Below are 71923 nucleotides of genomic sequence, written 5' to 3' on the forward strand. Positions count from 1 at the left end.
CCTTGAGGCTGCACTACACCACTAAAGAACCTAATGCGTTTGCTAATTCATCCAAGCAGGAGTCTGGGTAATATGAGTGGCAATAGATTTTGAGGGCATGGGATAATGTTGAAAAGAACATAAATCTGGATCAGCTGAGTTTATCATCAACAAGGGCCATTGAGCAGAGATTACAAGTTTGATCTTGAAATTGGCACAGTTAAAAAAAAAAAAGGTACCAAGAGTTTGAAGTATTTGTGAAAAGATGGCCTACTGAAAATGAGCTAGAGATGGCTATTATGCCTTGATGGAGGGATTTTTAAGGCTTATAGAAATTAGAATGCTGGGGTGGATTCTCTGCATAAAACCTAATCCTCAGGGCTGGAGATACGGCTCAGCGGTTAATAGCACTCAATGCTCTTCCTAGAGGACCTGGGTTCAATTCCCAGTACCCACATGGCTGCTCATTACTGTCTATAACTCCAGTTTGAGGGGTCCAACATCCTCACACAGGCATGCCTGCAGGCAAAATCCCCAAGTATGTAAAATAAAAATTAACAAAATAGTTAGAAAAACAATGGGAGGGTCCAGAAGACAAACCTTTTATTAAAAATAATGAGAGAGGAGCCAGCACATTTGAAGAGCTTTGTTGTCACCTTTTTCCTTGTGCCAGACCTTAGGGTGGGAGATGCTAATGCCCAACTGGATGAATTGTGCCCCAGAGTAGTCAGAGCCAAATGGCAACACCAAGTTGCCAAAAGTAAGGTGAGCAGTTATCATCATGGGCAGTACATGCAAAAAGATGTTTATAATGTCATGGTTCATATGGAACTTTGAGACTGGTTAATCAATCATGGTTTTCTGGAATGAAATAGATAAGAGTACTTGTTTTTTGTTTGATCTATACATGTGGAAAAACTCAGAACAAATGAAAGGCTACATTGGATCATAGTAACTAAAAACCACAGCCAAATAATTTCCAGACTGGATCCAGTTTAAGGGCAGTCCCCAGAGGAAGGACCTGCTAATGGCCTTTCTCCATGCCACTGAAGGATCTATAGTGTTTTACTAGAGTAACTGTATAGTGGGAAAAAGGATTGGGGGGGGGGGCTTATTGGATACTGATTCTGAGTTGTCACTCTTCCAGGAGCCAAAACATTGTGGCCCTCCAGTTAAAGCCAGCCACAAGTAGCACTGTTCCATGAATTCTGTTTCAATTCACACCTCCAGATTCCTGCCAGAGTTCCTGCTCTGACTTCTCTGGATAATGGACTTCAAGCTGGAAGATGAAAAAAAGCCTTTCCTACCCAAGTCAGTTGCTTTAGGCCATGGTGTTTTATCACAATAAAAACCCTAACTAAGACAGAGATCAAACTCAGGTTGTCTTGGCAAGAAGCATCTCCACCCACTTAGCCATCTTGCTATCACACTCATGAGTGTGAAGACTTTTGAAATAAAGTCATATATAGCCCAGGTTGACCTTGCTCTCACTACTCAGCTGAGGCTGTCCTTGAACTCTTTCCTAATCCTCTTGCCTTTCCCTCCCAGTGCTGAAATTACAGGCAAGTGTGATCACTCCAGAGTCATATGAGACATGAAATTGCTCTTGACAGGTTCCCAGTCTCCCTGCATGACATGATCCCCGAAAAGAGAACATTCTAGTTTTATTTATATTTATTGTTTTAGCTTTCGGAGCCTGGATTGTAACAAGTAGTTCAGACTGGTCATAAACTCCAGATATGGGGCTTACTGATTAGGCTAGGTTAGCTGGCCAGTGAGCTCTAGGGACTGTCTCTGTCTCTCCAGTGCAGGGATTGCAAGCATGTATCACCAAATTTGGCTTTATTTTTAACTTTTTTAGAGTGCGGGTTCTGGAGGATTGTACTCAGGTCCTCATGTTTTCACAGTAGGCACTTTACCCACTGAGCCCACAATGGTCAGTCTTCATTGTCAACCTGGCTGGACTTAGAATCCCTTACAAGATATCGAGACATGCCTTTAGGTGCCTCCATAAGGACAGTTCCAGAAAGGATTAACTGAAGGGAAGACCTGCCCTGAATGGGGGCTCACAGTGAACATAGGGGGGAAAGAAGAAACCCAGCCGGTTATCACCAACCCTTTCCTCCTTCCTGGCTGCCAGGATGTGAATTGTCCATGTCCAAGGCTCTGACATGCCCTTCATGCCATGATGGACTGACACTTCTAAAAGCATTAGCCAAAATAAACCCTCTCTTTGAGAGAGAGAGAGAGAGAGAGAGAGAGAGAGAGAGAGAGAGAGAGAAAGCAGCCACAGCCAGGAAGTTCTTTTGCAGGGACCTTCAGCTTTTAGCCTTCCATAAAGATCTCCTGAGGAAAGTAAAGCAAACCTGCAGCCTGCTGGAGTTAGGGAAAGGGAGAACTTGGGGAAGGGAGAATTCCAGATTTGTAGCTCAAAACATTGCTCAACCTCAAGAAGCTTAATAACATGATATTGTGAAACGTGGATGTTAAGACATGCAATCTGTGGGCTGTACACGAATTCTGACAGTCTGATACCATACATTCAGCAAAACCAATTCCATTTGTTCCAGATTTAAATTTCTAAAGTTATTATAAAAATGGTTGAATAAGGACAACTCAGCACGTAAAGGTGTTTGCTGCCAAGTCTGATGACTGGAGTTCAGTCCCTAGGACCCAACTCTGGTCTCCACATGTGTGTCATGGCACGCATGCATGCACACACACACACGTTTTAGGAAAAAAAGTTTTGACTACACCACATATGTGTGTGTGTGTGTGTGTGTGTGTGTATATATATATATATATATATATATATATATATATATATACTTTTTTTTTTTTTACTGTACTACAGCACCTCTCATGGCTTTTTCCACTTTACATTCTTCTTTATCCCTATGGGGTCTCTTTCCTGACTACAGTTCTGTTGTATCTACATGACAGATTGCTCACCTTCATTTCTCCAGCCATGAATTCTTTTTTTTTTTTTAAAGATTTATTTATTTTATGTATATGAGTGTTCTATCTGCATTTACACCTGCCAGAATAGGGAATCAGTTCACACTATAGATGGTTGTGAACCACCATGTGGTTGCTGGGAATTGAACTCATGACCTTTAGAAGAGCAGATAGTGCTCTTAACCACTGAGCCATCTCTCCAGCCCCCAGTCATGACTTCTAACTTCACCTTTGTGTCTGTGGTGCAGATACAACAAGACAGTGCCATCTGAGCACCCCACTGCCCCTTTGTATCCTAACCCCTCACCTTCTTTCCTCAGCTTTCTCCATTCACGACCTTACCAGTGAGACAGCAGAGTGAAATTCATGCCAAGTTTGTTCCACCGTGCTCACAACTTTTAGAGGTGTCAGAATATCTGCTAAAGTCCCCAACACAGGGCTACTTTGCAGAAGTCAACTCTATTGGAGGGAGCACTAATTCCAAGGGATCCAAGTTGTCAGCCAACCTGAGCCTGAAGTAGCTCAGAATGAAAACTACCAGTCAAAGGGGAACAGCCCAACATTCAGATCTTCCTTGGGACTTTAAGGAGAGAAGGAGGTTGACATGAGCTGGGAACAGAAGGACAGATAACAGCTGAACTTCCACTAGGAACTCTTGATCTTACTCTTCACAAGGCAAAAGGGCTTTCCATGTAGGTGGAGGAGAAAGTACGGTGAATACAGATGTTTCTCCTTTTCCTTCTCTTCTTTTTTTCATCTTTACTTCATCTATTATTTGGGTGATTTTCCCGGTGTTTACAGAATGCCCGTTGCACGAATCTGGCACGTTGCAGGGCCAGAATTCCTACTGTGGAAGCTTAGGGGACCAGATACTTTATGTCTCTCTCCACACCCCAGAGCCTGAGCACATACTGAGCTGAGATTCAAAGTCAAGAAGGATGGAATTTACTCTGGCAGCATCAAATGTCAGCAACAGCAGCACTTAGTGTCTAATAGTCATGGTGCCAATGGCTGTCACTGGCCAGGTTGTCCCTGTAGCAGTAAAAAAAACTGCAAATTTATATAAGGTGAGTTCAGATTTAAGGAAATAAGTGACTTCTGAAATCAGATGAGGATCAATGAAATAATGTTTCCATTATAAATAATTCTTAATTCTCTGACATTTCATTCACAAAGTTGCTAGAATATGTGGCATAATAAAAATGTTATTGATCTGCAGGGCAGTGGTGCTCACACCTTTAATCTTGGAAGGAAGAAGCAGGTGGATCTCTGAGTTCAAGGCCAACCTGGTCTACAGAGTGAGTTCTAGGACAGCCAGAGCTACACAGAAAAACCCTGTCCAAAAAAAAAAAAAGCAATTGACCCAGTTGGTCTAAAAAGCAAGTTCCAGGGCTGGAGAGATGGCTCAGAGGTTAAGAGCACTGGCTGCTCTTCCAGAGGATCCCGGTTCAATTCCCAGCACCCATATGGCAGCTCACAACTGTCTGTAATTACAGTTCCAGGGGATCTGACAGCCTCATGTAAACACACAAACAGGCAAAACATTAATGCGTGTAAAATAAAAATAAATGAATTATTTTTAAAAATAAAAAGTGAGCTCCAGGTCAGTCAGGGCTCCACAGTGAGATCCTGTTTCAACAAATAAATAAACATGTAGTTGATATAAAATAGTGACTGTGGGATTAAGACTTGGAAGGCAGGGACTGGGGAGATGGCTAGGAGGTTAAGAGCACTGGCTGCTCTTCCAGAAGTTCTGAGTTCAATTCCCAGCAACCACATGATGGCTCAACTATCTATGAGATCTGGTGCCTTCTTGTGGCATTCAGATGTACATGATGACAGAACATTGTATACATAATAAATAAATCTTCAAGATTTGGAAGACAGGACTAACAAAATGGCTCAGAGAATAAAGACCACTGTTCCAATCCCGATGGCCTGGGACCCACACCATGAAGGAGAGAATGGACTCCTGAAAGCAGTCCTCTGCCATCTATACCCACATTGTGGTGTGTGTGCCCCACACAGATAATAAGTGTCATCAAAAATAAAACTTTAAAAGACTTGGAAGACAGTGTGAAATATTACTTGTACCTATATTCAGCAACTATCAATGAATAAAACAAATAAGAGATCAAGATGAATATAGCATAGGAATAAATGTTTCACTAAAAATTGCAACTTCCTGTTTTGGAGAATGTTCAAGTTTCATTCATTGGTTTACTCGACTGTTTTGACCTTGATCATGTATAAATCCTGGTAATCATTAACATACTCTGCAGTATGTCTGAAAGGCTCAGAAAGCCAACTTACCTTATTAAGACAACCAAAAAAACTAATAGATTATTTTTATGCCAAGATTTAATAGAGGGTCTGGTGATGTAGCTCAGGTGTCTGAGTGCTTTCTGAGCATACATGAGGCTCTGGGTTCACTGTCCACCAGCACATCAACCAAGTGTGGTGGCATGTAACTCCAACCTCTGCACTGAGGGCGAAATGACGGGAGGACCTCGGACGTTCAAAGTGATTTCAGACTAGCCGAGGATATATGAGACCTTGTCCCAATAACAACAACAACTTTGAGTAAAGCATACTGAGTAGAAGGTGAGGGAAGGGCCATGAGCAAAGGTCAAGAAGGGACTAGAACATATCTGGTTGAGGCTATTCAGACGCTCAATCGCACTTATCGTATTTACTGCTAACCCCGTTCATCGGTCCTTTATTTTTTCCTTTCAACAAGTAGCTGGATGCATGCTGGTAAGTGCTAACTACCCATTTTACATGTTTCCATTCTGAATTCCTTTTAACTTTTTCCTTCTGGGCTGAGGTGTGAACTCAGGGCCTTGCATACACTTTTACTTAGTGTAGCCCAGTACTATGGAGACAGAGACAAAGGATCAAGAGTTCAAATTCTGCCTGGGCTACGATGAAATTTACTCTCAACAAAAAACAAAGTCAAATAAAAAGCTGGGTGTGATGGGGCTGTTAGGGTCTGAGAATCACTGAAGAAGGACCCTAGACTCAAGTAGTATGCAAAAGCAAGGAGCGTTTATTCTGCAGAAATTTACCAGCATACTGGGACCACCATTCCTTAGAATGAGGCCTAGAAGTGAGCACACATGCTCAATTTAAAGGCAATTAGGGAGATTTCCAGGAGTGAGGTAACCTTTCATTTGATTGGTTAGTAGTGACTAGGGAGGGGGGGCCGGGATTAGGATTGGCTAAACATTGTGGAACTTTCCAGAGTTGCTAAGGGCTTTTCATCAGGTTTGCTAAATCTTGGCTCAAACCCATATGCTAACCTTTAAGTTGATTGGCTGCTTCAAGAGCTGTGGGTTTTAGCCAGATTAGCCAAACAGATTGGGGCCTTCGAGGGTCTTTCAGGGGCTTTGGAGTTATTAGACCTCTCATTTCCTCCTTAAGAAGTAGTCCATCTCAGATCGTTGAGACGTGACTTTGGGTTGGTATAGTTGCTTTAAAATTATTAGCTGCACAGGAGAAACACGCTCCTTAACTGACTAAAGCATTGATAATACATGGGCCACAAGTGAGAGGAAGCAATAGGATAACAGGTCCAGGAAGAGCTGTGACCAGAGCGGTTAACTAAGGTGACCAATTTAAAACATTGATTCATACCAGCTTTGGGATTGTTCCCGTTCTATCTTTTTTTTTTTCCTGTAACACCAACGTCCCAGTTCCTATGGCTCCTACCATCCCAACGCCTATAAGGGACAATAAGAGTACAGCTGTAATAGGTTTTTTTTTTTTTTTACCCTATTGCTGACCGGCTCTAGATGAGAACAGACCTCATTGTCAGGGTAATAGGTTACTTTAGGGAACTAGAACACAGAAATCCTTGGTACCATTTAGGATCGCGGTGTGCACACAAGGAGTTTATTCCAGAAGCACAAGCCCACCAGCACCGGAACGTCGAGGTAAGCCTTTTGGAGGCCCATGGGGAATGGCAAGCGACTCCTGCGACTCCTACGACTCCAGGAAAGGCCGAGGCAGGAGAACCACCAGTCTGAGCCGTCGAGGAAGACTCAGCCCAGCTCCTTCTCTCCCAGTTCTGTCCTGGGAACCGACTGTGAAAGTCGCTTCTCCGACTACTGGTGTGACAAGCTGAGCCTCCTACGCCTCAAGGTCTCCGTACGGTAGCAACGTGCACCGAGACGCACGACCCACACCTCGTCCTCCCGGGGCTCCCAAGCGCCGCACGGATTCTCCGCCTCCCGCTCGCGCGGCAGCCACGCCTCCGGGGTTTCCACAGAAGCTAAAAGGGAGCACACAAAGCCTGGGACCGTCCTCCCTGCCTCCGCGCGCACGTCGGACCGAACGTAAGACCGAGCCCGCGGCGACCCCGGCAGACAACCCACGGAGAATTCGCGCGCCCACCCGCGAGGGCGCCGGCGCCGCGAACCACCCAGCTGGCACGAGCTTCGGGGCGGTGGAGAAAGAAGATCCGGCTTCCCATAGGCCAGGACGCCGCCGGAGGCGGGCTCTCGTGGCAGAAGCGGGCTGAGGATTGGCGAATCCTCCTCGCCGAGGGCTCGGATTGGCGGCTTCGTCGGGCGTCCTCCGCGGAGGAGCGGCACGCGCGGAGGGCGTGGCGGTCGCTCGGCCCTCCCTCCCCTGGAGTGCGGGCGCCAGCAGGAGCCCGGCGGTTGGCGCTTGGGAACCTCGGCCCAGCTATCCCGGCAGCTCGGGACGTGCGACGGTTCAGAGTGAGGTAACGAGACCGTAGCGAGTGCGCGGCGCCGAGACTCCGGGGCGGCCGGGCAGCCCGCGCGTGCCTGGGGCACCTCGAGGCCCCCCACCGTGGGAGGCCCGCGGCCCCGAGGGCACAAAGGCTGGCCGCGGCGGGGGCGCCTCGTGCCTTCGCCTCCATCTTGCGGAGGCGAGCGGCGGGCCAGGCCGTGGAGGGCGGGCGCGGCCTGCAGGGCGCGCGGGGCCGCACATCTGGCTGTGCGCGCGTCGACCCTGGTCGTGGGGAGTCGGCGGGTCACGGCCGCCGCTTCCCTGGCGCGCTGGACGCCGCCGAGGGGGAAAGCAGAGCGCCTCGCTTTTCATCTTGAAGATTTACCCTTGTCAGCTGTCACCTGTTAACCAGTCTCCGCCGCCCGGGGACGCATGGCCCAAACTTGGTAGAAGCCCTTTGAAATGACCACGCTTAATTCAGCGTGATGTGCCTAATAAAAACGAGCGGGGAACGGCCAGAGCAGAGCAGACTTCGCTGGGGATTGATGAGGTCCAAAACACGGAAGGAGGCCCTTACCTCCTGACAGCTTGCGACACCTTCTGGTTTGGTCTTGGTTAAAATAAACCCAAGCCACTACTTCTCATCTTGTTCTCTCTAGCGGGGTGGGTTAAATTCTGCACCACTTAGGAATGGGTTATGGACCTCGGCTTCACATCACCAGAAGAGCTTTTAAAAAAAAGTTTTTCCCTACCCCCACAACTGAAAAACATACCCTTCGCTGAGCAGCCTTTATGGGCCTCTGTTTTGACACAAGGCACTGGATTGTGGATTTCCCCAACCCCTAGAAGGATGAGAGGTCCGTAAGGGAAGGAAGCCAAAAGAAAACAAGAACAGTAAGTGAAGCCAAAAGTTGGGAAAACAGGAATTTCTAAAAGCCTTTAAATTGTATTATTTTTATAGGTTAGGGGAGCAGCTGGGCCCTCCAGACTTCAATCCCTTCCATACTCCTACAATCCCTTCCATACGCCTAATTCAGAATAAGTTAACTTCTCTTTACCTTAGTTTTCTCATTTATAAAGTGGAATTCAGGCCCCAAAATGATGAGGAAAAAAAAAAATCTTGATTATTCATGGTCTCTGCCTTACCTGAGGCAATCCTTCAAGCCTTTTATCGTTGCTGCTCCAACCTGCCAAAGTGTTCATAGAGTTATGTTTCTAAAGTCTTACCAACCATTCAAGATCAGTTAAGTTGAAATAATTTCAAGTTTTACAGTAATGTCTTATTCTGAGGCAGAGTCTTCCAGGGTAGCCCAAGCTGTCCTGTCTGGGCCTCTTCCTGCCTCAGTCTCTCTAGTGCAGGGGTTGTAAGCATAGATTATCATGCCTGGTTTGGTGCATGATGTAGCCCAGTCATGTCTGGAACTCGGGGATCCTCCTGCCTCAGCTTCCCAAAGTCCTGGGATAATAGGCCTAATGCCCAGCTTGATTCCCTCTTAATTGGTCTCTTACTTGGTCATCATGTAACAACAGAGGGATGGTATATATCACTTGTCTGTCTTTTGCCTAACATTGAGTATAGGAGCATAAAGAATGTAATTTGACTTAAAAAAATCATCATGAGGATAAGAACACACAAAAAATTGAGAAACAACATGTGAAATTGAGCTCTGAGTAGTTTCCTGCCTTATATTAGTATATTCATATGAAGAAACTATCTTTCTCTTCAGAGTTCCTCACAGACGTCATGAAAAGTGGGAAAAAAACTTTCTCTTTGCTAGGCAGTAATCTCTGGGGATTACTTTTGGTACTCTTGTGTCACAGGAAACAGACTGAAACATGTATTTCCTTCCAGCTGTAATTCCCTTTGACATGTCCTTCCTTGGCAAGATGGCTCAGTGGGAAATAGCACTTGCCATGCAGGCCTGAATCCCAGAAACTCATAATAGAAGGAGGTGTCCTCTGCCTTCTTCACTTGCACTGTAGTACACTCAGAATGCAATTCTGGTTTTATTGCACCAAATTTTACCTTGACTCCTTTCTAAGGAATCTTACTGTTTCTGGGATTCCCTTTTAACAATCTGTAGTTAACCATGAAAAACCTGCCATAATGTGTGAGCATTTTCAGGTGTCCGTTGCAAAGGGCACATACTTCTATGTCCTGTCCTGTGCTAGTCATACAGTCCATAGTCATAAAGCCATTAAAGTAGATCTTTCTACGAGGCTGAAACAGCCCTACTTACCACCCTGGTGTTTCAGAAGCAGAACTCTGCTTAGCAGCTCCTCTGAAGATCCTGCTAAAATACAGGTTCCCAACAAGCTCTGAGGTGATATGGATACCTTGTCCTAGATCACACTGTTTGTTTTAATTTTTCACTTTACAGCTGAGTCTGGCTTCAAACTCATAATAATCCTACCTCAGCCTCGAGATGCCAGAATTAATAAACATGAGCCACCGTGCCTGGCTGTAGCTCACACTTGATCAGGAGATACCTACCTAAGGGTCTGCATTTGCCTTATTTAAAGTTGTGGCTCAGTTTTATTTTCTGGTATTGAAAGATGCTTCATTCCATAAACCATATTCCTTTTGTGTTTAGCTTTTAGAATTATCCTGGTAAACAGGATAATTAATTATTGTTGTTGTTGTGGGTATTAAGCATGTATTCTACCACTAAGCTATACTAAAAGTTTGTTTTATTGTGTCTGTGTATGATTGATTATGTGGACCACAGTGTATGTGTGGCAAGTAGAGGGCAGCTTTTGAGAGTCATTCTCCTTCCACTTTGAGTTCCTGGGATTCAGGCCTGCATGACAACCACTATTACCTACCTAGCCATCTTTCCAGTGTTGTTTTTGTAAGACAGGTTCCATTTTTTAGCTCAGACTGGCCTGTACTTGAGTTTCAACTATTTCTCTGCCCTTAGTTTACTTAATTCTGGGGTGTGGTCCCACACCTGGCTTATGTTTTTAATTTTTCATTTTTGAGACAGGTTTTTTTTGTAGCCCTGGCTGTCCTGGAAATCAATCTGTATACCAGCCTGGCCTGGTCTCGAACACACAGAGATCTTTTCTCCTCCAGAATTCTGGGATTAAAGGCTGTGCCATCATGCTCAGCTAGGTTCTTTGTCTTATTCCTAAAAACTATTTGAGAAATCTAAGGTACTGGCAAAACTGACCACACTGGCTTTCAAGTCTCTCTCCTCCTGTATCAGCCTTCTAAGTGCCGGGATTATAGGTATAACTATAGGCACTACCACCCAAAGTCCCTTTAAGTTTTACTTCTTAAAAACATATAATGTCTGGAAAGATGACTAGGTAGTTAAGAGTGCTTTTAGAAAACTGGTGTTTGGTTCCCAGTGTCCAAGTCAAGTGAACAAGTGGACAACCTCTTGAATCTTGCCCCAAGGGGCTCCTCTAGCTTTTGCAGGCACACACACATTTGTACACATACACATAAATAAAAAATAAAGCTTGAATATGTATTCATTTGTGTTTATGCTCTGTGTGTCCGTGTGTGTGTGTGTGTGTGTGTGTGTGTGTGTGTGTGTGTGCGCGCGCGCGCACGCCATGGTATTCATGTGGAGATCAGAGGACATCCTTGAATGTTGCTTCTTGCCTTCTACCTTGCTTTCAAGATGGAGTGTTTCTTGTTTGATGCATTCATACAGCAGACTTACTTGCCCATAAGCTCTGAGGAGATTCTCCTGTCTGTTTTTCTCATCACAGAACTGCTGGAATTACAGACATGCACTATCATGTCCTGCTTTTACGTGGGCTCCAAGGGTCCAGTGTCTGGTGATCAGGCTTGTTCAGCAAGTACCTTTACTTTTTGTTCAGCTGTTTCTCTGGCCTTTGTGGCAAGAATTTTTGTTTTTATGTGTATGTACTTGTCTGTATGACTATCACGTGGATGCAGGAGTACACAGGAGGTCAGCAGAATTTACAGCTCACTGTGAGATGCCCAAGGTGGTGCTGGAAACCAAACCCAGGTGTTATCGCAAGAGCAGCAGATTCTCTTAAGAGCTGAGCCATCTCTCCAGTCCCTGTAACAAGATTTCATTTAGAAGATTTTCCTTTATGTGTATGAGTGTTTTGCCTGCATGTATATAAGTTTGCCATGTGTGTGTAGTGCCCATGGAGGCTAGAAGAGGGTCTTGTATCTTCTGGAATGGGTTTCAGATCACAACTGGATGGTTGTGAGCCACCATGAGATGCTGAGAAAGGATGATAGTTCTTAGAAAGGGAGAAATGACATAATTTGTTTCTTTGTTTTGGTTTTTTGAGACAGGGTTTCTCTGTGTAGGCTTGGCTGTCCTAGACTCAACTTTGTAGACCAGGCTGACCTTGAACTCACAGAGATCTCCTGCCTCTGCCTCTGCTGGGATCACAGGCATGTGCTACCACTCCCAGCTGAAATGACATAATACTATAATCTCAAAAAACAAACAAACAAACAAACAAAAGAAATTTAAAGGGGTTTGGGGCCAGAGAGATGACTGAGTGATTAAGGGCACTGGACCCAGATTTAGTACCCAGCATCGACAGGAGCTTGCTACCAAGGGCAGCTCTTGGCCACTGAGCCACCTCTTCAGCACTCCAGTGACAGGAGTTTTAATAAAAGTAACTGGGGCAAAAGGGTTGAAAGGAAACATGTAGTTAAGTTGATAGACACAAAAGGGGAGGTTTCTATCTTCTGTTTGTTTTTTTTTTTAGGTAGGACTGTCTATTGAGCACTAAGCTTCCTGGAAGCAAAGCAAAGAGGGATTTTGGTTGGTTGGTTGGTTTGGGTTTTTTTCTGTTGTTTTGTTTTGTTTTGTTTTTGAGACAGGGTCTTACTATGTAGCTATGGCTGTCCTGGAACTCACAGAAATCTGCCTCTGCCTCCTGAGTGCTGGGATAAAAGGTGTATTCTACCACCACACCCAACTCAAAGAGGGACTTAAAATAAAAAACAAAAAACAGGCATTCTACAGACTGGGCAGGTTGTGTGTGTGTGTGTCTGTCTGTCTGTCTGTCTATGGTATGGTATGTTTAGGAATGTATGTAAATATGTCTACATATATGTATGTAGTAACTTTTTTTATGTAGCAACAATGCAAAAAAGAGGCCATTAATTTGAAAGAGAGCAAATAAGGATACATGGGAGGATTTGTAGGGAAAAGAAATGATGTAATATTATAATCTCAAAAAAAAGTCAAAGAAATTTAAAAGGGGCTTGGAGCTAGGGAGATGGCTCAGTGGTTATGGCACAGACTGAATTTCCAGAGGACCAGATTCATGTCCACAACCCACAGCTCACAGCCATCTGTAACTCCAGGAGATCTGATACCCTCTTCCTACTTGTGTGGGTACCAGGTACACACATGGTGCACAGACATACAAGCAACCAAAACACATACATACATAAAATGAAAAATCTTAAAAAACAAAAATAGAAAGTGACGGCTGCCCAGGAGAAACAGTTCCTGTCAACAGTCTCCTGTCGAGTCTGAAGACAGGTGCCAGTATACCATGAGTGCCATTTTAATATTACCTCTTGAAAAGGGCTTTTCTTCTTCAAAGGCATTTCACAGATTTATTCAGGCATACACACCTTTAATCCTAGCAGCAGAGGTAGGTGGATCTCTAGTTCATGACTAGCCTGACCCACAGAGTGATTTCCCAGGCCTCCATAGGCTGCATACTGAGACCCTTTCTGGAAGAATAAGCCGGGGGATAGGGAGGAGGGAGAAGGGGTATACTTTTGCCACTGAGTCAATGTGAAAACAAAATGTCCTATCCCTCTGATAATGGTTGAAAGGAAAACTAAGGGGCCAAAGGAAGAAGCCGCTAGCTAGCTCAGGGACATGGAAAGCCCTCCTTGTGGAACCAGGTCTGGCCACAGGGTGCCCACTGTTATTCCTGCAATGATATTGCTGGGGCAGCAGTTGTCCTGGGGGAGCCAGTGGTCACCTGGGTCAGGACCCTTACTTCTTGGATGTGCTCTGTCAGCTTTTGCATGCCCCAGATCTTGTCTAGTGGGCCTAGATGAAGGCCCCGTGATCCAGGGAGCCTGTCACTCCTCCACATCAGTCTCCAGCCTGGGATCTTCTCTTCTGGAAGTTGTGGAGTCCCATGAGCTGTCTAAACTTAACTCCTGCAAACACTTGTTTCTGTAGCCATCTTACTTGGTAGTCACCTTCCCTTGCCATCTCACCCTGCAGCTTTCCTTGTGTGCTGCCCAGGCCCTGGCCTGCTGTGGCAGGAAAAGGTTCTGAAAGTATATACCAGGCCTGGACCACCACTGCCTGCCCCTGTGTCGGGGCAGCGCAGTGCTCCACCGCCATCCACCCCACAGGGCCACTGGGGCCACAAGGTTGAAACTTTTTTTTTTTGTAATTTTTTGAACATTTCCTGTGGGGGCTGGAGAGATGACTTAGCAGCTATGTGCACTGGCTGCTCTTCTAGAGGGCCCAGGTTCGATTCTTGACACCTGCATGGCCTCTCATAACTGCCTACAACTCCAGTCCCAAGGGATCCAACCCTCTTGGCTTCTGTAGGTACTGCACACATGTGGTAGACAGATATACATCCAAGCAAAACACTCATAAAACAGAACAAAACAAACTTAAAAAATCAATTCTAAAATGGAAAATTTCGTGTGTATACAATGTATGTTGATTGTATCCATTCCTCACTGCAGCTTTCTCCAGGGATCCCCATCACATCAACCATTTATTTTGTGTGGGGTCAGAGGCAACACACGTGCGTGTGGTGGTGAGAGGACAGTTTGTGAGAACATTTTTTTCCTGACTGTTTGGGTCCTGGGGATTAAACTCAGATCAGGCTTGGTGACAGGTGCCCTTACCCGTTGAATCATCTTGCCCCCCCCCCCCCCTTGCTGGCCTTTAACTTAGTGCTGTGACTACAGAAGCCTGATAGAGTACAAGTGGGTCCTATGAACTACAACCCATGGTCTGCGGAAACAGCTCCAGCTAACCAGAGCAGCTTGTGTTCAAGGAGAGCAGTTTTTCTGCTCTGCCCTAGTGGCCAACTGAACAGGTTGATCACGTGTTCAGCCCTCTGCATCACTGTGTTTGAGCCTTGCTGGACAGTCTGCTGATTGGTGAGGAGGCTGGAGAGCTGAGGCTTGAGGGGAGTCTTAGAGCTTAGCCCAGTCCTTACAGACCGGCAGTTTCATATCCCAAAAGCCATCTGTGGAGTTCTAATGAGTTAGGAGATTGACCTGCTATGAAACTGTTTGATAATTCTATTCTTCCAGCCAACAGAGAGGTGTCTGACAGGCTCTCAAGTAACCTGACTCCTGACCTTGCCAGCAGTGCTTTGTAGAGATCCACAGGTTCCCCTAGGGCTCTGGAAATTCTTCCATTCTCTCTTCTTTAAGAAAAACTTGAAGCAGCCCCTGGAGAGAGTGTGACCCATTGTTGTGCTGTGGGAGACATAGTCATACTGTGACTTTATCTGCAGGGTCCCAGGTCACTTCCCCCATAGGGAATGACCTAAGGGTTCTAGGACCTTCTGTAGTTAGGAGAGGAACAGTGGGAGGGACAGCAGCTGCTCTTGACCACTGATTACCTTAAGGCTATGACTATACTTCTCCTGGTGTCCACCCTGCATGCAGCCAGCCTCAGGACCATCTCAAGCCTTTTCGCTTGTCATTCTGGATTTACCACCTTTTGTGTTGCCATCTTGCCTAGCTTGGCCTCTACTTTGACTCTCCCAGAAACCTCAAACCCACATGCCCTGCTGAGGTCCATCTTTTCACTCATTCCTTTTTTTCTTCTTTGCTTGTCAGACATGATCTGCCACTGAGTATTTATGGCATTTCTCTCTGTACCTATGAGTCCTATGAAGTTTCACTGTTGAGGCCCCAAACTGAAAGAGGCATCTGTGCCAGCATAGGTGGCTGTCAGTGGCCATGGGTACAGGGATAGCCCTTGTCAGAACAGAACTGTTGACAGATGGGATAAATGCAGTTGTTTCCAGGGGAGTTGTGATTTAAATCATGGAGGGGATTTTTCTTTTCCTTTTTTTTTTTTTTTTTTTTTTTTGTTGTTGTTGTTGTTGTTGTTGTTCAGAATTGCTTCTTGGTGAATCATTCATCTATTTGAATGAGTTAGACAGAAATGAAACAGTGCCCTTACCCCACTTGCCAGTCCTCTCCTCTTTGGTCTAAACAGGAATGTGTGGGAAGAAGCCAGACAGCTGGGACAAGCTTGCTTGAGGGTGACTCAACAGACACCAGAAAAGGTCAGGTGTCCCTGGTGTTAACATGCACATGGTGCTGAGCACGCTTTTATTATGAGACAAGAGAAAGCCACTTGGTCGCTCCTAGTGCTTTCTGATGGCTCATAGAACCTTTGCAGGTTCTGGAAACTAATTGAGGGGTTTAATAGTGAATTCAGGTGGGCCCTGGAAGATGCTAATGAATGGGTAATCCCTCGATTAGCAGTTCTGTGTACAGACCTTTCTCAGAGAAAGAGGCAGATTTCATTGTTTATTTTCTATGCTAGCAATGGCTAAGACCATGGTACATCTACAAATGTGTATGTTGTTATAAAAAACTAAAATCCCAAATCATTTGATTTGAAGCCAGATGCTGGGGTGAAGACCTGCTAGCTCAGAGGGGCAAAGAAAGCACCCAGCTGACTTTCCTACTCAGTTCACATCCCAAAGGAAAAAGCCAAAAGCTTGCTAGATCACCCAGTAGCCCAGTAGCCCAGGAGCAAAAAGCTAAAAGCCAAAGAGCTCCTCCTCCATGCTCTCTTAAATACCCCTCTCTCAAAGTCCCTCCTTTCTGCTTAATCCCTGTCAGCTGGTTGCTTGCCACTTCTTGACCTATGGTTAACTTTATTAAGTCCTTAGTACAGAAAGTTCTTGGATTAAAGGCTTGTGTTAGGGCTGAACCACACCAAACAAGAAACAGGTTTTTACAGTTCACAGTCTTGGGGTTCACAGTGGGATTAAATATACTGCAACAGGTGTGGACTGGAGCTTACTTAAGAAAGGTTGTGAAGCCAAGCATGGTGATGAACGCCTTTCATCTCCTGGGAGGCAGAGGCAGGCAGATCTCTGAATTCGAGGCCGGCCTGGTCTACAAAGTGAGCTCCAGTACTGCCAAGGCTGTGTTGAGAAACCCTGTCTGGAAAAACCGAAAAGGAAAAGAGAGAGAAAAGAAGAGGGGGTTCATCTGGAAGGGCAGGGCTTCCCAAGCCCTTTGCAACCCAGAGTATTCCATGATGTGTCCCATGGAGCTGCAATAGTTCATGTTTGTCTTGCTATGTTTGGTCTTGCTTTGATCTTATTCCTTGCTATCAACCTCATTCCTCCCTTTGGGAATGGGACTGTATATTCTATACCATTTTATACTAAAGTATGTAACTTTGTTTTTTGTTTGTTTTGATGGTACAGGAGCTCACAGTTCAGAGATTTCCTGAGTTTCAAAAGAGACTTGGTGGCTATACTTTATATATGTGAGTGAGTGGTTTACCTGCATGTGTGTGTGTGTGTCTATGTACCACATACATGCCTGATGCCTGTGGAGGCCAGTGGAGATAATCAGATCCCTGGGACTGGAGTTTTAGATTGTCATGAGCTATCATGTAGGTGCTGGGAATCAAATCTGAGCCCCCTGGAAGAGCAGTCAGTGCTCTTCACCTCAGAGCCATCTCTCCAGTTCCCATGTTTAAACATTTTTGGAACTGTTAAAGAGTGGTTTTTTTTTTTTTTTTTTCTTATGTTGAATGTATTTTGCATTATGAGTTGGCCATGAACCTGTTAGTGGGTGGGGGATAAGGGAAGGAAAGTTATGGCTAACAGTGGTTAAGTGTGTTTGGGTGTCAAATTGGCAAATACTGGAGTTATGATGGTTACTATTGTCAGCCTGATAGGATATGGACTCATGTAGGAAGCAGTCTTCTGAGTGTGCCTATGTGAATTATTAGACTAGGTTAATTGAGGTGGGATGCCCCACCTTAACTGTGGCTGGGGTCCCAGAATGGATGAAAAGAGAAGAGGGGTAAGTAAGCAGTATCAGTCATCACTTTCTAATCCTGCTGCACATGCAGTATAACCAGCAGCCCAAGTTTCTCCTACCAAGATTCCTGACTATGATGGACTATACTCTTGAACTGTGAGCCAAAATAATCCAACTTCCTTAGTTGCTTTTTTCAGGCAGCAAGACAAGTAATTAGTACAAGATAGAACATGATTTATCAGGCAGATTAACAAATTAGATTGTAAAGGATTTGATTATCCAAACTGGGAGAATAACCACCCATATGCTATCTTCAGAAGTATGATTTCTGGCTGGCGAGATGGCTCAGAGGTTAAGAGTTGTTCTTCTAAAGGTCCTGAGTTCAAGTCCCAGCAACCACTTGTTGGCTCATAAAAATTTATAATGAGATCTGGTGCCATCTTTTGTTGTATAGGCACACATGCAGGCAGAATGCTGTATAAATAATTAATCTTTAATAAATAAAAAGAAGTACTATTTCAGTGAAACTCACTGAATTTCATGCATTTTTAAAAAGAAAAACTTTATTACATTTATTTTGTGCAGCCAGATCACCCTCAAATCCAGAACCTAGAATTGAGCATGCAAAGGAGTGACTCCAGAACCAAACAATCAGTAAGAAAACAAACCAAAAGGCACACAAAGATGAAGAGAGCAGAGTAAGAATGGGGGAAGGAGATTGGCCAAGTTCTGATGAGCTATTTTCATGGAGCCACATCCTCACCTGTGGCTCCTTAAAAAAATACCTATACATATTTTTGTGTCTGTGTATACACACACGTATGCATGCATGCATGTGGACACACACACATGTCCACAGAAGACATGAGTTCTCCTGATGTAGACCTAGAGGCAGTTGTGAGCTGCCTGCCATGGGTGCTGGAAGATGAGACAGCACTAACTGCTGAAGTGGGTGCACTGTGAGTGCAGGTGCTCACATGCCATAGCTCAGAGGCCCGAGGACAGCTTGACATTGGGCCTTTTCCTTCCACCATGTACCTTCTGGGGCTTGAACTCAGCCGAATTTCAGCCTTTACCTGATGTCTTCTTTATTGTTCTATTGCTATGAAGAGACACTATGACCAAGGCAATTTATAAAAGAAAGTATTTAATTGGGGGCTTGTTTACTGTTTCAGAGGGTGTCTCTATGACTGTCATGGTGGGAAGCTTGGTAGCAGGCAGGCATGGCTGACATGGAATTGGAGCAGTAATGAGAGCTTACATCTGAACCACAAGTTGGAGGCAGAGAAAAAGTGAGACTGGGCCTGGCATGGGCTTTTGAAACCTCAAATCTACCTCCACTGACACTCCTCTTTAACAAGAGGATTAGATTGATTTATTTTTTATATGTATTCTGTCTTCTGCCCCCATGCAGGCCTGCACACCCGAAGATGGTACCAGATCTCATTATAGATGGTTGTGAGCCATCCTGTGGTTTCTGGGAATTGAACTCATGACCTTTGGAAGAACAGCCAGTGCTCTTAACCTCTGAGCCATCTCTCCAGCCCCCAAGACCACACCTCTTAATCTTTCCCAAAACAGTTAAACCAACTAGGGACCAAGTATTCAGATATATCTGTGAGGGCCATTCTCATTCAGACCACACCTGGTTACTGAAGGGCCTTGGGCCATGGAGTAAACTGAGTTCAGGATTGTATGTGTCCTGGCAGGCTACTTAGGAGCTACAGCAGCTCTCCATACTGCCCTCCCTAGGACAAGGTGGAAACCTTTTGTGAATAATGGCCTCCAGGCAAGACAGAATTTTTAAAAATTTGTCACTTAAAAAAGTAGGGCCATTGAGATGGCTCATCAGGTAAAGAAAGGCATTTGCTGCCAAGCCTGACGACCTGAGTTTAATCCCTGAAAGGCCACCTGGTAGGAGGAGAGAACAGACTCTTACATCTGCACACATCCATACATGCAGAAATAAATATAAATAGTTATACTGTTTTTGAAGCATTTGATCCTGTGTTGCTCAGCTTCATTTTACTACAGGACTAAGTCTTAACACCATACTTGATAGGAGCATAAGGAAGCGGTGGCCATTGAGAGTTTCTAGAAATGGAGGAAGTAGCAGCAATCACAAATTGAGAGGTAAACTGAGCGTGGCGCACACTTTAATCTCAGCGCTCAGGGAAGCAGAGGCAGGCAGATCTCTGTGAGTTCCAGGCCAGCCTGGTCTACAAAGTGAGGCCAGGACAGCCAGCTACACAGAGAAACCCTGTCTCCGGAAAAAAATAAAAACAAAGTGAGAGGTAAGTTGTCTTCACCCTAATTCTCCAGCTGAGGTCATCTGTAGTTAATCAAAAACTAGTGCAGGGGCTGGAGAGATAGTTCAGCACCTAGTGCTGTCTGATCTTCAGAGGACCCAGGTTCAGTTCCCAGCACCCTTGTCAGGCAGCTTACAACTACCTGTAAATCCACATCCAGAGATCTCATGTCTTCTGTGGGTGTGAGGGGAGGGGTTAGGGGAGAAAGAGTCTGTCTCTTGTGTCTCTGTGCACATAAGTAAATTGTGCAGTTTTTAAAGGAGCCCCAAGGTGAGGATGTGGCTCCATGAAAACACCTCATCAGAATTCAGCCACCCTTCCTCCCCCATTTTTCTCCTGCCATCTTAGGCTTTGTGTGCCTTTTGGTTTGTTTTCACTGATCCTTGTTTGGTTCATCAAGAGCTTGGGTTCTGGAGTCACACAGCTCTGGAATTGATTCCTTAGCTTGCACAAGATTCTAGGTTTGGGGTGTGAGGGTGATCTGGCTGCATATATCACCCCCTTAAATAACCAGAGTTGATTTAGTGGATATGACTGAAGAGACAGATATCCCTTTTTTCTTCACTGCCTCGTGTGTCCATTCTGGTTGGATACAGAGGTGAATAAAGGCCTTGAACATACAGATAAGCACTGTGTGAGAAGCTGGAAAAGTTAAACACACATCTTACCTCTTCCTGGAATGCCAGGAATGATGTAGTTTTACATCCTGATGATTCTTTGCTGTCTGATGAGACATGCTGCCCATATCTTAGAGAACTTTGGTTTTTACTTACCCCAAACCTTTTCCTCTAAATCTTGAGTGTTGCTTTTAGGCCATAAAGCCCATTCTTATGAGTGATGTCACTTGTGCTTTACCACAGCCTAAGTACTTCTTTGTTATCTTAGGGCCAGGCCAATCCTGACTCCCACGGGTGTTGTTTGCCCCAGCCATTCTCCCTAGACCCTGATCCTGAGCATTGTGTCTGCGTGAACAGAAACCGTCTCACAGGTGAAGCCATATGCATTTTGCAAGGAATGTGAACATGTCTTAAGCTTTGTTGTACCCACAGAGCTGAGTTCACTGTTTTCTGAATACTTTTTTTTCCAAATTGTGCTGTGCTTAAATATGCCTAATGTAAAATGATCTGGGCCAGACTCTAGCAGTTCTGGTCTAATGCCAGCTATAATAAAAATAGGCCCCTTCCCTTTTCCCTTCCCTTCCCCTTCCCCGTCCCTTTCCTTCCCTTCTTGCTGTAAAGCCTGCAGGGGGATCACCACAGTCAACTGAAGAGAATGGCTTTCTTCTTAACTGGGCTGGACTGGTTTATCAAGGATAACCAGTAGCTGTGGTGCCTTAGATCTACAGCTCCAAGGTTCGAACTTCAATCCCTACCTTTTTTTAGGCTGGGGTGACAAGTTTTGAATGGTATGCCCTGCCCTGTTCAACACTTTATCTAAATAAAGGTATATGTGTGGGAAAATATTTGTGTTTGTATATGTATCGTGTGAAAGGAGTCATACACAAAACCTGACAACACTGCTTGCCTGTGGACTGTTTATTGGTAAGTACTTGGCTTGTTATATGAAAGGTTAGGTGCTGTTTCTACAAAAAAAGAAAACGGGGTGGGCTCTGATTACCCTGAAGGATCTGGTGCTTCCAGGAGTATGCTGGTTGCATTTAAAGTTCATGGTTTTCTCTGAAGTCACGCAGAATGGCCTGGAACCCCGTGTGCCCAGTTAGGAAAGAATAGGAATTTCATATTTTACCTGGTTGCATTTCCTGGCAGGAAAGCCAAGAAGGGTGAACCTGACAAGGCCACTCCTGCCCCCCTTGGTAGCTTCCTGTGTTGCCACCAGCAACCTCATTTTCCACACTTTGCCTCTAGTCTCTGAGGAAAATAAGGCTGTTCCTGTCCAGGTTTTAGTCTTGAGGTTAGTCCCAGTGTCCTGCAGGTAGCCGAAGACATTCTGAATGCCCACTGTTCCCTCGTACACACTTACATGTCCTTTCAGGTTAGACTTTCTCCTGTCATTCCACTAGTGCCCAGGAGTATCACTGGCTGCCTTTTTAGGACAACCTGGTTTCCCTCTATTGTCTGGAGCTCTTCTGTAGATCCAGCTGATTCTTTTTTTTCCCCCAGGTCCTCCCTCACCAGTCTGCCTGGATTGTTCTCCTGTCTCACATAAACTCACACATTATCACCCAATTTTCCATGGCTTCTCAGGCTGCCAAGGTTAACATACACCAAGGCAGCCTGAGAAGCGGGTGCTGATCTGTGTCTGGTTCTTAGTCATCACTGAATGAGAGGCCCCATCTGGTCCACAGTCTGGTTGTGGTTCCTATTTCAGCAGTCTTCTCACACCAAGAATAGTTAGAAGCATCCTTCTGAACCTAGTGAAGGCCCGGGCATGCCTAAACTTGCTATGCTCTGGGATAGAAGGGATAGAACCAGACTCAGGCTGCTAGCCAACAAGCCATTGGTGTAAGAAGAACCACTGTGGGGCTGTGCCTGGCAGAGGCCAGCTGGACATCTTAATGAGGTTGGGGTAAAGAGGCAATGCACACAGGGCCCAAGCCTTGTCCCTAAATTGAGTCTGTGGAGCTGCACACTGAAGCAAGGCCTTGTAGTCAACTCCCATTTTGTTTCACGTGAGTGAGTTCAGTAATCACAAGAAGATTTTGGGCAGCCATCTTTCGAGTCTTTCCATGTGTGAAGTCCAGGAGAGCACATGGGAAATTAGCCAGTGAGAATAGTAGCCCTAGGAAACAGTGGTCTGTTCTGAGAGGTGTAGACTGAGAAGCACCTCATGAGCAGGCAGTTAGGATCAGCTGTGTCTTATCACAGACCTCCACCTGTAGGGAGGCACCCAGGAGCCTGTGCTTACCTTCCGTGTAAGGCTCCTCTCCCTTCAGCTTCCAGACAAGGAAGATGGCCTTGGAATGGGGCTCTTCCACCCAGATCAGTTCGCTCATAGTACTTTTCTTTCTTCTTCCATTGCCTTGTTTTTTGACCTTATGTAGCAGGCCAGCCAAGCCTTTTTCTTGGTCATATCTCTCCTGACTCTTGGGAGACAATACAACGATAGAGGACAAAGCCATACTTAGGCATCCCCTTTGAAAGGGTCTGGGGCTGAGGAAGAGCCAGACCTTCGTATTCCCCCCAAAGGCATGGTTACTGTTTCTTTGGCCAGAAAAGTTTGCCTTTCACTTAAAATCAAGATTTTGCTGCACACATGAAGAAAATCTATTTTTTCCTCTTTTCTTCCCTTGTTTTGTAGGTTCCTGAAGGCTTCAAGGGAAACCAGATTTAGGGAAGGCTCGATGGCCCTGGGTGAAGATGAGGCTGAGGCAGAAGCATCTGTCAACACAAAGGTCCCACCTTGTAGCAGGTGGAATTCTGGGGAACTGCTGTCCCCAGGACTAGAACCAGAGCAGCCCCCACATCTGGAAGTCGAGGGAGGGCCACTGTGGAGGGCTGAGGCCAACCCTGGCTGCATCTCTGGAGTTTTCTTATCACAGGTCCACCCTGCCAGCAGAGAACCTGTAGCAGACAGGTCTAAGCCTACACTCAGCAGCCCACTGCCTTCTGCCAGCGTGGGGACTGAAGAGCATTTACCCTCTATGGAAAGCCAAGTAAGTACTGAGGCTGTTTAGGGCTGGAGCTGAGCCAGGGCTCTCTTTTGGAATGTGCTACATTTCCTTGATCGTTACCCCTGCCACAGTCCCTCTAAGGTGGGAGCTGTTTTACAGGCTCACCTAGAGACCTGGACCTTGAAGTCAGCAAAGGGCTCTGTGCAGTATCTCCTGTTCGCAAAGAGTCACTGGGGACCTCTTAAAGACAGTGAAAGGTTTATCAGGAGCCTACTGTCCAGAGGACTAGGATCAAAGGTCTCTTAACAAGGGGATCCCATCCTGTATCTGATTTCTGAAAGCTTCTAGGGACCCTAGTAAGGCTTGGTATAGGACTGTGGGTTCCCAGACCAAATCCTGTTGAGACTGGTCAGAAACTGAAGCTCCTTTCATGGGCAGCAGTGTCTCTGACTTCCATGGGTGTAGACTACGCGTAGCTTTCTCTCTAGTGGAAACCACATGGGGCAGGGAATCCTCCCAAGTTCTAAGGCAGAAGCAAAGCTCTGAATCTTCTAAGCCCTTGAAATGTGAGAATGACCCAATGATCTGTTCCTCCTGTCTCTGGCAACCTATTATGTTCAGCCTCACAAGGTCCAGGAACAACTTTGGTTTGAGCTTTGTTGCTTTGGCTGCTGCTCACTCTCTGTGGAGCCTCATCCTGTGAGAAGGCTCTGAGTGTGACTTGGAGAGGATAGCACCTGCGCCATCTGGCTGAAAGCAAGGATCAAGGAAGGCTCTGGCACCTCTAAGGCAAGACACCAACTAGAAAGCCCAGAAGTGGCTGCTTCTCAAAGGAGGCTATGGTTTCTGTTCTCAGGCCTACTAGTGAGAGACTCTTAGTGCTTTCTCAGTGAGTCCCTATGGAGGCTTTGCTCACTCCACAGGGCAAAGAAGTAAGGCTCACAGTTGTACTTATGGAAGGTAGTAGAAATAGGAGGTCATAACCGGATTAGCCTAGTTCCGAAGTCCTTAGGTTAGCTACCCTGTCTTCCTCTGGGGTGAGTTACTCACTGAAGATTAAAACTCCAGAGTAAAGCAGCTGAGGATTCCATTTTGCCAGAGTGTACTGGCACGTGAACTGAACAGGGTGCCCCCTAGTGGAGCCTGCTGGATATCTGGTTAATGGTGATGATGGGCTTGTTTTACTTGCCAAGACCCATAATCAAAGAAGAGGCATCGGTTTCCAGAGTCTATATGCAGAACTGCTTTGAGTTCTCATAAAGTGAATGAGTGACTTTTGAAAAGATGGGTTAGGGCTCAGTTGCAGGAAACTTTCCAGGGTAGGATGAGTCTTGATGCTAACCACTAGAAGCAAGCACCTTGAGATCTTCCCTGAATACTTCTGGGCACATAAGCAAATCTATCTTCCTTTCTTGTTTTTCATTTTATTAGTATACTAAGCAGCAGGTTTTACCATAGGATCCTTTAGACCTACGTTGTTTTCATTGATATTCTTCCCCCAAGACCTCTGCCTCAACCTTATAAAGAAAACTGGTCTTTAAAAAAATAAATAAAATAAAAAGTCTGCTTATTTTCACCAGTGTCTTTCTTCCGTTGTTATTGTAGATGGAGGAAAACAGGCTTCCTGCCTCCCAGGAGCTAATTCAGACTGTTAAAGTCCTTGGAACTATAACTGTTTGCTCAGGACATGATGCTGACAGTGAAGTTGACCAGTCTGCAGTTGATTCATCTCAGGTGCTGGGCCTTAGCCAGCAGCCTCACATCTCAGGTCTCCCTCTCCTAGCACAGTGGAAGTGCACAGGGAACCCCATTGCTCCTCAGCTATCTAGCAGAAGCATCTCTGCCTCTTCAGTGGGCAGCAGTCTCCAGGATCACCAGGAGAAGGCAGAGCCTCAGAGTGGCTCCTTTGCTAACACGTCCTCTCAGGAGTTGACTGTACCACAGGCAGCCCCTTCTGTGATGAAGATAGAGCCTCAGCTCCAGTGGTCATCACAGCCTGTGGCCTCTGGCAGTGATGTTGCAGGCCTGGGTAAGAGACAACTCTCCTTTCAAGCAGAGTACTGGGCCTGTGTACTGCCAGATTCTCTGCCTCCTTCTCCTAACCGCCAGTCCCCACTCTGGAACCCGAATAAGGAGTATGAAGATCTGCTTGACTATACTTACCCACTGAGGCCTGGGCCTCAGCTCCCAAAGCAACTTGCAAGTCATGTGCAGACTGACCCTGTGATGCAAGACTCAGGTGTAGATCTGGACAGTTTCTCTGTCTCCCCAGCAAGTACTCTCAAGTCACCCACTAATGTCTCCCACAGTTGCTCATCAGCAGAAGTGCCTGCTCTGCCATTTTCTGGAGCCAGAGAGCCATGTCTTAAGCGCTGTCCCTTGGGAGTATCCCAGAAACAGGGTGGCATAAGCTTGGCATCCTGGAACCAGCTTGCATCGACCCCTAGAGCCCCAGGGACTGAGGATGCTTCTTGGGGGAACAGAGAAGCAGCCATGAGGGACACAAAGGACTGTCTACCAGTAGGCAAGAACCTCAATGTTGGCTCTCCTCAGCTGAGGACAAAGGAGAGAGAGCACTCCTTTCCCACACTGGCGAGGGAGAAGAAAGCCAGCCAGAACAGTGGGCATCCTGCCTATGTGAAGCCTGGATGGACACCAGAAGAGGAGATGGAAAGTGATGATGAGTACCTTGCTCTGCCCACAAGACTGACTCAGGTTTCTAGTTTGGTGTCCTACTTAGGTGCCATTCCGACATTTGTGAACCTACCCACTGGGGCTGCTGAGGAGCACAGTTCATTGGAAGTCTCAGACAGTGATAGACCAGCTTCCCCTACAGTGGATTCCAGCCAAACGCAGCATCCTTCTGGGGCTGCCTTTCAAGGCCCTTTGGGCCAGAAACACTGCTTCATGCACTCTATCGAGCCCCAGGACTCCACAGGCAAAAGTAGTCTGATGGGTAGTCAAGCCCTCAGGGTCTCTTCTGGACTGCTGAAAACTCAACCCTCCTTGCAAGCTGCGCAGGACAGGTGGTCATTCTCAGAGCAAATTGCTGGAGGGAAGCTTCCCAGGAAAGCAGGAGAGCGGGAGAAAGCTTCCCTGGTGCAGTGTGTGCAGGTAAAGATGCTCAGCATGGAGAAGCTTCTGGAAGAAGAGCTCTTTCCCCAGCCTACCAACAGCATGTCTGAGCACCCCCAGCACACATGACCCCAAAATATGGGCATTCTCCTTTAATGATGGCAAGAAAATGGCATAGAAATTAAGTAATGTGTAGCACCAATATCCTGTGTGCTTTGGTGACACAAAGTTGATATACACGGGGGTTTGTTTTTGTTTTTACTTTTACTGTAGCTCAGGTAGTTCTAATTCACTCATTCATCATGTATCTGCTTTTCTGCACAGAAAGTTTAGTGGTTGGTTACGGTCCTAGTTCCTCCGTAGCTCCATTCTCACCTTCAGGACTCTGTATTCTAAGCCTGTTTTTGGTATTACATCTGGCTGAGGGGAGACACGACCAAGTATGACATTCGTTGTTCTGGCAGAGGAAGGTCTGAAGTTACAGGGTAGAGGTGGAAACAAATGACTCTATGAATGAAATGAAAGAAAACTTTAGAAAGATACCTATATTGCCAAAATGCTGATATTTTTAGCCTCCAGACAAGGAAGATAGCTGTTCATTCAGTGGCACCATGTGGATTTGTTGTTTTTGTTGTTGTACTGGGCTCTGAGCTTGCTAGGCAGACTTCATCACTGAGCTCAGCCCAGCCCACCATGTGTTCTTGTCTCCACAGACATTTTGCTGTCAGCTAGAAGAGCTGATCTGCTGGTTGTATAATGTCACGGATGTTGCTGACCTCAGTACTCCATCGAGGTCCAGTCTTACAGGCCTCAAGTCCTCTCTGCAGCTTTACCGGGTAATATGTAGTCCTGGCTTGTTCACCCACAGAAACTGTAACTAAATTTCACTTTTACAAAATAAAGTCTCAAGTAACTGGAATCTTGTAGCTCAGTTTACTATCTGAATATAATCAAGATGCCCTTTATAACTTCTCGGTGTTGAACACTGTAAAATATGAGTTAACTTTCAAGCAAGATAGAAGAGAATTATGTTTGTTTAGAATCAGAAATACTTTAGAGTTTGCATGGTACTTTGGCAGATATCTCAGGGTTAGGCTTATAGGCTATGATTTATAGATACTAGTCACATATGATAATTCAGTTAAGACAATTGTGCCACAATGTGCAGCAGCTGCTACACCATGCAGTGCAGACACAGAACATACCGCCTTCGCCAAAAAGTTCTTCTGAACTGTATTGGTGTTTATGGAACTGAGCTGAAACTACTCAATCAAGGTACAGATGGAGCCATGTGATAGAACAGTTATGCTAAATTTACCTCAAAATCTGACACCATTTTGTGTCTGTGTTTAGAATGGAGGGTTTGATTTTATAATTGTTACTAAGGTCTTGTTTCACATCTGTGTGTTTTAGTTAACTTGATACTGAAAGTATACTGAGTTGGAGGCTACTTTGGTGAACTTTGGCTGATTATAGTCATGTGTTGGTGGGCAGTGGTGGCCCAGGCTTGCTGCTAGTGTGCTGGGAAGGGAGGGACACAGGTCTTTGTCATCTAACCTTCAGCAGCAGAGGGTCAGACTCATTTCTGCTTACTCAGTCTGCCACCTAGTTCTGACTCAGCATCATGGGGATGGGCCTCATCTGGAGGGGAGGGCTTTTGTTTTCTGCTTGGAATAAACTAAAATATAGTGCGGGTTAACTAGCTGTCCTGCCCTGGTAGGAATACTATTAGATACAGTGTAGAGACAGAGTCGAGCTTAAGTTTGGAGAGGGAGGCTGAATCTGAAGTTTCTCTCTGTTCAGCCACAGTGTGCCTAGGGAGTGCACCCAGGGAGTCCCAGGGAGAGAAAGCGCTCTATCTGACTTACTTCAGCAGCCTTTCCTGGCCTTGCTGAACATGTCAGATAGATTTACTCCATTCTCCATTTTAGCCCTCATAACACCCTCTCTGTGACTCAAGTTCAGGCTAGCCAGCTGCAACCATCTTACGTTGTAGATAGCTAAGATCTGAGCCAGGAGTTATTCCTGCATATTTGTCAAGCTTAGGCCTCTTGTGTGGACATAGCTACATCAGTGAGAAGACACTTCTGACACTTTTCTCAGAATGCTGCATGACTTATGAGTTCTCTTCGCTCTTGTTTAGACTAAGACTTGAGTGCTCAGATTCATGTGTGCTCACATTTTAGCTGTCACTCATCCCACCCTGTGTAGAATTAAAAAAAAAAAAAAAAGTGTTGGCAAAGGAATACTTTGTTGAAGACAGGAAAACAAATCCAAGAGTAAAATTAGTACTATCAAAATATTATACAGAAGGTTGTCCCGTATCATGGGTTTAATTTTATACAATTCTTTACTTTCTTTCTCATCCTAGAACTTACTTTGTAGACCAGGCTTGCCTTGAACTCACAGAAATCCACCTGACTCTGTCTCTCAAGTGCTAGGATTAAAGGGCATGTGCCACCATCTTTCAGCCAATTTTATACATTTTTTTTTTTTTAATTCTTAATGGCTAAAGAAGGATTTTTAAAAAGCAGTTACAACTGAAAGTGATGGCACTTGCCTTTAATCTCAGCACTGAAGAAACAGGCAAGCAAAGCTCTATGAGTTTGTGGCCAGCCCCAGTCAACATAGTGAGTTTAAGAGCAGCCAAGACTACATAATGAGACCCTAATTTTAAAGAAAATAAGAATAAAAATTAAAAAAAAAGTGGGCTGGAAAGATGGCTAAGAGGTTAGCACTGTCTGCTCTTCCAGAGGTCCTCAGCTTAATTCCCAGCAAACCCATGGTGGCTCACAACCATCATATGAGATCTGGTGCCCTCTGCTGGCGTGCAGGTAACATTCAGACAGGACACTGTATACATAATAAATAAACCTTTAAAAAAAATCAACAAAGCCTTGTAGCTGTGAGGGGAAACCTGCTTGGCATGAGTTCTTGGGAAAATAGCAGCTACCCTGATAACAAGGTGTTGCATAGAGGCCTGCAAAGGGGCATAAAGGTGGAGGCCACAACTCTGCTCAGTGCTACAGTGACAAACTGCTACTTGTCATTCTTACCTACCATGTTCATTGTAACGGTGTAATTTATCTTGTCCCATACCTCTGAATCGCAGAACACCATAAAGTATACAAAATGGAATCCCCTGCTCTAACCTGTTCAAAGCCAGCCTCTTCTGGGGGAAAAAAAAATCTTCTGTTGAACTGGGTTTGATCCTAGCACTAGGAAGGATATAAGGAGGACACTATAAGACCAGCCTGAGCTAAACAAGACCCTGTCACAAACAAACAAACAAACAAAAACAATGAGTGTATTTTCTATGGGCTCAAAGAAGCTGCCACTAAACTAGAACACTGAGGAGTCGTCTTTGTCAGAGAAGACATAGAATAACAGTGGTATAGCGTTGGTTTTCGATGGCGTCTACAGGCAATATATTGAAACTTCTTTTCTTTTCCTGATGTCTTAAGCAATTTAAGAAAGATGTGGATGAACATCAGTCCCTGACAGACAGTGTCTTGGAGAAGGGGGAGATTCTTCTTCAGTGCCTGTTGGATAATACCCCAGGTGGGTAACTGAGAGCAGCCTTGTTTGGTTATGTTTATTAACATATACTGTACTTCCCTGTAGGTCCAGTGTGATACAGATGTTCACTGTATGTGGCTATAAACTGGAACATGTCTTTCCACTGAGTGTGTTAAAGCAGCCCTTAGGAATTCAAAACCATTTACCTACTAGTGAATTTTAATATGAAATCTGAATTAGTCAACATAGAATTAAAGATGAAGAGCCTGACATGGTAGTGCATATGTTTAGTCCCAGCACTTGGATGGTGTCTTAAATTTCCGGCTAGCCTGGTCTAATAGTTCCAGGCCCGCTTCTACTTGGGCTACATAGTGAGACCCTAACTTAAAAAAAAAAGGAATAAATAAATAAGGGTGGCAACCAAATAGAACTACCCAGGAGCTGGAGAGTCGGCTTAGCTGCTGTGAGCACTGTAACTTCAGCTCCAGGGCATCCACGTGTGCACATTCCCACATCACACTAAGACTAAAAATAACTTATTTTAAACTAGCCAGTATTAACAGCAATTGAATTTGGAATGTGGCGGCACTCTTTCTTTTCTCAGTGTAGAATTCTCATCAGCCTCAGCTGACAGGAGTTTTCACATTGTTTTAACTTAGAATCCCATTTCCCACTTGAGTTCCATCTCGCCTAAAGATGTGATTACAGCACCGACAGAGATGAGAGTGCAACTGCCTCCTCGACACCCTGCTCTCACTCTCCTTGATAGACACAGCAGCAGTGGGCTTCTAGGCCACACTGTCAGTTTAGTCTTGTGAAGACCTCCACACTGCTTCCTACCTACCAGCAATGTGTAAGACTTCCCTTTTCTGTCATCTTTGCTGTCATTTTGTCTGTTTCATACTAGCCATTTTGCTCCACCCCTCACACCCCGGAGACAGGGTTTCTCTGTATATCCCTGGCTGCCTTAGAACTCATTATGTAGACTAGGCTGACCTTAAACCCAGAGATCCACCTGCCTATGTCTCCCAAGTTCTGGGACTAAAGGTGTACGCCACTGCTACCACCACCCAGCTTTATACCAGCCACTTTAACTGAGATCACTTATCACTGTAGTTTTCTTTCCCTCGTGGTTACTGAGTATTTTTCATAGATTGTTGGCCTTTTCTAATGTCTTCTGAAGTATCAAGGTCATTCAACCATTTTTTTCATCAGATGGCTATTAATAGTAACACTAGTAGTTGTTTTTGGTTTTTTGCCCAGAATGGGCAGTTTTCATATTTATTTAATTTTATTGTTTGTTTTGGTTTTCAAGATAGGGTTTTTCTATGTCACCAAGTCCTGGCTGCCCTGACACATGCTCTGTAGACCACCGCCTGCCTCTGCCTGGGATTAAAGGCATGTGCCACCATGCCCAGAAGTTTTGTTTCTTGTTGCTTGGCTCACTATATAGGTCAGACTGGCCTTACCTGCAAGGGTTCTCCTGCCTTTACTTTCAGTCCTGGGATTACAGGCTTGTGCCACCACACCTATAGTTTGATTGTGAGACAGGGTCTCCTGGCTCCTGGTAGCACTGTATCTATTTATTTGCATTCGAATTTATTATGTAGGCTCCAGAAATCAAAGTTAGGTCATCAGGCTTGGCGACAGCGCCTTTCAGATGGTTGTGCTGCCTTGCTGGTCTTATAATGCCTCTTGTTTGAGACAGGGTCTCACTATGTAGCTCTTACTGTCCTGGAACTCACTAGGTAGACCAGATTGGTCTTGAACTCAGAGATCCACCTGCCTCTGCCTCCCATGTGCTAGGATTAAAGGTGTATACCACCATGCCTGATGCCCCCCCCCCTTTTTTTAAAGATTTATTTTAAGTATATACATATCTGTGTGAGGGTGTAAGGCTTATGAGCACAGGTGCCCTTGGAGGCTAGGACATCAGATCACCTAGAGCTATAGCTGGATATAAGTAGCCCAATGCTACTCAGGTCCTCTGGAAGAGCTATATGTGATCCTAATCACTGATCCGCCTCCAGCCCTCTGCATATCTGTCTATATTTTCTTGAGGTGTTTTCTTTTAAATGTGTATGTTCGTGTGTCTGAATGTGTATATGTGTACCACATGCAAGCAAGAACGTGTGGAAGTCAGAAGAGGCTTTTGGATCCCCGGGAGCTGGAGTTAAAGGTTGTGAACCTTTCCTAACTTTGGTGTTAGGAACCAAAGCTGAGCATTCTCCAAGAGCAGTAAGTGTTCTCCAGGCTTGAGGGTTTTTTGTTGTTGTTGTTTGTTTGAATACACTGCTGAGAGACCAAATCCAAGGCCTTGAGCATATAAAATAGATGGCTACCACTCAGCTGCATCTCCAGCCTTGCGCTTCCAGTTTCAAATTTAGCCAGTGCTTTGCTCTTCTGTTGCAAGAAAACATGCACACTGCCTAGGAGAGTCCCACGAAAGAACACTTGCTGGCTCCTTACATCACTGTTCCTCCAGACCCATGTAGGAGAGCTGTGGGCATAAAAGCCTGTTATAAGTCAGGCACCAAACCTACAAGAAATACATTCTCTTCTAAAATTCTTTTTTTTTTTTTTTTTACTGAAGCATGGAAGTTTCCTTCCACGCTCAGTGCCGCATATCCTTAAAGTCTTGAATTAATGGGCACCCAAAGTGGCCACTAATGGCTTGAAGAGTCCGGTTATATTATGCCTCAGTTCCAGAGAAAGATAGGATTTTCACAGGAATTAAATGGCATAAACACAGCCATGATGAACCTTGTGAGAGGTGATGACCAGACACCACCTAAAAAAGTGTTATAAAACAAGGTTTTTCAGGCTTGGTGCCACCTCTTTGTCGTAGGGGTGTTCCTTGCATTACAAGATGTTTTGTAGCACAAAAGCCCTCAAACCGAAACAATGCTGACACCATAAAACATTTCCAGGCAGTGCCAGTTGTATCTTGGGGAAAGTGAACACATGGAAAGGTTTCAATGGAAAGCAACCACTCACAGGTCTCCACAGCAGTGTGGACTGGTGAGCTCCATGATTCCCCTGCTTCTCAGAAGGCCTGTTTAGAAACTCCTCCACTGTTCTCTTACATCGGATTTTAGGGGTTGCTTTTGTGGTTAAGCCTTAATGGTTTTGTTTTTGTTGTTCTGTGTGTGAATGGTGTGTGTGCACCTGTGCCATACCATGTGTGTGGAGGTCAGGTGATAACCTGTGGAGGTAGTTCTCTCCCACCCTCACACGTTTTAAACATTGAATTCAGGTTGCCAAGCTTGCATACCTTAACTCACTAAGCCATCTCACCAGCCCAGAGTTTTAGGTTTTATATTGGGGCAGAAACTTGGAGTAGCAAGCTATACTGCTTCTGAATAGACTGGCGTTTACCAAACATGTTTAGCATGGGGCTCCGGAAACTTCCAGCTGCTGTCCTAGCGTCTGAAGGTACAGGGCAGGAGCAGGAAAAACTCAGTGTAGGCCCTCTCTTTTCAGAGGCCTCCTAAATCGGTTTTGACTTTCACTTGGAAATAAATCCATTAATATTTAAATGAGTAAGCCAGCAAGAACACTCCACTTTGTCCTACTCTAAGAGACTCAGTTTACTGGCCAGACGAGGCTTTTGGTTTGCTTTGAGTCTCAGACTTTTTCAGATTGGTACTCTAACCCCTCCCAGCCTCCTGGAATAATTGGAGAGTTCAGCAGTTTTGTTCAAGTCTCAGGTTCACTACCCCCTACTTCCTCTTCCCAGAAGCATCCTGCCAAGAGCACACACACCACACCGTCCTGCTTTCTCAGAGCCTGCCTTTTTTGCTTGGCTACAAATGTAACTTAGGAGTATGACTGAGGCTTGCCCTTATGTCAGCACCATGCCAAAAGCATTTTGACAGGCTGGCATTTTTTTTTTTTTTACACCCAACTGCTTATAAGTCTTGTGCCTGAAACCCATGGAAATTAAACCAAATGAGGCCCCATATGTATATGTTAATTAAAGTACACAAAAATCACACCAGGAAAACACCCATCTCATTCCCTTTCTAGCCTTTCTTTCATGACCCGTTGACAGTAAAGTTTCACATAAAGGGCCCCCAGAATTCCACCAAAACACAGGAACAGAGCTTGGCTCAGCCACCCTGACAGTATTCCTCTGCCACCAGCTCTCAAGAGTTGTTAGGACAGCACTTTGCCCTGATGTGGCTTCCTAACAGGCTGCACTCAACACACCCAGCCTGGTGTTCCTTCCCTTCCTGCCCCATCTAGTCCACATTGTGAGCAGAACAAAGGCTTCCCCTTTCTTATCCTCTGTGGGCAGATGTGGCTCTCTGGCAGGAAGTTCGGGAGCATTTAGCACAGCTGATAAAGCACAGGAAGCAAGCAGCTTTTGTGTTTAACAGAAGAAAACAGCCTGCCATTTGTGAGTACTCTAACCCTAGCACATCTTCTCTGATCTGTAGGACTGACTGACTCTTAATCTAGTCTCATTCCATTTCTCTAATTGGGGACCCTAATCTCCCTTACTCCCCAAAATCCACAAGCTTTCCCAAAACACTATTTAAGCCCTTGGGCGCATCACTGTTTTTAAAAAAAAAAAAAGTGTAGATGGACTGGGAACATGGTTCAGTTGGTAAAAAGCTTGTCTAGCTTGCATAAAAACTTGGCTTCAGCCCCCAGAACTGCATAAATGAGTGTACTGTGGTGGTGTATACTGTAGCAAAAGTTCAAGGTCATACTCAGCTAGGAAGCAGGTAAGAGGTCAGCCTGAGCTACTCTGAGACCCTGCTGGGGTAGGGGAGGGGGCATTGTGATAACACTGTGGTCCTATCTGAGCAAACTGCTATACCTTTTCATAACTTGACCATTAGTTTTAAAGGATGTCCTTGAGAGGATCGCAAAACAGTCTGGAGAGCTGGAGAACCATGCAGATCACCTCTATGACTCTATCTTAGCCTCTTTGGACATGCTGGCTGGCTGCACCCTCATCCCTGACAATAGGCCTACAGCAGCAAAAGAACACCCTCATGAACAACTTTAAGTAAGTAGAAAAACCCAAGAAAACAACTTGTTCAACCAGTGTGCTAATTAGGGCACAAGGCTGTCCTAGTAAATCATTAGTTCTTAAGACACTTAGCTGGAGTAATAGTCATTGAACCAAATGTAATGCTGAAGGAAGATTGCCCATAGTACTGAAGGAGTCACTGTTCCTGCCAGGAATATGGGTCTTCCTGTGGTGAAAGTCACTTTGGCTCCACTGTCTGTTTTCAAGTCCTTGCTGAGGAGCATCTGTTCTCTTTACCACTGCTGACACACACAGACAACAGCAGTAATCCTTACCGTGCTATTTTCACACAGGTACACTTCTCCAGTGTAGGGCCATGATCAGACTGCCCCTGTCCTGTAGGCTCTTCTCACCCAACTCATTTAGCACCTGTCTCCAGCGTTTACAAAAACCCAGCTACCTGCCAGCTCTCTTACTCCCCACATAGGTTCTTTGCAAATCTCCCATACCACATCATTACTCAAAGTCTGGGGGATGGCACATGTTAGAGACTTCACAAGTACTACTTGTTAAGCACAACTTTCATCTTACCTCATAGAAAGTCAAACTGGGAATGAATGATAGGAAAGAGAGGCCAAGAGAAAAGGAGGGTTACCGCCTACCCTAGGATCTGTGCTACCTAGCACTTAAGAATCCCACAATTCTACTGTACTTTTTCTAGAACTTGCTCTTATAAAATGTTTATCACATAAGGTATCTCAGCATATGCTGGAAACAAGTCAAGAGCAGGGACTCCAGGAGGGTGAAGGTAGTGGTAGTGCAGACCTTTATCTCAGCCCTCTGGAGGCTGAAGCAAGAGGATTCAAACATAGAAGCCAGCGTAGGCTATGTACCAAGACCATCTTTAAAAAACTAATAATAGTAGTAGTAAATAGGCATTCGTATTTGCATCAAAGCAATGTAAGATGTCACAGCATTATCATTTCTTCTTCTGCAGCATGCCTGTAACCCCTGCTGCTTTCTATTTCAGGTATCATCCCAGGCAGAGATGGATTATCATCACCTAAGTTGGCCCTTGGGAAGAAAACTCAAGAACCCCTTGTAAGGATCATTTAATAGTTAAGGCAGGGGAGGAAAACTCAACTTTAACATATTTGCTTTACTTGCCTTCTCACTCTGAAGGCTTCTTGAGTTACAATGAATCCTTCCAAAATAAGGCTTTCCTTCTGGTGCTTCCCTACCAAAAATAAGTGGCTTTATAATTTTTGGGGGTGGGTTTATGTACCCCTTCTGTTTAAAAAAAACAGCAGATAAAATGTGTTGAGGCCATTTATAGAAAGCTGCTCAAGAAAGAAGGTTCCAAGTACTTGGGATTCTCGGGCATACAGAGGAATGGTATCTGAGAGAGTGAAAAAGTTAGTGGCCAAACCTGTGGATCTTTTCCTAAACTGAAGTTGAGTTTTTTGAAGACCTGTTAGCCCTTAGTCTACTGTAAGTCAGTAGAACCTCTAGGGTCCTTTGGACAACACTAGATCAGTGGCCATCTTTAGTGGTTAGTCTCTGCTTTCTTCATTAACTATTTCATCAGAAGTTGGAGGTCTGCCATCATGTTCTGAAGTGCAAACTTTTGCTTATCTCTGGGCCACTCAATCCTCTACTCTTCTTTCCCCTGGAAGACTAGTGAGAGGAAGGGAACGGAACAGCCACACAGTCTGATCCTTACAGAAATTAAAGCGGCCTATGGTGATGAAAAAGGGACATTCTTTGTTGCTTGGGAGTTAACAAGTAGTGCCTTGTCGGGAAGAAAATTCTATGGATCAGTTGCTCAAAATACCATTTACAGATATTGAAGGAAAGTGATTGTATGCTGGTTACCACAAATTCCACAAAGTATCAAAGATAGGTTTTTCAGCTTAAGAACAGAAAAAAAACAAAGATTTGCTATTTAGATAAGCATGGTATATGACTTTAATCCTAGCATTTGGGATTATATCTTTGAGTTTGAGGCTAGCCTGGTTTATAATGATTAAAGTTCCAGGCTGCCAGGGCTAGATAATGAGAAATATTAGCTGATTGGTAAGTATATATAAAATACAGTATTTTCACATGCCTGCTGTTATACAGTATGACTTACCGTAATGTTTATGAGCATGATCCAAAATAAAGGATTTTGGTTTGATTTGGTTTTTAAAGACAGCGTTTCTCTGTGTAGCCCTGGCTGTCCTGAAACTCCCTCTGTAGACCAGGCTGGCCTCAAACTCAGAGATCCACCTGCCACTGCATCCTGAGTGCTGGAATTAAAGATATGTGCCACAGGTGCCCAGTTCAAATTAAAGTTTCCTGATTCTGACATCTCTAAGCTTATTGTACATCGTGCATAATGTGCTTTCTTTTTTTTTTTTTGTTAAATAATTTAATTTTATTGTATGTACATTAGTGTGACAGTGTCAGATCCCTTGGAACTGGGGTTACAGACAGTTGGGAGCTGCCATGTGGGTGCTGGGAATTGAACCCAAGTCCTTTGGATGAACAGACAGTGCTCTTAACCACTGAGCCATCTCTCCAGCCCCCCATAATGTGCTTTCAAAAGGGAAAAAAAAATGCTTTTCTACCAAATGATTAACAGTTTTATATGTAAAAATCCTATAAAACAGAGTTAGTTAAAAGTTAGTACATCTTACCTCTTTGATGTGGCTTTAAACTGCCTTCCCACCAGTATGCTAGAGGAACCCTCAGGAATTAAACCCATTTAATAGGCATGGAAGTCAGCCAACACAAAACCTGAACATGGCAGAACCTTACAGAAAAGAGCTAGCCAGCTGCACCAACTGAATGCAGAATAGGGCACACATGTTCTTAATGTGTAATTACAATCACTTCAACTGACAAACGTTTTGGAATTCACTGTTTCCCAACTTGCTGAACATGGTCTATGCTTTTGTTCATCCTCTTTGTAACAAAAAGATACTTTTTTGTAACCAAAGGATGCAAACTCTGACCTTGACTGTGAATGTCATTTAGGAATACCAACACAATTGTTCATTACATTTTCTGCCATGTGTTAAGAAGTTTGAGCTGAAATTGTCATCAACCTAGGATGACACCAGCATTTCTATGTGCAAATGTGGCCAGCGTGGATTCAAATAGCCATATCAGAATTTATAAATGGTCCCTTAAAGCTCGTTGCGTTCACAGTGAAGTAGCACTATCACTAAACTCTGGCACAAAACAAGAGGTTTCAAACACAGGCTGTTTTGAAACTTAGATGGAACCCAAAAGAAGCATGATGGTGACAGGTATGCTGGAATGGCCACTTATATGTCTGAGGAGACTTCAAGTGTGCATTGGAAATCAGCAGTGAGCCCGGTGCCTACTGTTCGTTAAGGATTCCCAGCCATGGTCACTGAGTAGGATGCTCTTCATTATGCAAGTTACTGTATGGCAGTCATTCTTCTTAAAAAATATATCAAGGGACAGTTTTCTATTATGTGAACAAATTAGAACTCCCAACATTCTTGAAATGTTTTTACTTAAAAAAATAGGATACTTTTCCCTCCAAAACTGCAATTAATTGGCACATGCATAAAAGCAAATAGTGAAGTATACTGAAATGGTGTGGTAAGCCCTAATCTTGCTGCTGGTGGGGAAAGAACACTAGAATTTTACAAAGTCTGTAAATATGTTCATATTAAAAATAAATTCATATAATGTTTTCCGCTAACAAAGAATAAGCTGACAGCTTGAACGTTTGCTGTGTAAATGTAAAGTGCATGGCATCACTTCGTCTTATATCACTTTGTCCATATCATTTAGTTATGATAGAAAAGTTTACAAACCAACAGCAACAAAAGGTAAAAAAAAAAAAGTTGACCCATTACTGGTGACTTCAGGAATTTCCAGTTGCCTTATTTTATAGAAGGATGAATAGACCCAACAAGCACATCTATAATACAAAGTAAACTATGATTTTTATTGTGAAATTCTCATAGATGGAAAATTAAATTGAATATTTATTCTGTCCATTTTTCATTTTACAATTCTCTCACCACTTATTTTTGTACCATGTATTTCAATTGTCTGTTTAGTGAAAAATAAAGAAACCTGTAATTTTTGGCTTACTTTTTAGTTTAATATTTTATCATTAAAGAGCCCATAATAAAATGTGTTGTCAACAGCCACATCCTAAGCCCCCAATTGAAGAATGTTTGCTGCTTAAACCAAAGGAAACAATCTCTGACCTTTGTCACCTTAAAATGCTAATGTCTGCAAGAGACTTTATTTCCCACAGCAAGACAAAAGCAAAGTCTAGGATCTCAAAGGTCCTAGTTAACAAAACTTTCACACATGCAAAATTTTCACCGAAATAAATATATTATTTCCTCTCATCATTCCCATCTAGCGTTAATGTATTCAGTTAATTGGGGGAGGGGGTATAATTTCTACAATTAGGGCAATCACCATTTCCTGCTTTCTATTCTAATGCTTAAAACTCTTCCTCCAACATGAGTTATACAATTGGAAAGAATAAAAAAGTTGACACTTGGAAGTAGAGGCAGGAGGATCACAATTTCAAGGCCATCCTTAATTACAAGAGAATTTGAGGCCTCTTGAGTTATGTGAGACACTGTCTCAAAAAAATGGGTGCAGTCTGAGTAGCATATGCCTTTAAGCCCAGCACTTGGGAGGAAAAGGCAGGTGATCTCTGTGAGGGGCCAGCCAGGGCTACATAGTGAGACCCTGCCTCAAAAAAAAAAAAAAAAAAAGCCAAGCATGGTGGTGCACGCCTTTAATCTCAGCGCTCAGAGCTAGAGACAGGCGAATCCCTGAGTTCAAGGCCAGCCTGGTCTACAGAGCAAGTTCCAGGGCAGCCAGGGTTACACAGAGAATCCCTGTCTCCAAAAGCAAAATGAGGGGGGAGGGGTGAAAAGGGGTGTGTCTGACTCACAGCATGGAAGAAACACCAGCACGTATTACCAGATGACTGCCTGTGAGGAAGCATGTACTGCTGTCTCTACCACAGATGCATGAAAAAAGTGTTGCCAGTGAAGCCACTTAATGTTTTTTGGGCTGGAGATGAAGTGCTAGGAAGCAGACATTCTAAACTTGTTTTCCATACAGTTTGAGCTCCTTGAACCAATGAAGTTGGTTAAGTCTACACAGCACAGAGCTTCTCTAGGTCACTCATAAGATCTATTACTAGAAAGCAAATACTGGGTGCTGTGCTGTAAGATAGGTCTATAGTGCCCTTGCTGCACACACAAATGGCTGTTGAGTATAATAATGCAAAGCTCTAGTTCCCTTTAACCATAAGAATTAAAACAATACTTATCACCATACAGTTTGATATTACTTCCAATAAGTACAATATTTATTAAACATATCTTCAGTTTTGTTACATAGTGTGCAACAAATTACAATATTCTGCAGCCACAAATTATATGCAGAGTATGAAGAAACTATTAATCAGATAGTGTAATCTTTCCATTTATAACTCTACAAGGAAGAACTAGCAAATCAGATCTTACATATAACATCTCACTAAACTTTATGCATGGAAACTTGACAGACACTGCTTGTGCTGTTTGATACAAAATGGCTGAACTTCATCTTCAGAAGACTAAACCCAACATCTAAACATGCCAATATAAACATCAAAACAAAATATATTCTAACCAACCACGGGAAACAATCTGGTATCAGGAAAGCAACAAGGATTACACACATTATTTTATAAACCAGCACACAAAGGTTTAAAACAGTTCTGAAAATGAAGTTAGCTGTCTTGAGTCAAGGGAATAAAAAAAAAAGTCAGTATTGACCATTTACAATCTCTGACCTTTGTGGAAACGGTAAGAATCTGTTGTAGTGCAGCTACATACAGTACAATTCAGGCAATTTTGTTTTTTTTCACTTGGATTCAGATTGCAAATTCATTGCTGTGAGAAAAGGACGGAGGCAAATTTTAGCAGCAACCTCCACCTGACTGCTTGACTGGAGTGCTCTGGATTTTAACATTGGACTTCTCTGCACCACCAGCTGTTGCTCCAGGGCCCATTCGCTTTTTAATCTCAGCTGCCATCGTCATGAAAGACTGTTCTACATTCGTTGCATTCTTAGCACTGGTTTCCAAAAATGGAATTCCAAGGGAATCTGCAAATTCCTGAGAGAGTAATAGGGCACAATGAACACTGGAAAATTTTTCTTAGTATGTTACTGCCTTTTGAGATGGGAATGGAAGACTAAGTTGACTGGCTTTTAGAGGTTGAGGCAGTCTTGACCACTGTACGTCTCCTATTCCCATAACTAACATTCAAAGTCAAACCCCATACATACCTTTGCTGTTGTGTAGTCTACTACTTTCTTTGTGGTCAGGTCACATTTGTTCCCTACCAACAACTTGTTGACATTTTCACTGGCATAGCGATCTATCTCCTGCAGCCACTGTTTAACATTATTGAAGGACTCCTAAAAAAACATACATACATATATATGATGATGTAGGTCTGGATACTCAACTGATAAACAGCTTCTGAGGCAACTGTGGCTATAACTACAGTGCAAGAAAAGAAACTAATATATGATAATGTACATCTAATGAATGATAAGGAGGATTGGAAAGCTTGAAGTAAAAATAGCCTATTTGGAAGGGGAAATAGTTTAATGACAGGCAAATCCAATTTTAAATTGAAATTTTAAAATATTGACAAGACCTAGTTTCTGAAATTTGGTACAATTCTGGTTTATGAGCTGGTTACAGTTGCACAGCTTTAATCCCAGTACTAGGGAGGCAGCGGCAAACTTGGGTTCCCAGCCAGCTCAGTCTAAAAAGCCAGTTGTAGGTCAGCCAGGACTACATAGTAAGATCCTGACTTAAAAAGCAAAACAAAAACCTGAAGAACAGCAGTTAAGTTCTACTACTATCAAAAAGATACTGTTTGGCCTGGGGTGCAGCTCAGTGGCTGACAATTGGCCTGGTATGCAAAAAGCTGCAAGCTTAAACCCCCTACAAGATACAGGGTAGAGAGAAAGGTAGTAAATATAATGATTTGGTGAGGTTTATTTTCCCCCTTTTCTTGTTGTTGCTTTGTTTTTCATCTAAAAATTTTACAGTAGACCAGTCATGGTGGCAAAGAATACCTTTAGTCCTAGTGCTTGGGGATAGAGGCAGTGGGATCTCTTGAGTTCAAGGTCAGCTTAGTGCAGGACAGGCAGGGCTACACAGAGAGAAAGAGACTGTCCCAAAAAAAACCAAACAAATTAAGATAGTAGACTTGGCATGTTTAAAATTAACAAGTTCTGTCTGATTTGGGTATCTGCTTTTTTGAGGTGAGATCTGCCTCAGCTGGTCTCAATCTTCTGAGCTCCTGAGATCCTGTCTGAGCCTCCCAAGTAGCTGAACTACAAGCACATGACATCATGCTAATATAGCTTTTTTCCCCATATTCATATTCACCCATCTTTTACTAATAATGGCATTAATTTAAATGACTTAAGTTATCTCCAAATTAACTATAATTCAAGTAACTGGATTTAACATTTGCTACAAAAAAAAACCTAAATTCAACTTTTTTTTCCTCTAATAGTAAAAATAGATCTGCTCAAAAGAAGTTACAAGGCTGATCAAAAGCATTCAAGAGCAGCCTGTCTACAAAGCAAGTTCCAGGTCAGCCAGAACTACACAATGAGAATGAGTCAAAAATCTACACACATACATAAAAAGTAACTTCCTGCTTTGTTTATAACAAAGCAGTGTTCTCTAGGAACTTACCTGATCTGTCACATCATAAACAACTATGATGCCATGGGCTCCTCTGTAGTAACTGGAAGTGATTGTTCGAAATCTTTCCTGGCCTGCTGTGTCCCACTATTAGAAAACAATCAGGGGAGGCAAACAATCCATTAAAACAGGCTTGGGGGAAGTACAGGAGAAAACTGTAGATTATTAGGATTTGAAAAGCCAATAGTATTTAATGCTTACATTATTAATTGCATTGCAACTATCATATGTTAAAGTCCAGAAGAGAAGATAATGCTTACAGTGTATAGCAGGTGGTACTGATACCCAAATTCTAAATTCTCTGAGAACAGAAGCTATGCTAAACAGTTGGTCCAGAGCCCACAGCCTATCCTTCCTGGCTGCAGCCACTCATCCCAGACCAGGCTCTGCCATGATCTCATGTGACAAGGAGGTGTACTTCATTAAGTGAGACCTCACTGGGCAAGAACTGGCACTGACCTGCCTGAACTCTTAGGAATAGGAAAAGGGACCATGAGCTGCATCCAGGCTAGCCCTACTGCTGTGACTTAGCCATGATTGACCCAAAGGCTTTGGCAAGGTAGAGCAGCAAGCCACCTTTTCCAGTAGACCCAGGTTTTGGAAAACCTCCCCACCCACCTACTGCCCCCTCCCCAGAGAATACAGAGACCAGTTGACAGGGTTGGGAAAAGTGTTCCAAAGACCTATGAACAGAAAATACATAAAGCAAAACTCACTGTCTACTGTATTTCACAATACCAAACAGCAATATCTGTCAGAATAGCATTTATCCATTCCAAGTAGGTACTATCTTAAATCTGAGCAAAATAATGTAATTAAAAAAGTTTCTAAACACCTTTAAAATAAAACTCAGCCAGGTGTAGTGGTGCATGCCTTTAGTCCCAGCACTCAGGGAAGCAGAGACAGGTGAATTGCTGTGAGTTCAAAGCCTGGTCTACAAAGCAAGAACAGGATAGCCAAGACTAACAGAGAAACCCTGTCTTAAAAATAAACAAAACACCTCTTTTTTTTTTTTTTAAAGTGGGGAAGGGGCCTAGAGAGATGGCTTAATGGTTAAGAGCATATACTGGTCTTCCAGAGGACCACATTAAGTGGTTTATGACTGCCTGTAACTCCAGCTTCAAAGGCATCCCATGCCTCTGGTTTCTTCAGGCACATGCATTCATATACCCATATTTAATAACTTAAAATGTTTTTTAAATTAAAGCTCAGCAAAAGCTTTGCAAACCTCACAACCTGAGATTGATCCCTGAAATCCATGATAAAAGGGAAAAAAACTATCAAAAGTTGACCTGTGGCCAAGTGTGGTGGTTCATGTCTATAATCCCAGCACAGGGGAGGCAAAGGCAGGTGGAGCTCTCTGGGTTCAAGAATAGCCTTATCTATACAGCAAGTTCCAGGACATCTAGGCTAGACAATGAGAGATCCTCTTTCAAAACTAAAAGAAGTTGTCCTCCACAGATGTGCAATGTAAGAGCCCAAACTCAGACATCACACACATGATAATAAGGCTTTTTAATTTTGTTTTTATTCTCTTGGTTTTTCAGGAGAGGGTTTCTGTATAGTCCTGGCTGTCCTGAAACTCATTTTGTAGAGCAGTTGGCCTCAAAATGCTGGGTTCAAAGGCATTTGTCATGATGCCTGGCTGGTAATTCTTTTTTTCAAGACAGGGTTTTTCTGTGTAGCCTTGACTATCCTGGACTCACTTTGTAGACCAAGCTGGACTCAAACTCACAGAGATCCACCTGCCTCTACCTCCCAGAGTGCTGGGATTACAGGCATGTGCCACTGTGCCCAAATTGTGATAATTCTTAATAAGTTTTTTAAAGACAAAAATACGTAACTCATTTTAAGGACACCTTACTGTTTAGGGACACACACAAACTGTGCATTTGGAGACATGTGAGGACTTGTATTGGACATTAATGTTAACTCTTGTTAGGTATGTTAATGTGTAATAGAGAATAAAATGCACATGCACATGTATTATTCTCTAGTAAAAGTCAGGTTTTTGTAAAACTGGGCATGGCAGTACATAACTGTAGTCCCAGCAGCAGTCAGAAAGCAGAAGCAGAATTACCACAAGTTCAAAGCCAGTCAAGGCTACCTAGTAAGCCTGTCTCAAAACAACCCTGGAAGAAAGCATCCAGGTATGGTGGCAAACTTAACCCCAGCACTTGGGAGGTGGAGGCAGGTGGATCTCTGTGAGATTAAGGCCAGCCTGGTCTACAAAGCAGGTTCCAGGACAGCCAGGGCTATACAGAGAAACCCTATCTTGGAAAAGCAAAAACAAAAATGAGAAAAAGAAAAGAAAAAGCAAATAATACCCAAGGTTAGCAGCTACTTAATAAAAAAAAAAAAAAAAAAAAAACAACCAATTCTTTCTTTTTTTTTTTTTTTTTTTTTTTTGGTCTAAAGTGAGACTGGAACCTAAGACTCTGACATCTACTCTTACCACTAAGGAACTTGATGATGTCCTCTGGAATCTTCCAACCTTATCAGTATGCCCCAATTGCTCAATGCTACAATCACTAATTTTAATGAACACCCACCCATCACTACTAAACATAAAAAGTGAAAGGAAAAGAGCATTTAGGAGAATACACAAAGCCCAGCAAGTTGAAATGCAGTAAGATAAAAGCACAATTTTGCATTTGAATTTTTATAACATCAATTCACAGAAGTCAGTCTGTCTTTCCCCATCTCTGTCCCTTCCTCTCCCGCAGGGAGCACACACACGTGTGCATCTTTTCTTTTGTTGTGTATGAATAGTATGTACATGTGGAGATGAGGCTGAAGTCTTCCTGGATTACACCCCACCTTATTCACTGAGGCAAGATCTTTCAGTTGAACCCAGAGCTCACTAATGTGGCTCTCAGAGCTATTTATCCCTTGGCTCCAGGGATCCACTGTCTCTGCCTTCCATAGACTGAAATTACAGGTGGGTCTCCACACCTATATAATCATTTTCATGGGTGAATTCTGGTCCTCACATTTACAAGTACTTTACCTACTGAACCATTTCCCCCAGCCCATATATACCCTTTACACACACGTTCCCAAATTAAAAACAAGCAAAGTTAAATGTTAATACATAGACTACTAAAGAATGCAGTTACTGCAACAGCAAATCTAAACTCATCTATTCTTTTATATTCTTCAGTAGACTAACAATAAGCATAATTTTATTTTATGTGTCTGAGTGTTTTGCCTGCATGTATGTCTGTGCCTACATGCATACCTGTGGCCACAAACAAGAAGAAGGTATTGGCTCTCATGGAGCTGAAATTACAGTGTGTTGCGGCATGGGTTCTAGGAATTGAACCCCCAGTACTCTTAACACTGCACTGAGCTATCTCTCCACACCCAAAGGGACAAAATTTTAAATAAATTAATTTAGAGGGAGGGCTGAAGAGATGACTCAGCAGTTAAGAGAACTGGCTGCAGTTCCAGAGGGCCCAGGTTCAATTCCCAGCACCAACATGGCAGCTCACAACTGCCTTGGATCCAAACTCCTCATATTGACATACAGGATCCAAACTCCAGGATCCAAAATCCTCACATAGACATACAGATAAAAGACCAATAAAAATAAATTTAAAAAAAGAAATTAATTCAGAGAAGTTTATCTTGCATATTGTATTGTACTGTATTTTAGGAATCCCTTTTTAAAAAAGGTACTTGAAAATGCAAGAGTTACACAAACCCAGAAGGTTCTAAAAACAATCCCAAAAAGGAATGATCAACTACACAGGAGGAAGACTGTGATCACATCAATATAAAGGGCAGATGCCAACAGAGAAGGAATTAACCTGATTCACACAGCTTCAAAATGCAGAGGAATATGATAGAAGTTAAAGAACTCTGGCTCCAGCCCAACATAAAAATGGATAGCTAGAACCATTTGTAAATGGAAGCTGTTTTTTAAAATGGTGAATTTCCCAAATATGTTTATATAACAATACCTGATAGGGAAAGAAAATTCCTGTTTTTCAACAGACCAACTGAGAACAACCTGCAAGATCCTTTCTAAAGGAAGTGACAAAATTAAAATATTTCAAATACATAAATCCTGTAGAGACAAATTACCATATATGCCACTGATACCTAAGTGGCAGGGTTGAGTGGATCTTTTCGACAATAGTGTTTACTCCTTGCCTGCACTGGGCATATCACAGAACCCGTGGATATATTGTCTCCAAGGTCACAAAGGTAAATGCACACAGCAAGAATGATGTGATCCTCAAAACTACCTCATAAACTAGTAAAGCAGGAAACAGGGCTGGGGCTGGGGCTGAGCAAACTGTTATTCTTCTAAGACAACATCAAAAGGCCTGGCACACCCCAGTAACCCCAGAAAAATAGAGGCAGAAGCTGGCAAATCTCTTGAGTTCAAGGCCAGAGTAGTCTACAGATAGAGTTCTAGGATAGCCAGGGCTACACAAAGAAACGCTGCCTTAAAAAAAAAAAAAAACACAAGAGAAAAAGAAAAGAAACACCAAAATCAAAATAGTAATTTTGACTCAAAATTCAGAACTTCAACTAAAATCCACACCCAATTCCATGAAAAGAGCAATGATTAGTCTTCAATATTACTTCACGCTAAGCCTGTTCTATAATACATTTGACCTTTTAAAAGTAAAACCTAACTTAAAAAAAGCAAAAATAAAACAAAAAACTACTTACTGTCTGTGTCTGTCTGTCTGTGTACATGCCTGTGTGTCCTGTGAGTGTATGATGATACTCATACTTGGCATAAACATGGAGGTAAGAGGATATCTTGCATGAGCTATTCTCTCCTATGACCACACAGGTCTTGGGAATGGAACTCAGGTCACCTGCTGACCGATCATACTGACCCCATGATTACTTTCTTTTAATATAATTTTATTTTTTTTTTTTAGATCACAGACAAGCTGAAAGAACCCAGACCCATACTAAAGAGATTTATAAACATTTAATTGGAGGTGGGGAGAAGGATAGATAAGGTGCTTAAGGGACACATGTTGAAGATAGAGAACTATAGATCACTTGGTTCTATAGAACTATAGATCACTTTAAGCAAATAATGTCCATTTTTTAAGAACAAAACAAGCATATTAGAGCTTCCTTCCAATAAAATTCTGTGTTTCTACAGGTGAAATACAGAAAGGAAGGAAGAAAGGAAGGAAGGAAGGAAGGAAGGAAGGAGGGAGGGAAGGAGGGAGGGAGGGAGGGAGGGAGGGAGGGAGGGAGGAAGGAAGGAAGGAAGGAAGGAAGGAAGGAAGGAAGGAAGGAAGGAAGGAAAAGAAAAAAAGAAAGGCCCATAAGACTAAAGCTAAAACTTCTGACTTAACTGGAAAAAGGGACCAGGCCAAAGTCTGACTTACTATGATTATTAAGTCTGTTTTAATTAATAGTTAAGTCTATTTTACAAATAGATTTCAACAAGAAAGATCTGGACCATAGGTCCATGTTAACAGGGCAGACTTAGCACATGGAAGACCTTGGGTTCAATCCATGACACAGATGATGAACAAGAGGATAAAAAAAGGGAATTTCAGTAAGCAAACCTGGGAAATGGCTTTCGGTCTAAAAACTATCATCAATGCATGACTCTTAAGAAACTTTATGTTTATCGGGCAGTGGTAGCACATGCCATTAATCCCATCACTTGGGAGGCAAAAGCAGGCAATATCTCTGAGTTTGAGGCCAGCCAGGTCTACAAAGGGAGTCCAGGACAGCCAAAGCTACAGAGAAACCCTGTCTCGAACCACTCCCCCCAAAAAGAAACTTTATGTTCAACTTTGTTAGCATAGTAAATAGATATAAATACACTGTACATTTACCAAAACAATTTCCAAGGTCACTTACGATCTGAAGCTTGATTGTTTTCCCATCTAACTCTATAGTTCGTATCTTGAAATCCACACCAATTGTGCTGATGTAGCTTTCCGTGTATGTATCATCCTGAAGGAACAGTTAATGAAATCAATATTCACAGAATATAAAGTTTACTTGCATTATAGTCAAAGATTATAAACGAAGTTTTTTAACATCTGACCCCATCTTGCTCTCTGCTCTGACTACAAAGTAACAATCAGTTAGAAAGTTTCTTTTTACTTTGAGATATTTTTCGAGTGTTTAATTTTTGCATACATCTCTTGGTAAATTCTTCACATATGTCAGGAAAAGATGTTGTAATCATCAGAGCTTCCTCACCCAGATACATAAGTCTTCCTAACTGTCAGTCAGCTCTTGCTCTTCAAACATCCAATTCATTGACAAAACAATGCTAATTTCCTTTTCCTCTAAGAAATGTATTCCCAAATTTGTTTTACATCCTGGTTAAGATTTTAAATTGAAATTTAATGCATATAAGAATCCCTCTTTTAGCCTTTAATCCCAGAGGCAGAGGCAGGCAGATTGCTGTGAATTGGAGGCTAGCCTGGTCTAGCAAGTCGAGGATAGCCAAGGCTACACAGAGAAACTCTGCCATGAAGAAAAAAGAAAAAAAAAAAAAAAGAATCCTCAGCTCAGTGGTTTTTAGTAAACACACACACTTGTACAATTATCAGCATTATTTAATTCCAGAATATTTCATTACCCCAAAAGGACTCTGTACTCATTGGCAGTTACCACTTCCTTCTCCTTCTGAGTTTGTACCACCACCAAACTACTGACTCTCCCTGGAGCTTTGTATGGGAACATTTCACAGTCATGAAGTTATTAGAAGTGGTTTTCTTTCACTTATGTTTTTCAGTGCTCAACTATATTGCAGCATGTATGAGCATTTCATTCTTTTCTTTTTAACAGGGTCTTGCCAGGTAGCTCATGCTAGCCTCAAACATGAGCCTCCTACCTCAGACTTTAGAACGCTGGGATTACAGGCATGCCCCATTTTACTCAGATTAATATTTGTTTATTTGTTTGTTTTTTAAAATATTGCTTTGTTAGGTTGGGCGTGGCGACACACATTTTTAATCGCAGTACCCAGGAAGGGATAGGCAGGTCTCTGTGAATTCAAGGCCAGCCTGGTCTACAATAGTGAATTCAACAAAGGGTATGTAACTAGTGAGAACCTGTCTGAAACAAAGAAAAAAAGAAGTATGTATGTAGACATGCGCATGCCATAGTACACCCACATGGAAGCCAAATGACAATCTCTGACAGTCAGCTTTCTCCTTTCACCATGTCAGTCCTGGGGACAAGCTCAGGTCATCAGGCTTGGCAGCAGGCACTTTTACCTCTGATTCATTTCCCCAATCATACTTCATTTTTTCAAAACTACATCCTTTTTCGCAGCTAAATAAAATCCCATTGACACACTTTATTAATAAAAGAATTGGGTAGTTTCCACTTGGGAGTCATTATAATCACGCATGGTCATTTCGTATCATTTTTCACTTTGGTACATGCCAGCAGTCTCAGTACTCGGGAGGCCCAGGGAGATCACTGAAAGATCACTGAAAATCTGAGGCCATCCTGGTCTAGGGAATTAAAGGCCAGATAGGGATACATAGTGGGGCTCTACCTCAAAGAAAACAACTCATGAAGGCCCTTAAGATGACTCAGAGAATAAAAGTGCCTGCCACCAAGCCTAATGGCTTGAGTTCAACCCCTGGAACTCAAAAGGAAAAGAAGATCAGTTGTCTGCTGATCTTCACAAGTGCTATTGTGTTCATGTACACTCTCATCCCATGAAAACATACACATAAAAACAAGTAACTGTTTTCAAAGAAGCTCTCATAAAAAGGAAGGAAGGAAGGAAGGAAGGAAGGAAGGAAGGAAGGAAGGAAGGAAGGAAGGAAGGAAGGAAGGAAGGAAGGGAGGGAGGGAGGGAGGGAGGGAGGGAGGGAGGGAGGGAGGGAAGAGAGAAAGGAAGGAAGGAAGGAAGAAGGAAAGAAAAGAAAGAAAGAAAGAAAGAAAGAAAGAAAGAAAGAAAGAAAGAAAGAAAGAAAGAAAAGAAAGAAAAGAAAGAAAGAAGAAAGAGAATTCAGGAATGGAAAAACTAATCATCACCAACTGTAGAGCAACACCTAGAACGTATTCAGCAAACAAAGATGGACCTCTATTTAGTCAAGCCACACCTAGTAAGAGCAGCACTGACAAACTCAACTGTCTGTGACATAAACTGTTAGCCAATATGGTGGCCACTAGGCCCAAGTGGCTTATGAAATGAGGAAATAAAATTTAAAAATCTTTTTCAATTTTTGGTTAATTTAAAGTAAAAAAGCTACAGACAGCTAGGTTACCACAGCTCTAGAGCTTAATCTGAGTTCCAGAATGTATGTGTCACTATGAACACATATAACATGAAAATGTGACAGCATTTCTGCCTGATAACATTTTTCTTTACTCTTTTAAAACATGGCTTGAGTATTTCTTCTCATCTCACTTTCAATACATGCCAAATACCCCACCTTACTCTCCACCTATATCAGAATCAGATTTCTCCAATGAACATTAGACACTAATAACTTTATCATCACACTTCACTGCTTCACTCAGTCTCTTTCCTGCCCTTCTTTTCTTTCTTTCTTTCTTACTTTTGAACTGACTTCAAGGCAAAAGTGATGCCCCTCGTTCACCTCCCAAGTAGAGAGATTACAGGCATGTACTACCACAACAAGCTTTCCCTTCAATTTTTTTTAAAAACATTTATTTAATAGTCTAAGATACCACTGCAGAGGGGTGTTGTTTGGGAGCCCTTAGATATGTAACTCTGAAAGAAGTAACTCATTCTACATAAAATTGTTTTATTTTTGTCAAACTAAAAACAACAACAAAGAAATCACTGTACTAATTGCCCAACTAAGCATACCATTGTTTGTAACAAGTATTTTAATTTCAACTTACTGCAAACCTAAGGAGGAGGCAAGACTTTCCAACCCCAGAGTCACCAATCAGAAGTAACTTGAATAAATAATCACTGTAAAAAGAGAAGGAAAATCACATTAATAAAAAGCATGTTGTAAGTTCCACAAGAAAACAGAGCTAACAACCAATGGCTTGTTATGAAGACTAGAGCTCCCAAGGAGGCCAACAGCAGTTCCTGATGCCCAGGGCCAAGCATGTGCATTAACCACCCAAGTAGAGTAGACAGTCTCTCAGATGACTGCCCTTCCTCTTCCAAGGAAAGAATGACAGCAAACACTTCTGATTCCCGTTCTGAAAAGGCTGAAGAGACTCATGCTAATTAAATCCCAGTCCTCTCCCCTATCAGACTAGAAAAGGTTATGCCACCCAGAAAAAAATATCCTCTCCTGGCTTAGTGACTCGTGCCTGTAATCTCAGCAAGCACTTGAGAGGTGGAGACTGGAGAACCATGAGTTTAAGGCCAGCCGCGGCTACACAAGTTCTAGGGCCAATCTGGAATACATGAGACCCTCTCTCAACAACAAAAGCGTCTCCAAATTTGAAAAACAAATTACTCAGCACACAGAGCAACCTTTCAATGAAATAACTGCTATGGTTCTTTCCTAGATCGAGGTCTCACATCCCTCTTGCGGGCTGGAAAGATGGCTGGGTGGGGAAGAGTGCGAGTGCTGGCTTCTCTGGCAGAGAACCCAGGTTTGACCCTAACACGCCCAGATGCTCACAACCATCTGTACACCATTCAGTCCCCTCTTCTGGCCTCCCAGAGCACTGCATCACATGGTACACAGGCATACATGCAAGCAAAAACACCCGCAGATATATTTAAAGCATCACTGACTTCTGAAAGCCTGTATTTTGAATGTTGAACACTAGAAACATAATAAAAAATGTTACCAACATTTTAAGCCTGTGAAAACATTCTTCAGGGCTAGAAACATGGCTCAGCAGTTAAGAGCACTGCTCTTCCAAAGGTCCTGAATTCAATTCCCAGCAATTACATGGGGGCTCACAACCATCTATATGTGATCTGGTGCTCTCTTCTGGCATGAAGGTGTACACTCAGATAGAGCACTCATACACATAAAAATAAATATTTTTTAAATTAAAGAAAAATTCTTCAGAGACATGGGAAAATAGGTTCTAGGGCTAGAGATAATAGCTAGGTGCATGCTGGCTCTGAAGCTAGTCATGTGGAATGCCTATAAAGGGCCAAGACAAGACTGTCAAGATAAGACATGGAGAGTTCCACGACAGCCTTGACTATAAGGTTGTGGTCCTATTAAAAAGGAGGGAAACTGGCTAGACTCTGATTACATATATATTCATCAGAGGTGCTGCTCTGTTTTTGTTTTTTGATTACTATGTATCCCTGGAACTTGCTATGTAGATCAGGCTGTTTTCCAACTCAAAATTGATTCCTAAGTACTAGAATGAAAGACATGGGACACTACATCCAGCTTTTTTTTAATTAGGATTTATTTTACATTTACTGTGTGTTCATGTATTTGTGTGTGCGTGCACACACAAATCAGAGGACAATTTGCAGGAGTCAGTCTTTTCTACCATGTACTCCTAGGAAGTAAACTGAGGTTATCAGGCTTGATGAACCAACTTCCTGGCCCAGGAATGAGAATGAGAAACTTTAGCTTCCCTTTAACTATCACACTACTGGAAACAACTGAACCCAGGGAATTGAAATATCCCCCAGGAATCTCATGCTGGGAAAAGAAGCACTGAAGCCATGGGCCAGCACACAGTTCTAGCAACTTCTCAGACCACCTTGTAGGATGAGACTGAAGCCAGACAAAGAAAGGCAAGACTACACCTTGACAGAGACTGATTAGTTGCACAGAGAACTCTGGACCCCTACTCACTCTCATGTCAGGGCCCTAGAGATGAGCTTAATTTAAGGTGTTGCTGGATCTCTTTGTGCCTCTTCCCAATGTGGTTACATTGAATAAATGGCCCCCTTTCTGCTTTCTACTATTAATTTGGCTCTTTTAACCAGTTTACCAAAGACGAATGGCCTAACCTGGCTTGTTGGGGATACCCAAGGCATGGACTTTGATTTTTATTCCAATAACATCACTGCTAGGACTAACTCAAAAAACATCACTTTTAAAAGGCAACAGATTATCTGTTTACTGTCTCCCAAAGGAATCTCTCAGTCCCTCCTAATTCTGACTACTTCCACAGTGTAATTAAGCACTTTCAAAAAGTGCACCCCCATAAAAGAAAACCAAGATTTTACATTTTCAGAAGGTTCAACTGATTAAAATTTTTATTGTAGAAAGTATAATTTCTTTTTTTTTTCTTCCTATTTTATTTTATTACTTTATTTTTGAGACAGGGTTTTTCTGTATAACCTGGCTGTCCTGGACTCTCTTTGACCAGGCTGACCTCAAACTCACAAAAATCTGCCTGCCTCTGCCTCCCAAGTTGGGATTAAAGGAGTAGGCAAGATATACAATTTTTAGAAATAATTATAATTATTCATAAATTCTTGCCAGGCAGTAGCGGCACACACCTCCCGCCCCCCAGCACGCTGGAGGCAGAGGCAGACAGATCTCTGTGGATTCAAGGCCAAACTATTCTACAGAGTTAGTTCCAGGACAGCCAAGGCTACACAGAGAAACCCTGCCTCAAAAAACCTAGATAGATAGATAGATAGACAGACAGACAGACAGACAGACAGATAGGTGCCTAGTTCTATTTGCAGAGTGGTATGTATTATTACTTAAACATCTTTTTGGTTTTACCAAATTACCACAGTAATTACTCCCAAATATACCTGAGCAAAAGAATTAAAAAGATAAATCAAGTAAGACAGAGGCCAGAGAAAAAGACAAAAAGCTTTTTAAACAAATAAATCAGAAATAAATCAGGACTGGGAGCATTATAGCTCAGTGGCAAAACACATCTATCACACATGATACTCTACATTCACATCATATATACCACATCATACACAGTTAGTTGCACACGCCCATAATCCCTGTACTTGGGGAATAGAGGCAGGAAGATCAGAACACACTAAATCAGCCTGAGATACCCTGCCTTAAAACAGGGCTAAAGACAGCTCAGCAGTTCAGAGCACTGGTTGCTGTTCTAGAGGACCTACATTGGATGCCCAGCACCCGTGGCAGCTCACAACCACCTATGACTCCAGCCCACAGGATCTGACACCTTTTTCTGGACTCCAGGACCCTGCATCCACAGTAAATAGGCATACATGTAAACAAAACACCCATCTACATAAAAATAATAAAGTTTTTTCATCAGTAAAGGAGGGCTGGACATTTATAGCTCAATACAGTACTTGCCTACCACAAGACAGCCTCTAAGTTTCATGGCCAGGCCTTTTACAAACAAAAAGAAAGAAACACAAACAAGTTGCTAAATTTGAGATTTAGTAACTTGAGATTTCCAACCTGACACTGTCTGAACAAGCACACCCTCGACCACTGAGTCCTGTTATAATAGAGGACTGAACTGGCCACAAATGTTGACAGAGGTGTCACTGCTATAAAGGTCAGCTACTCTGGTTCATTTCAGCCCAATTACAAGGTTGGGAGAGACACAAACGTTCCTGTGTTATTGGCTGTAGCATCCATCTTTTAAAAAAATCATTTAACTTAGTATATCCTAAAGTTTTTGCAAATGTTATTTTTGAGTCGGTGGTGCATGCGGTGGCACATGCCTATAATCCTGCACTCTGTAGGCTGAGGTAGCCAAGACTGCCACCAGTTCAAGGCCAGCTGGGGTTACCTTGGAGACCCTGTTGTCTCAAGACAACAAAACAAAAACTAACCAGGCAACCAACCAAAACTGGAGGTAACATTAAAGAGCCTAGCTCCTAAACCATCAGCTTTACTAGCAAAACAGTTGCATGAATATATATATATATATATATATATATATATATATATATATAATCATCTTTACTCTTGTTAAAAAAACAAACAAACAAAAAAACACAAGTACTGACCTTAAGGCTCTCTCGAAGGTAAAATCAAAAGAAAATATGAGCCACAAAGTATACTTAACCACATTTTGGATTATAACTCAAATAATAAAATATAAGCTGTTCATTGTGGTATGAATGGTTAAACTGGAGAAACAGCTCTTCCTTATAGGATTTCCATGCACACACAGAAGAAAAACAGAAAATAAGTAGATCATCGAGAGAAGAAAACCTGCTGATGAAGTTAAAATTAGTAGGTAGAACTTGGGAGAAAAATTAGGTATCTGTGCAACTTCAAATTATATTCTCCCAAGTACTTATTGCACTGGTGAGTTTTGTTGTTGTTTGGAACAACAAACAACAACTCTATAAAACAGAGTCTCACGTAACCCAGGCTGGCCTCTGACTTCATATGAAGCAAAGGCTGCCAGAGGACTCTTGATCACCCATGCACCACACCTGGCTTTACAGTGCTGGTTATAATTTACTTATTTTATGTGCATTGGTGTTTAGCATGCAGTTATGTCTGTGTGAAGGTATCAGCTCTCACTGACAGTTGTGAGCTGCCATGTAGGTGCTGGGAACTGAACCTGGGTCCTCTGGAAGAGCAGTCACTGCTCCCAACTGCTGAACCATCTCTGCAGCCCCTATATTGATGACTTTAACATACTCCATCCAGTAAGTGCTTTAAATCTTTCTTCCCCTGGGAGATGGAGCCGGGCTATACATTAAAAATTTGGTGGTTATTACCTAATAAAGTAGAGAAAGGGAGAAGAACTTCAGAAGAGCACTAGTATCTACCAAAGGATACAAGTAGTTCTTCCAAAATAAAGCCAACGCCAGTGTAGCCACTTATAAATACAGCAACAATGTTCCAGTAATAGCATCACCAGAATGACAATAACATACCATACTGGTATCATATGCCTTCTGATAAAATGCAATTAATAGAGCACTGACTTCTGTGGTATTTTTCCCCAATCTGTAACTCTAACCTAATCATCTATTGACTAGATGAATTAATTACACTTGTAATTCAAACACCTGAGAGGCAGTGCCAAGGATCAGTGTAAGTTAAAGGCAACCTGGTCTACATAGTGACCTCCAGATCAGCAAAGGCTATATGATGAGACCCTATCTCAAAAAAAGGGGAGGAGGGTGACTGGAAGGTGGCCCAGCAGTTAAGAGCACTGACTACTCTACAGAGGACTGAGGTTCTGTTCCCAGCCCCCATATGGGTGGCTCACAGCGAACTATAACTCTACTTCTAGGGGATCCAACACTGTCTTTTGGCCTGTGCTGACACCAAGAACACATGTGGTACATTTATATACATGAAGGTGAAACACATACACATAATATAAAAAAGAAAAATAAATTTTAAAAAATAAAAATAAAGCACCAGACAAAAGTAACGTAAGAGACAGTCTAAGCACACTTCAAAGATATACAAATCAGGGTTGAGGATAGCTTAGTAGGAAGAATGCTTGCTTAGCATGCATGAAGCTCTGGGTTTAACCATCAGTACCACATAAACCCAGCCTAACTATAGGCACATGCCCATACTGTAATCCTAGCCTATAGAAGGTGGGCATATTCAGCTACACAGTGAGCATATAAGACCTGCCCTAGGTACAAGAAACCTGTCTTCAGGCAGGAGAAGGCTCAGGGATTAACAGTACATACTGCTCTTTCAGAGGATGTGAATTTGGATCTCAGCACCCGTATCAGGTGGCTCACAGGCATTTGTACCTCCAGCTCCAGGGAGATCCCAGGCCTCAGTCCTCTGTGGGCACATGCATTCACATACAAACACCCCCACACACACAGATATACGGATAAACATATTATATACAGATAATCCAAACAAACAAACTTACGTGGCTGGAGAGATGGCTTAGTGGTTAAAAGCCCTATCTGCTCTTCCAGGGTTCAATTCCCTGTACTTACAAAGCAGCTCACGACTAGCTATAACCCTACTTCTAGGGGATCTGATTCTTCTGGCCTTCATGGGCACCAGCCACACACATGACATAGAGACATACATGCAGGCAACACACCCATCCACATAAAAAAAAATAGATAAATAAGTTAAAAATTTTTTTAAAGAGGAGCCTGTCTCAAGAAGTAATAATTGCCAAAAACATTAAGCCAAGTAGTACTCTGGAGTCAGCAACAGAATGGTCTCCTACAAGTTTCCAGTCTGGTCAATATAGCAAGCTCCAGGCCAACAATGGCTACATAAGCAAGATCCTGCCTTTAAAAAAAAAAAAAAAAAAGCTAAAACAAGTGCCAAGACTATGAAAAAGGAGAGACCTCAGGGAACAAAGGTAACTAATATGATATTAACATAACATGGCAATTTGGATTGGATCCTAGACCAGATAAAGGACATTAGAGGAAACATTAAAGAATCAGAATAGTCGACTGTACCAGTATGACTGGGAAGGGGGCTGGGTTTTTTGCTTGTTTATCTAAACACAGGGTCTCACAATGTGGCCCCGGCAAGCCTGAAACTCAGAGACCTGCCTACCTCTGCCTCCACATTGCTGCACCACCATCTCTGGCCCAAGATTTTAAGGTGATGAATGTCATGAATGCAAGGCATTAATATCTGAGAAAGCTGTATGAAGAGTACACTGGAATTTGGTACACTATTTTTCCAACTTTTCAGTTGGAAAAGTTCCAACTTTAAGTAGCACACAGCTATAATCCACCAACCAGGAAGCTGAGGCAGGAGAACCACACATTTAAGGCTACCTGAGGGGAGGGGAAGGAGAGAAGGAAAGAGAAGGGAGGAGCTAGAGTTTCAGGTTGTAAGTGCTGGGAACTGAACAAGCCCTCTGGAAAAGCAGTGAGCACCCTTCTGAGCCACTTCTCCAGACCCTGTTCACAGCAATATATTATATTTTATTTAAAAAGTAAAGACACATTCAGGTTGGGACTGTGGCTCAATGGGACACTGTTTGCCTCGCATGCTGGATTCAAGCCTGAGTCCAGCCAGAAAGTGGCTTAGGGAGAGATGGCTCAGCCGGTGAAGTGCTTGCTGTACACACACAGGAAGCTGAGTTCAGATCCCTAGCACCCCCAAAACAGCTGGTAAAAATACCAAACCAACTCAGTGGTGTTTCTGTGGACTTTTCCTCTCAAATGCTGTTTGGGCATTTTCTGTCTTCTTGATCTTTTGTTTGTATATTTTGGTTTCCTGTGTGGAGAGGTGAGAGAGAAAGACAAGGAAAGGACATTGGGTGGGTGGGAAGGTGGAGAAGACCTGAAAGGAGTTGGAAGAAAAAATGAATGATCAGAATACATTTTATGAAAAAAAAAAAAAAATCTATTAAAAAAAAGTCAGGCGGTTGGTAGCACACACCTTATTCTTGGTACTTGGGAGGCAGAGGCAGGCAGATCTCTGAATTTGAGGCCAGCCTGATCTACATAGCAAGTTCAGGACCACCAGGGCTACACAGAGAAACACTGTCTTGAAAAACCAGATTTAAAACAAACAAACAAGCTGGGCACACAAAGGACATTTGTGATTCCCAACACTGGAGTGCCAGACAGAAGGATCTCTGGGGCTTTCTCCAGCCAATCTAGTCAATCAGTTCTTTTCTTTACATGAAACTCTGAATACAAACATGACACTATGTTTATGAAACTGAGACCACTTCTTTCAAAAACACTTGTTAGCATATGTTAAGTATACAAAAATGGATTTTTAGTATGGTATTTCATACATGTATGTATACTTACATTAACCTCTCTTGTCCTATTCCCAAGCATTACTGACTCCTTTCTTCTTCACCTAATCCCCTTTAATTTCATGAGGCATGGCAATGAATTTTATTAGGGCTATTTGCAGGAGCATGGAACCTCCTTAACAATGGCTACACCACCAAGGAAAATATCTCCTTCCCCCAGCAACCATCATCTGCCTGTAGATCCTTAGAGAAGGTTGTGTTGGAGAGCCTCTCCCTAATCTTGACAGGATATCAATGGGTTCAATCTTGTGAAGGTCATGTACAAGCGCTCCCAGCTACCCTGAGTTCAACAGTGTAATGGCTTGCTTCCATTGCCTTTCATTCTCAGGAAAATGTTCTCAACTTCTAAGGCCCCAACAAAAAATATCCAAGAGCAGATAAGAAAGAGAAAAAAACAAGATAGACATATTTAACTTAAACATTTGAACCAACTCAGTAAAGTCAAACTCAGAGAAAGTCAAAGGCCACTAAGACCTAACTATATATATTTCATATTTTTGTTGCTGCTGCTGTCATAAAGAAGGGTGTCTCTAAATTTTAAGACTTAGAACTGATCTTGCAAAAACTCTCCTGCATCAACCTTCTCAATAGCTAGAATTGCAGGCATGGACCACCATGCAAATTTCACAAGCCCTTCTTGTTCGGAACTCACCATGTAGCTGAGACTCCCAAACTTCCTCTGCCTTTTCTAAGAGTACAGAACATGTCATTAGTCCCTGCTCAGCATACCTCTTTCCTGTTTTTAAATCTCCCCATTGGAGCCTTTAATCTTTAAGTTACTTGGAAAGCAGAAACTGGAGGATCACAAGTTCAAGGCCTACCCAGCTACAGAAGAAATTCAAGGCCAGCCTGAACTCCTGTTCCAAAATAAAAAGTAAAAGGCTGGGAAAAGCCGGTCCAGGTGTCACACGCCTGTGATCCCACACTCTGAGAGGCAGAGGCATGAAGACCTCTTTGAGGCCAGCCTGGTCCAGGACAGCCAAGGCAAAAAAAAAAAAAAAAACTGGGGACAAAGCTCAGTGGTAGAGTATATGCATAGCATGAAGAATGAGAGTCAAATCCCCAGTACAAAAAGTGTGTAGAGGCTGAGCCAAAAAACAGCTTACCACTGCCTATAAGTCCAGCTCCAGGAGATCTGACACCGTCACACAGACATGAATATACCAATGCACATAAAATACAAATAAATCATTTTTTTTAAAAAGTGTATATGTGTATGTAATAAAAATCTCTCCATGAATAATTAAAGTGTCTATTCAAATGTTATCTGGTTTAAATTTAAGGGTTGGGGGGATGCACTTTGAGGGCATAAATTCAATCCCTGGTGGCATAAAAAGCACGGGGGTTCCCCCCTTTAAATCATATTCTAGGGGTGCTGAAGAAATAGCCCAGCATTTAAGAGCATTGGCTGTAGAATGTTCCAAAGGATCTAAGTTCAATTCCCATAATTCCAGTTCCAAGGGATTACCTTTTCTGGCTTCCTCTGACACCAGGCATGCATTAGGTGCACAGACATACATGAAGGCAAAACACCCACAAACATAAATACTAATTTTAAAAAATTCAATCATATTATAGGTATCAAAGCAGCAATTTCAGCCCCAACTTCTACAGGAAAACAGGAATAGGCTGACCATTCCTTTCTCCTTAAAAGGTTAAGGGGGCAATCTGCCAATGTCTCTTACTCAAAAGTGAAATTCAGAGAGTAATAAAAAAGCTAAGTCACATCTAAAATAGCTCATGTAATCGCTCCCACGTTTTTGTTTTTTGTTTTTTTAATCCTCTCTCCCTTCCTCCCTTCCACTTTCTGAGACAAGTCTGTAGGCCATGCTGCCCTGGAGCCAATACTAGCTTAATTGCCTAAGGCTCCTGGGTCCTGGGATTTGCAAGCCTAATCATTTTGTGAAGAGTCTATACAGCTGCCTGTATACCTGACAATTACAGATGCTGATGCTCTATACACTTCAAAGTCAAAGTCAAAGTAATCTTCTAACTACTTCCAATTTTCCTACAGTGGTTGGAGTACAGAGTGACAGAGGACATGTGGCATGTGCAAGTCCTGGATTTACCAGCAACACACACAAACAGAAAACAATAACCCTAATGAAAAAAACTACATGAAAACCATGACAATAATAAAACACTGTTGACAGATAACTGGTTAATGCGGCTTTATTTCCTGCACTTGGGGGAGGGGAACTTATCTGAAACATTACAGAAAAGCAAAGTATGAAAGACTGCTAACGATTTTGGAGAATTAGGAGTCTCATGAAGGAGGAGGGCAAGAGAAGATCATCACTGAACTGCTCTGCAGAAGCCCAGGAAAGGTGCTGCTCACTTTTAATCTGCACATCTAGGAAATGGACGCTCGAAGACCAGGGATTCAATCATGGCCATCTACACAGTGAGTTTTGTTTTGGTTTAGCTTTTTGAAACAAAGCCTTATGTAGCCCAAATAATTCAAGAATTCACTATGTAGCCCGGGCTGGCCTCAAACTTCAGGCAATCCTTCTGCTTCCATCTCCCCAAGAACTGGAATCACATTTAGGAGCCACCATGCTATGCTATTTTGTCACTTTAATTAATTAATAAACAAGCCTGATGACTTGAGATCAATCCTTGGGACCCACATGGTATAAGAACTTACTCTCACAGGCTATGTATCTATCTGTCCTCAACACACATGCTATGACACACACACATCCATGTGTTCTCTCTCCCTCACACATGAACACATCAAGACAGGGTTTCTCTGTGTAGCCCTTGCTGCCCTGGAGCTCACTCTGTTGGAACAGGCTGGCCTCAAACTCAGAGATCCACTGCCCCTGACTCCAAGTGCTGGGATTAAAGACCCAGCAGCAGCACCACCTGGCAATATTTAAAAAAAAAAAAAAAATTTAACTTTGGTGGGTGGGAGATGCTTCATCAGTAAGTGTTTATCTAACAAGCATGGAGACCAGAGATAGATTTCAAGCACCCATCTAAAAACATAAACAAAAAACCGAGTGTGGTGTCCCATACCTATAATCTCAGCAGGAGAAGGAAGATAGGAAGATCCCTGGGGCTAGTTGGCCAGACAACCTAGCCATTTCTATGAACCCTAGGTCCCAGTGAGAAACCTTGTCTTAAAAAATAAGTAAATAGGGGCTGGAGAGGTGGCTCAGTGTTTAAACGCACTGGTTATCTTTCCAGAGAACCCAAGTTTAGTTCCTAGCAACCACAGGACAGCCCAAAGCTCAAGATGGCCTCTTCTGACCTGAGGGCACCCCATACACCATATACATGGTACAAAGACACAGTAAGATAAAGGCAATAAGTAAATAGGTAGATAAACAGAGAGAGAGAGAGAGAGAGAGAGAGAGAGAGATAGGATGGCTCCCAAAGAATGAAACCCAAGGTTAACCTTTGACCACCAAATGCATGCACACAGATGTGCAAATACACACAACACTCATACATATACACCTTCAAGTACACCTATGCACACAAAAAGTTCAAGGCTAGTGATAGAGTTCAGCTGGTAGAATGCTGGACAGTAACACACAAAGCTACAGGTTCAATCCCCATCACCTCATACCTCAGCACTCAGCAGGTAGAGACAGAGGATCAGAAGTTGAAGGTCATCCTCAGTTATAAAGTGAGCTTGAGGCCAACTTGGGATCCTTGAAACACTGTCTCAAAATCAAAATAAAAAATGAATAAAAGTTCTCTAGAAACTAATAGATTATGACAATTATTCCTTCCTTCCTTTCTTTCTTTTGTTTGTTTTTCAAGACAGGGTTTCTCTGTGTGGCCCTGGCTGTCCTGGACTCAGTTTGTAGACCAGGCTGGCCTCAAACTCAACAGAGATCCACCTGCCTCTGCCTCCTGGAGTGCTGGGAATACAGGTGTGTGCCACTGCACCCAGTGACAACTACTACTTGTTGAAGATAATATTAAGTCTGTGTCTGGGTCTGTCTGTCTCTCTCTGAAGACAAAGTCCCTATGGAGCCCTTGACAGTTTGACATTCACTAATGTAGACCAGGGAGGCCTGGAACTTTCAGTGGCTCTCAGCCTCAAGCGCTCAGACTACAGGCTCCCACACCCCTGGCACTGTTAGGTATTTTCAATCAGTATACTGAAATAATCACTGTCTGCTTCACTACCTACCTCTGAAAATCAAATCTTGGGCCAGCAACATAGCTCAGTGCTTACAACAAGACTAAAGACAGTTCAATCCCCAGGACCTGCATGAGAGGAGGACAGAACTGACTTCTGCAAGTTGCCCTCTGATCTCAAGTTCACTGTAGCATGTGACCCCTCTCCAAATGCACATTAAGTGTAGAAAGCCAAATCTTTCTTCAGATCTCCAAGAAAAGAAAAAGCTTTCACCCTTTCCATATACTTTTCCAACTGTTAAGATCACATTTTCAGTTGTTTTCGTTTGTAGTTGAAATGAATGTGACTCAGACATTACCCTTAATTCCTGTCATAAGGATAACAGGTTTTTTGCTTCTCCTAAATCAGCCTAAAATTGGTTTTTCTTCAGATCACATACACACAGTCCCCACACACAGACAAAGCAATGAGACAGATTATAACTTAAATCATTTTTGATATATTGGTTGCACTTACAGTTTTCAGTAATAAAATATCATTACCTCTAATCTTAAGCAAGCAGAGAAACACTATCTTGAAAAGCCACGGTGTATTTCAGAATAACCAAGACTACATCACAATGACATCCTGTCTTAAAACTAAGAAATAGGAAGGGAAAAAAAAGAATTACTATCCTTGCCATTTATTAGCCACTCCTCTTCTTTTCCCTCTTGAAAAATCTTCCCTGGCTCACTTCTGTGCTAATAATTCTCTTATGTAGCTTATTGGAGGGGTGGGGGAGGGGGGTGGCGACCAGAGGTAGTTCTTTCCTTCCACCATGTGGGTCCCAGGGATAGAACTCATCAAAGTGGCAGATGCTGACTGAGCTATCTCACTGGTGTACTTGTAGTTTTCTTAATTGTCTCTTCCGTAACAGTCTTCCAAAACCCAACAGGCAACCAGTACAAGTGACTATACCTGAAATCATACTGCTCTGACCCACGCTGCACATCTGCATGCTCTATCTACTAGGATTTGACATGTATAAGAAACTATTTTGTATATTATGTCACAGGACCCTTGAGGTTAAGCTTACATTCTTAAGTCTTAGCTCACTTAAAAATGACTTACACCACTCACAGCATGCTCTGGACAGCTGTCCAAGTTTTGTACATACTCAGGGGCTGGAGAGGTCGCTTAGTGGCTAAGAATATCTACTGTTAGAGAACTCAAGTTCAAGTCCCAGCACCCACATCAGCTGGTCACAGCTGCTTGTAGCTCCAACTCCAGGGATGCCTCTATGCCAGCAGTTCTCAATCTGTCGGGACCCCTTTGAGGGTTGAAGGACCCTTTCACTGAGGTCACATATCAGATATCCTGCATATCAGATATTAACATTACGATTCATATTGGTAGCAAAATTACAGTTATGAAGAAGCAACGAAAATGTAATGGTTGGGGTCAGCACAACATGAAGGTATTGAAGGGTCATAGCATTGGGAAGTTTGAGGACCATAATAAAAATACTTAAGTATTTATGAAACAAATACAGGACACTTCTCAAATAGTATTGGTTTACAAACCTTCCTAATATAGCAAATCAATATTATTTACTGTTGCTAGAAGAACTAACTAGGAACCCAAATTCAACTTTGCTTAACTAAACTAATTTTGTCCTGGAAAGTCCTTGACTGGGGGGGAGGGGGCTGCCAACACAGCAAGTATGTCACTATATGAACTGTTCCCAATTTCTTAAAGAAGTACGAAAGCCTGGGCCAACAAGATAGCTCTGGGGATACAGTGCCTGAGTTCAACCCCCAGAAGCCAAAAAGGCAGGAAGAACAAGCTCACAAAAGGTGTCCCATGACCTCTCACACAAGCACTGTGGCCCCTGTGCACCTGCACTCACATGCATCACGAACACACATACACACAAGAAAACTAAAGCATATAAAATAAAACTTCTGCTTAACACAAATGAAAAAGAACATTCCAGCATTAAACCACAGTCTTACAAAACTTGAACTTAGAGCGCATTTTGCAAGAGCCATGTGACACACACATGACAAGTCAGCTAAACCGATGGATGGACCTTTCATGGGGAAATACTTAGTGGTAACTGACCAAAGCAACAAATAAAGTCAGTTTTTTGGGGCAATACTGACTTCTTTTATTAAAAAACAAAACAACAACAACAAAATTCCTCTCCCTTAAAGATTTCTGGCATTAAAGAGGAATAAAAATGACATCTCTTCAAGTTATGAAAACCATAGAAAGATTTTTTCTGCCATTCAAAAGAGCACAAGAAAGTCTACCCAAGAGAACACCAGTTCCCATGCAAGGTGTGTCATGTCACATCTCCTATAGTGACTTCTTGAGTAAGCAAGAAAAAGGAATGCATTAACTTTTCATGACACGTCATGGAACCTCATTCCCTATCTACAGGCATTCAACTAGGTAATCTAAAACCTACAGCTCTACCAGAGGTCCCAACTCATTTTGTTTCCTTGTTCTTTCAAATTTATTAGCAAACTCGTACTTTAATTTGGTGATACCAGGAAGACATTTTTAGTTTTAGTTCAGATTTTTGTTGTTGCTGCTGTTGTTGACCTACTGAAGACAAAAGGTGACTGGGAGACTTTAGGTGTCCTCTAAAACAAAAATTTCACAAATGCCCAGGGTTTTAGAAGGGCCATGGTTCATACTTCTTACAAAACTCTTCCAGGAGACAAGCTCCGGAAGCTATTTAAACACTGTAAATAGCTTCTCACCGTCTCCTCATTCCCCTCAAACCCACGCAGTCCCGAGAAGCATCCATATTACCTGAAACCTGACAGAGCTCTAACAAGCTCGGGATTTACAAGTAAAGCTGGTTTCCTCCCTGCTGACACTGACAGCTCCGCAGAGCCGGCGCAGGCTCTGACAGTGCCCTCTAGCAGAACTCTCCCACCTACCTCCCCTTAAAAACAAGTCCTCCTCCAGCCGTCACTGCCTCCAGAGACGCGCCCCTCCTGGCCGCTGTCCGAGGCCGATTCCCCAACTCCGGGCCGCGGCACCTAGCTCCCCGCCGGCTGCGCCCCGGCCGCGGCCTGGAGGCCCGACCCCTCCCCGCCGCGGCCCTCGGCGGTCAGACAATGGGGGCCTCGGGCTGCTCGGTCCCGCTCGCCTGGCCTACCTCCTACACTGCTACACAGTGAAACTCCCAGTCGCCCTCACCCCCGGCCGGACGCTCTCACCCCCGGCCCGCCCCGGGTCTCCTGCACTCACTATTCGGGATTCATGCTGGACATGTCACTGCAGCTGCCGCCGCCGCCACCGCCCTTGCTGACGCAGCCGCCGCCCCAACTCTCCGCGCCACGGGTAATGGAAGGGAAGGAATGAGCTAAGCTGTTCCGGCAGAGCAAACGTCGACCCCACTCCGACCCTTAGAACACAATCAGCAGCCGCCGCCACTCAGTGATCGCTTCCACCCAAAATGGCCGCTGACGAACCAGGAACTAGGGAAGCCTAGGCCAAGGGGCCTGTCGCGGCCCAGAGGGCGGCCGCGCCGCGAGGCACGCCGGGAAACAGAGTCCGTGAACGAGGCACGCGCTGGGCAGCCTGACGGGGCCGAGGACAGCATGCACTCAGTTTCCCACTAGGCCCTGCGCTCTGTACGCATGCGCGCCGGCGAGCTTGTCGCCCGCCCCGTCCGGATTCCCTCACCCCACACCCTGCCCTTCCTGCTCCCCTCCCTGCTGGCTTGCTGGCTAGGACTTTGCTCGGACTCCCCCTAGCGGATTGGCTAAGGCCGAGCGGACTGTGTTGATGTCATCAGTGAGACGTGGCAGCTGGGCGAGTCGGCGCCTCACGGGGAGGGGAGGAGGAAGGAACCCGGCGAGGGCGGTGCCGCAGCCGAGGGGGTGGGGGCTCCTGGGGACCGCAGGGCAGAGTAGGGAGGGGGAAAGGGAACTGGAGGGGAGGGGTGGGGACAGCCAGCTCTGGCAGGACAACCGGGCCAACACCCTTAGAGCCTCAGGGCTGCTTTAAGGACAGAAGGAAAGTCAGGCGGCCTCTGTAGACCTTGAGCTTTTTCCCTCACCCGACCCCTCCTGTTCTTTTCTGGCCTTTTTTTTTTTTTTTAACCATTTACTCTAGCAACTTGACGTTGCAATAGCCGCAAATGGACCCTGCTTCAGTCTGTTTTCTAGCCCCATCCATTTGCACACACAGCCAAATTTATCTGTATTACACCTGCATCTCGACCTCCCAACCTTCAACCTTCTAGCTTGTTGAGACACAAGCTAGAGTCAGCCAAACCAGTCTTCTTACTTGAGGCCTAGACTTAAAGTTGAATTGTTTGTTTGTTTGTTTGTTTGTTTGTACTAATTCTGTATCGCTTTGCAGAATTAGACAGTAAAAAGTGGGTTTTTTTTAAGACATGCAATTTTTCACTATATACTCCAGAACTAATATTAATACTTTTTTTTTTAGATCTTATGGTCTTAACTTTAATCAGCTCAGGAATTTAAATCTCCACTAAACTTTAACACATTATCTTGGGTTATTCATTACAAAGGACATAGAATAATACTGTCCAAAGTTTATCTTTCAACTTGTTCTAAGCAAGAATATCATCTCCTGAGGCTGACTGCAGAATTTCTGTAAATTTCTGTGACGACAAATATTCAAAAGAGGCTCTTCTCAGTTCTAACTATATCCTCAGTACATCTTTATGCATTCCCCTGGAATTCCTTCATGTACCTTGATTGACAACCTCATCAGATGGTACATAAGTTTTAGGTTCTTGTCTTGGTGGTTTTTTGAGACAAGTTTTCTCTATGTAGTCCTGGCTGTCCAGGAACCCACTCTGTAGACCAGGCTGGCCTTGAACTCACAGAGATTCACATGTTTCTGCTTCCCAAGTGCAGGAATCAAAGGCATGCACCACTACTTTTCAGCTCTTAGATGTATCCTAAAATAACATTCTCTCTCCTTTCCTCTCTTTTTTCTCCCTCTCCCTCTTTTCCTCTCTCACTTTCTTCGCCTCATCTCTGATGTATGTTTGTATGTGCATATGTGGAGACTATGCTTGACCACGTTTCCCTTTATAAAGGCTAAAAATCAACCTCCAATGTCTTCCCTGTCACTCTCTGCCTTGCTTTTTTGAGACAAGCTCTCTCACGGAACCTGGAGCTTACTCTGCAGTTGGCTAGATTGGCTGACAGTGGACTCCTGGATCCTCCTGTCTGGACTTCCAGCACAAGTGCTTTGAATGCGTGCCGCCGCTGTTCCATGAGACCAAAGACCCTCAGGTCTTCCTGCATAGGCAACACTTTATCCGCCAAGCCATCTCCTCAGCCCCTAAACATACCTTTAACAAGTTTTGCTGGCTTAAACTTTAATATATGTCATGTTTAAGTTTTTACCAATAGTTCAAATTAATAACTCAAAACGATCCAAGCATTGGTGGCTCACACTTATAATCCTAGCACTGGAAAGGCTAAGACAGGTAGATTGATGGAAATTTGAGGAGAGTCTGAGCTACATAGTAAGTTCTAACCTAAGCTACATATGAAACTCACTTAAAAAACTTGTTTAAAAATCTGAGAATAATTCATTAAAAGGCTGTATACTCTGTTAAGTGCCCTATTGTTAAATGAGAACATCTCTAGAGAGTGGAAGTGTGTGTCAGCAGCAGGGCACTGACACATCGTGGGTGAGGCTTGGCTTTGACTCTCAGTATCCCAGTAATGCCTCACCTGGAGCTGTTAGCCCTTTCCTTAAAACAAAGAAAAGGCAAAAAAGATTTATTTTTTTCATGTATGTGTCTGTGTCTGTATGAGTGTATTTGCACATGTGTGCTAGCACCTGAGGGAGACTAAAGAGGGCATTGTATTCCCTCGAGCTAAAGTTACGGAGGGTTGTGAGCTGCCTGACATGGGTGCTAGGAATACAATTCTGGTCCTCTGTAAGAGCAGTGGTTATGTTTAATCACTGAACTATCTCTTCAGAGCCTCCTCCCTTCTTCCTCCTTCTTCACATTTATGTACTTTGTATGTGAGTGTATATGTCAGGGCACACATGTGGGGTCAGAGATGTGTGAGTGTATGGGGTACATGTCAAGGTACACGTGAAGGTAGAGATATAGGTGTGTGGAGTACATGTCAAGGAACACATGAGAAGGCAAAGATGTTTGGGTGCATGGGAGTACATGTCAGGGCATACATGTGAGGTCAGAGAACAAGTTTTAGAACTTGAATGTCTCACCAAGTGGGTTCTGGGATTTAACTCAGCGTACTAGTCTTGGCAGCAAGCACCTTTACCTACTAAGTCATCTCTCTTTTGTTATTTCCCTTCTTTCCTTTTTTCTTTTCTCCTTTATTGTCACTCCCTATTTCAGATACATATTACATGGTACTTAATAAATGTATGTGGACCTTGTTCTGGGTTTCGGGAAGAGGAGTAGATTTGTTTTGCTATTTTGAGATAGGTTCTCATGTAACCCAAGCTGGCCTCAAGTTCACTATTTAGTTTAGCTTTGAACTCCTCTCAGCTGCCTGGTCTGTGATTTCTAGCACACCTTACCATTCCCAGCTGCACTTGGAACTTATGTTTAAGCAGTACAAAATTGAGATTACCATTCAGTTAGAAAGATCTGAGAATAGATATGGCGCTTGTATAAAAAGCTGACAACCTGAGTTAGTTCCCCAAAACCATCTAAAGGTGGAGAGATCTGCCTTCTCAGAGTGGACCTCTGACAGCCACAGGTATGCTGTGACATATGCACACACCCAAACACACACATACCAGTACCAACACCACCACCACAACAACAAACACAACAAGATTTAATTTAAAAAATCAAAATTGAGCCAGGCTAGGTGGTGCATGCCTATAATGCCAGCACTTGGGGAGGCAAAGACAGGAGGATCTCTACCTGCTTTATAGCTGGACTTTTTGACTGTGTGACTTCCCTCCATGAATGGAGAGACAGGGAGGGCCATGGACTCTAGCCTAAGTATCCAGGCACTCTCCAACTATATGAATCCAATTTTGCCCTAATGCATGTGGCTTGGGTGATCTCAGACAAAGCCCAAAGTGTATAAGCTGGGGAAGACTAGAGTAGGGAACTCCATCCATGTGGCTAGTGGGGAGCCATCATCCATGCCAGGTGAAGACTTGCCAGCACAGCAAGTCTTACCATCCTGTAAATACCCACTCAACCATGCTCAGTAAGTAAGTAAATAAAATCAAATTTCAGTTTGTCATTGGAACCTTAGAGGTGGGCGGGGTGGACATTACCCAGTTTCCCCACAGGAGAAAATTTGTGTAATATAAATCAATTGTCAGTTGTGAATCAGGCATTTAGAAAATGGTAAGAGGTGAGTGAAGGCACAGAAAATGGTTTCAGCATTTCCAGCTATATCACTGTTATGAAGGAGATTGGCCAAAAAAAAAAACCAGACTAAAATTTGGATCATTGACAGAAACTACGGAGAAACCACTTAACTTGGAATGTGCACACTGATTTGAGGATTACTGGTCACAGGGTTTGGGGGAGTTAAGGCGGCAGACGTCTGGGCTTAGGTGAGATCATGAGGAGCCCCTGGGCGCCTACTGAAAAGTTTAGACTAGTCAGCAACAAGCAAAGCAATGCCAAGTGGAAGAATAGGAGTTGGTGAGCTCAGCACTGGGGAGCTATGTGTGCCTGCAGGTAGGAAGATCGGTTTAGCTGTTAAAAAGTAATTAGATTCCTTAAGGTAAGGGCTTGTGTGTCCAGTCTGAGGGCAATCTACCCGGAATAGAAAGGAGGGGAGATTCCTGAAGGAGATAGAATCTGCCTGTTTGCAGGGAAGGGAGGAGCTAAAAATAACAGAAATAGCCAGTTCACCTGCCAACAGGGAAGCAAGGCCCCAGCAAAGTGAGAGAACAGAAGAAAATGGAGTAGAGAAGAAGGAAGGCTGAGTGGTCTATGCCTTGAGGACAAGCAGAGCTCGCTGCGAAACCATCATCCTAATTTGGCAGGCACACACACACACACAGAAGCATATACACATACTTATACAGGTGTGTGTGTGTGTGTGTGTGTGTGTGTGTGTGTGTGTGTGTGTGCTCACACTTAGACACACACACACACAGCCTGGGTGCTAGAGATGAGATTCCATGGAAGAGAAAGCTCATAATAGTATGTGCAAGGCTCTGTTCAATTCTCCACGCGCTTGCGCACACACATACATACGCACACAAAAGCCTGCAAAATAGAACTGTGTCAGAGGTGAGCAAATCTAGACTTGGGCTTTGGAACCACCTTCCAGGAAACATGTGGTAGAAAGTGCTTTAAAGCTAATGTATGGTCTTGGGAAAGACTTTGGGGAGCTAGGGTTGGCTCATTTAACTGGACCAACTGAGTTTGTACATCCAGGTTTATTTGGAGTAGAA

The 71923-nt window shown here is 43.3% G+C and overlaps 2 protein-coding genes across 2 annotated transcripts; one reads left to right on the plus strand and one right to left on the minus strand.

The window, feature by feature from the left end:
* The first annotated feature begins 7570 nt into the window (after positions 1-7570).
* On the plus strand, positions 7571-37258 carry Cep68 (centrosomal protein 68). Its single transcript, XM_055629090.1, has 7 exons — positions 7571-7666; positions 23176-23530; positions 25094-26602; positions 27277-27399; positions 30028-30124; positions 34933-35102; positions 36097-37258. Exons 2-6 carry the CDS (start codon positions 23219-23221, stop codon positions 35100-35102), a joined length of 2211 nt encoding a protein of 736 aa, XP_055485065.1. The 5' UTR covers positions 7571-7666; positions 23176-23218; the 3' UTR covers positions 36097-37258.
* Positions 37259-39010: 1752 nt separating this feature from the next.
* On the minus strand, positions 39011-66997 carry Rab1a (RAB1A, member RAS oncogene family). Its single transcript, XM_055629091.1, has 6 exons — positions 66770-66997; positions 51682-51754; positions 48697-48792; positions 42835-42930; positions 41400-41531; positions 39011-41226 (listed from the first exon to the last, which is right to left on the minus strand). The coding sequence occupies exons 1-6, from the start codon at positions 66790-66792 to the stop codon at positions 41029-41031; spliced, it is 618 nt and encodes a 205-aa protein (XP_055485066.1). The 5' UTR covers positions 66793-66997; the 3' UTR covers positions 39011-41028.
* Positions 66998-71923: the final 4926 nt, after the last annotated feature.

The sequence above is a fragment of the Psammomys obesus genome, unplaced genomic scaffold (assembly GCF_907164565.1).
Source record: "Psammomys obesus unplaced genomic scaffold, mPsaObe1.curated_primary_1811, whole genome shotgun sequence".
NCBI lineage: Eukaryota > Metazoa > Chordata > Mammalia > Rodentia > Muridae > Psammomys > Psammomys obesus.

Excerpts from the sequence above, each read along its gene's own strand:
- Cep68 (XM_055629090.1), top strand. The coding sequence starts at position 23,219 with ATGGCCCTGGGTGAAGATGAGGCTGAGGCAGAAGCATCTGTCAACACA. Across the intron at positions 23,531-25,093 it reads TACCCTCTATGGAAAGCCAA|ATGGAGGAAAACAGGCTTCC; the intron begins GTAAGTACTGAG and ends TTGTTATTGTAG. Across the intron at positions 30,125-34,932 it reads CCTGTTGGATAATACCCCAG|TTTTAAAGGATGTCCTTGAG; the intron begins GTGGGTAACTGA and ends CTTGACCATTAG.
- Rab1a (XM_055629091.1), bottom strand. The coding sequence starts at position 66,792 with ATGTCCAGCATGAATCCCGAATA. Across the intron at positions 42,931-48,696 it reads AAACAATCAAGCTTCAGATC|TGGGACACAGCAGGCCAGGA; the intron begins GTAAGTGACCTT and ends GTTTTCTAATAG. Across the intron at positions 41,532-42,834 it reads TTTATGATGTGACAGATCAG|GAGTCCTTCAATAATGTTAA; the intron begins GTAAGTTCCTAG and ends ATGTTTTTTTAG.